The 69,595-nt window shown below is 51.7% G+C and overlaps 3 protein-coding genes and 2 pseudogenes across 3 annotated transcripts; 3 read left to right on the top strand and 2 right to left on the bottom strand.

The window, feature by feature from the left end:
• The first annotated feature begins 14,760 nt into the window (after positions 1-14,760).
• Positions 14,761-17,825, top strand: LOC133282190 (olfactory receptor 5A2-like; annotated as a pseudogene).
• Positions 17,826-24,412: 6,587 nt separating this feature from the next.
• Positions 24,413-25,767, top strand: LOC133282191 (olfactory receptor 5G25-like). Its single transcript, XM_061478259.1, has 2 exons — positions 24,413-25,069; positions 25,762-25,767. Exons 1-2 carry the CDS (start codon positions 24,413-24,415, stop codon positions 25,765-25,767), a joined length of 663 nt encoding a protein of 220 aa, XP_061334243.1.
• A 590-nt stretch (positions 25,768-26,357) lies between these two features.
• On the top strand, positions 26,358-30,506 carry LOC133282192 (olfactory receptor 9G19-like; annotated as a pseudogene).
• A 5,413-nt stretch (positions 30,507-35,919) lies between these two features.
• Positions 35,920-36,846, bottom strand: LOC133282193 (olfactory receptor-like protein COR3). The gene has a single exon (XM_061478260.1). The coding sequence runs from the start codon at positions 36,844-36,846 to the stop codon at positions 35,920-35,922; it is 927 nt and encodes a 308-aa protein (XP_061334244.1).
• Positions 36,847-37,748: 902 nt separating this feature from the next.
• On the bottom strand, positions 37,749-43,859 carry LOC133282194 (olfactory receptor 10A3-like; the record flags this gene model as incomplete). Its single annotated transcript, XM_061478261.1, has 3 exons — positions 37,749-37,816; positions 38,640-38,793; positions 43,455-43,859. Coding segments are annotated over 3 exons (627 nt in total), but the record flags the coding sequence as incomplete, so codon positions are not given.
• Between the last annotated feature and the right edge of the window lie 25,736 nt (positions 43,860-69,595).

Here is a 69,595-nt window from a genome sequence, read left to right on the forward strand (position 1 = left end):
TTGCCTTGCCTTGCCCTGCCCTGCCTTGCCTTCCCCTGCCCTGCCCTACTCTGCCTTGGCTTGCCTTGCCTTGCCCTGCCTTGCCCTGCATTGCCTTTCCTTGCCCTGCCTTGCCTTGCCTTGCCCTGCCCTGCCTTAGCTTGCCTTTCCTTGCCCTGCCCTGACCTGCCCTGCCTTGCCTTGACTTGCCCTCCCTTGCCCTGCCTTGCCCTGCCCTGCCTTGCCTTGCCCTCCCTTGCCTTGCCTTGCCTTGAATTTCCTTTACTGGCCTGGCCTGGCCTGGCGTTGGCTGGCCTTGTCTGTCCTGATATTACCTATCCTTACCTGGCCTTACCTGGTCCTATCTGGCATTGCAATGCCTGTCCTGGCATGTCCTGGAGTGGCCTTGCACTGCCTTGCATTGCCCTGCCTTGCCTGGCCTTGCTTTGATTTGCCTAGACTCACCTGGCCTTCCCTGGCCTGGCCTGGCATGCCCTTGACTGGACTGTCCTAGCTTGCCTGGCCTGGCCTTGCCTTCCCTGGCATTGCCTTGCCTTGCCTGGCCTTGCCTTGCCTTGCCCTGCTGGCCTTCCCTGGATTTGCCTGACCTGGCCTTACCTGGCCTTGCCTAGGCTTACCTGGCCTTGCATGGACTGTCCAGTCCCGGACTTGCCTTGTCTTGCCTACACTTACCTTGCCTTGCCTGGCCTTGCCTTGCCTTGCCTGGCCTGGTCGGGCCTTGCCTTCCCTTGCCTTGCCTTGTCTTGCCTTACCTTGCCTTGCCTTGCCTTGCCTGGCCTAGCCTTGCCATGACTTGCCTGGCCTGGCCTGGCCTGGCATGGGCTGGCCTAGCCTGGCCTTGCCATGCCTGTCATTGCTTTGCCTGGCCTTGCCTTGCCTTGTCTGTCCTGATATTACCTATCCTTACCTGGCCTTACCTGGTCTTATCTGGCATTGCAATGCCTGTCCTGGCATGTCTTGGAGTGGCCTTGCACTGTCTTGCATTGCCATGCCTTGCCTGGCCTTGCTTTGATTTGCCTAGACTCACCTGGCCTTCCCTGGCCTGGCCTGGCATGCCCTTGACTGGACTGTCCTAGCTTGCCTGGCCTGGCCTTGCCTTCCCTGGCATTGCCTTGCCTTGCCTGGCCTTGCCTTGCCTGGCCAGTCCTGCACAGGCCTTGCCTTGCTATCCTTACCTTGCCTTGTGTGGCCTTGCCTTGCCTTGCCTAGCCTAGCCTTGTATTGCATTGCCCGGATTTTGTATGACCTGGCCCGGCCTGGCCTTACCAGGCCTTCCATTGCTTGTCTTGGACTTGCTTTACCTTGTGTTGCCCTGCCTTGTCTAGCCCTGCCTTGCCTTGCCTCGCCTTGCCTTGCCTTGCCGTGGTTGCCTATCCTGTCCTTCCCTAGCCTTACCTTGCCTTGCCTGGCATTGCCTTGCCTGGCCTTGCCTGGCCTTGCCTTCATGGCCTGGCCTTAGCCTGAGCATGCCTTGCCTTGCCTGGCCTTGCCTTCCCTGGCCTTGCCTTCCCCTATATTGCCTTGCCTTGTTTTGTCTTGCCTTGCCCTGCCTTACCTGGCCTTGCCTGCCTGGCCAGGTCTGGCTTGGACTTGCCTTGCCTTGTGTTGCCTTGCTTCACCTTGTCTTGCCTTGATTGTCTGGCCTGTCCTTCCCTTGCCTTGCCTTGCCATGCCTAGCCTAGCCTTACCTTGCTTTGCCTTGCCTTGCCTAGCCTAGCCTTACCTTGCTTTGCCTTGCCTGGCCTTGCCTGGGCTGCCCTGATTTTGTATGACCTGCCCCGGCCTGGCCTTACCAGGCCTTCCGTTGCCTGTCCTGGACTTGCTTTACCTTGTGTTGCCCTGCCTTGTCTAGCCTTGCCTTGCCTTGCCTTGCCTTGCCTTGCCTTGGTTTCCTGGCCTGTCCTTCCCTAGCCTTACCTTGCCTTGCCTGGCATTTCTTGCCTAGCCTTGCCTGGCCTGGCCTGGCCTGGCCTTGCTTTCATGGCCTGGCCTGGCCTGGCCTTGCCTTGCATTGACTTGCCTGGCTTTTTTTTTGCCTTGCCCTACCTGGCCTTATCTGGCCTTGTGTTGCCTGTCCTGGACTGGCCTTGCCTTGCATTGCCTTACCTGGCCCTACCTGGCCTAGCAGTCGCTGTCCTGGAGTGGCCTTGCATTGCCTTGCCTAGCCTTGCCTTGCCTGTCTTGGCCTTGCCTTGCCTGGCCTAGCCTTACCTTGCCTTGCCTTGCCTTGCCTTGCCTTGCCTGGCCTGGCCTTGCCTTGCCTGGCCTTGCCCTGGCTGGCCTTGATTGGCCTGACCTTGACTGCCCTTGCCTGGCTGGGGCTCGGCCGGCCTTTCTTACCTGGCCTTACCTGTCCTGCATTTCTACTGCTGTATGGGCCATGCCTTGTCTTACCTTGCCTTACCTTGCCTTACCTGGCCTTGCAGGGACTGGCCAGTTCTGGACTGGCCTTGCCTTGCCTAGCCTTACGTTGCCTTGCCTGGCCTTGCACTGCCTTGCCTTGCTTTGCCTTGCCTTGCCCTGCTGGCCTTCCCTGGATTTGCCTGACCTGGCCTTACCTGGCCTTGCCTAGGCTTACCTGGCCTTGCATGGACTGCCCAGTCCTGGACTTGCCTTGTCTTGCCTACACTTACCTTGCCTTGCCTGGCCTTGCCTTGCCTTGCCTGGCCTGGTCGGGCCTTGCCTTCCCTTGCCTTGCCTTGTCTTGCCTTACCTTGCCTTGTCTTGCCTTGCCTGGCCTAGCCTTGCCATGACTTGCCTGGCCTGGCCTGGCCTGGCATGGGCTGGCCTAGCCTGGCCTTGCCATGCCTGTCATTGCTTTGCCTGGCCTTGCCTTGCCTTGCCTTGCCTTGCCTTGCCTTGCCTTGCCTTCCCTTGTAATTCCTTGCCTGGCCTTACCTGGCCTTGCATTGCCTATCCTGGACTTGCCTTGCTTTCCCTTTCCTTGCCTAGCCTTTCCTTGACTTATCTTGCCTTGCCTTGACTTGAATTGCCTTGCTTGGCCTTTCCTGTCATGACCTGGCCTGGCCTTGCCTTCCCAGGCCTTGACTGACCTGGCTTGGCCTTGCCTGGCCTGGCCTTCCCTGGCTTTACCAGGCCTTGCATTGCCTGTCCTGGACTGCCATGCCTTGCCTTGCCTTGCCTAGCCTTGCCTTCCCTTCCCTTGCCTGGCTTTGCCTGGCCTTGCCAGGCCTGGCCAGGCCTGGCCTGGCATAGCCTGGTCTTAGCTGGCCTTGCATTGCCTGTCCTGGACTTGCTATGCCTTGCATTGTCTTGCCTTACCTAGCCTTGCCTTGCTTTGATTTCCCTTGCCTGGCCTGTCCTTGCCTTACCTGCCCTTACCTGTCCTGCACTGCTACTACTGTATGGGCCTTGCATTACCTTGCCTTACCTGGCCTTTCCCTGGCCTTGCATGGACTGGCCAGTCCTGGACTGGCCTTGCCTTACTTGGCCTTGCCTTTCCTGGCCTGGTCTGGTCTTCCCTTGCATGGCTTGGCCTGGCCTGACCTGGCCTTGCCTTGTCTTGTCTTCCCTTGCCTTGCCTGGCCTGGCCTTGCTTTGCCTTACCTGGCCTAACCTGTCCTTGGGTTGCCTGCCCTTGACTGGCCGTGCCTTGCATCGCTTTACCCTGCCTTACCTGGCCTAGTATTGCCTGTCCTGGAGTGGCCTTTTGCCTTGCCTCCCCTCGGCTGGCATGGCATGGCATGGCCTGGCCTTGCCTTCCCCGGCCTTGCCTGGCCTGGCCTTGCCTGGCCTTACATGGCCTGTCTAGACCTGGACTATCCTTGCCTTGCCTAGCCTTACCTTGCCTTAGCTGGCCTTGCCTTTCCTTGCCTGACCTGGCCTGGCCTTCCCTTCATGGGCCTTGCCTTCCCTTGCCTTGTCTTGCCTTGCCTCTCCTGGCCTGGTCTCGCCTGTCTTGCCCGGCCTTGCCTTGCCTTGCCTTGCCTTGCTGTCCTGGTTTAAACCCAGCCAGACAGCTTGTTCACTCACTTCCCCCCAGGGGACTTGAGGATATCACGGAAGCACACAATGGTTTGGACTGGGAGGGACCTTAAAGCTCCTCCAGCTCCAACCCCTGCCACTGCCAGAGACAGCTTCCACTAGAGCAGCTTGCTCCAAGCTCCATTCAACCTGGCCTTGAACACTGCCAGCCATGGGGCAGCCACAGCTTCTCTGGGCACCCTGTGCCACTGTCCCACCACCCTCACAGGGAGCAACTTCTAAGATCTCATCTCAATCTCCCCTCTCTGTCATGTTAAATTCGTTCCCCCTTCTCCCATCCCCACAGGCCCTTGTTTTCCCCACAAGAAATGAGGGCAGATCCCAGGATCATCCCTCGGCAGCCGCAGCGCTCCGCTGCCGGCTCAGCCAGCCCAACTCGCACAGCGAGTCCAAAGCAGCCACTCTGGGGAAGTCTCTCGAGGTGTTCTGGCAACTCCTACAGCACCCCAAGATCGCCATCGCCACCCACCTCCTTCCACGCTCCTCTGTCCACAGGCGTCACCAGCTCTGAGACACCAAGACGGGAACCACCAGAGGAGCTGCTCTTGCCTCCTCCACCGGTAGCTTGTGTTCCGTGGGGCAGCTGTCGTCTCCCGGTGCCTCCTCTGAAGGGTTCCATGGGGTTCTGTGACCTCACACCTGAACAGGGAGAGTTCCAGAATCAGCCACCCCTGTGGTCTCCATGTCCCCAAGGTCATTGTGATGCAGGAGCTCTGACTGGGTCCATGGGGTGCTCTGGAGGTGCTGCAGGCATTCTCTGGGATTCTCTAGGGGTATCCCCAGGATGCCCTGGGAGTGCACAGAGACACAGGGCCGTGGAGCAAGCTGCTCTAGTGGAAGGTGTCCCTGCCCGTGCCTTTGGGGGTTGGAGCTGGGTGAGCTTTAAGGTCCCTTCCAGCCCAGCCCAGCCCAGTCTGGGATTCCATGATTCTCTGCTGTGCCAATGTCGGTCCCTCTCCACTCCTCGTAGGTGGCCGTGACGCCCTGTTCCAGGCCCACGTTGAGCTGTGACCCCTCGCATGCTCCACCTCCGGACCAAAGGCACTGAGGAAGAGCAGCCCGTGAGGGACCTCCCCGAGCCGGCTGGGCAGAGGCTGGTCCCCCCGCAGCGACTCCCGGAGCACCCCTGGGTGCCCAGCGGTCATGGGCACGATGCTGCCGCTATCCCAAAGCCCCAGTGATCTGTGGGGTGGTCTCTGGTGGCTGTAGCCCCTGTTTGAGGCCTCCATTTGTCCTCTGCAGAGCTTGGGCACATTCCCATGAACCTCCTAATCCCCCTAAACCTCCAGTTCCCTTCTGAACCCCAAATCCCTTCCATTTACTGCCATGGGCCAACAGGGGCACTGAAGAGTCAGGGTACTCTGGGTCAAATGTAACCCCTGGTTTTGGGACACTGGCTGTTCCCCAAATGCCTGCACCACCCCAGGGAGCTTTGGGGAGCTCCCCCAATGCCGAAATCCCCTTTGAACCCCCAAACTCTTCCCCTCAACACATCTCCATGCTGGGGGAATGTTGCTCACCCAAAAGCGACTGAGGGGGCCCTGGGACCCAGGTACATGGGAGATCTCCCAGTATAATGTGCCTCCTACAGCTCATTTTGGGGATCCCCCCCTGAACCTCAAAATGTTCCTTGAACCCTCAAATCCCTCTGAACACCCAAATTCCTCCCGCTTGTGTCAATGGGGCTCCCTAGGGCATCCAATGAGATTCGGCTGCCCTGGGATTGATGGACCCCTCAGTCTTGGTAGACAGGGAGTCCCCCAAATAAATGAGCCACCCCAAAGAGTTTTGTGGACCAGCCTGAATCCCCAAATCCTCCCTGCATCCCCCCAAATCCCCCCAAACCCAAAGCCCACAGCTCCAAAGCCACCCCGGCTCAGCACAGTGGCACAGACTTGCTAAAAAAGGGGTGTTCCGAAAAGTGGTGTTCCCCCAACACCTGCCCTGGGGATCCATCAAGATGCTCTGGAACCCCGAACACACTGGGGGGACCCCAACATTGCTTTTGGTTCAGTAGTGAATTAGGTGGGTCTAAGGGGGTGGATCCCCAAAAGGTTCACCCCAATAAAGGGGCAAACCAAAACCACACTGCACCCCAAAGGGCCCTGGAGGCACCCAAAGCAATCGTGCTGCCCCTAAATCCTAGGGTAACCCCAAATCTCCCTGAAGCAGCACAAAAGCATGCAGGACCCCCAAGTGGGGGCCTGGGGCAGCACAAAAGTCACCCACACCCTTCCATCCCCCCGCCCCCCCCCAGATGAACCCAGGGACCCAAAAACCTGGAGGGGCCCCCCCAAACACCCGCCCCCAACTGGGGGTACCCCAGAAAAGCTGCTCCCCCCCTCCAATGCCACCCAGCCCCAAATTGCTCCTCGTTGCTCCCAAACCACACCCCATGGGGCATCCCAGCTCCCCCGTCCCTGGTATCAGGGAGTTGGGGGGGCCAGCCCCAGAGTGGGGGTTGCCTAATTTGGGATGTCCCACCAAAAGACCAAGGAGGTGTGGTGGGGGATGGAGGGTCTGAAGCTCTGCAGAGGGATCTGGACAGGCTGGATCCATGGGCTGTGGCCAATGGGTTGAGGGTCAAGAAGGCAAAGTGCAGGGTCCTGCGCTTGGGCCACAACAACCCCCTGCAACGCTCCAGGTTTGGGGAAGAGGGGCTGAAAACTGCTCATGGGAAAGGAGCTGGGGGTGCTGATTGATGGAGCTGAACATGAGCAGCTTGTGCCCAGGCAGCCAGGAAGCTCCCAGAATCCTGGCCTGGATCAGCACCAGTGCGGCAGCAGGGCCGGGGCAGTGGTTGTGCCCCTGCACTGAGCACTGCTGAGGGCGCACCTCGAATCCTGGGTTCACCTCTGGGCCCCTCACTACAAGAGAGACATTGAGGTACTGGAGCAGGGCCAGAGAAGGGCAATGGAGCTGGTGCAGGGCCTGGAGCACAGGGGTGATGGGGAAGGGCTGAGGAACCTGGGGGGGACCTGATCACTGCCTACAACTGCCTGAGAGGAGGATGGAGCCAGGAGGGGCTGGGCTCTGCTCCCAAGGAACAAGGGATGGGACAAGAAGAAATGGCCTCAAGCTGCACCAGGGCAGGTTTAGATGGAGCTGAGGAAGAATTTCTCCGGGAAGCTAGGGACCAGGTTAGGAAAGGTGAGACCCAGTTAGAATTCAAATAGGCTCGGGATGTTAAGGATAACAGGAAGGAATTCTTCAGGTATGTAGCAAATAAAAAACAGACTAGGGACAACATAGCCCCCTTCCGGAAGCTCTCGGGAGAACTGGCTACACGGGATTTGGAGAAGGCTGAGGTTCTGAATGACTTCTTTGCCTCGCTCTTCACTGGCAAAGGCTCTGACCGCACCACCCGAGTCTTGGAAGGCAGACGCAGGGACTGTGAGAATGAAGACCTTGGGCCCACTGCAGGAGAGGAACTGGTTCGAGACCATCTTAAAAATCTGAACGTCCACAAGTCCGTGAGTCCTGATGAGATCCATCCGCGGGTCCTGAAGGAGCTGGAGAATGAAGTTGCGAAGCCGCTGGCCATCATATTTGAGAAATCGTGGCAGTCAGGTGAAGTTCCCATGACTGGAAAAAGGGAAATACAACCCCCATTTTCAAGAAGGGGAAAATGGATGACCCGGGGAATTACAGAGCAGTCAGTCTCACCTCTGTGCCTGGCAAAATTTTGGAGCAGGTTCTCCTGGAAGGCATGCTAAGGCACATGAAAATCAACAAGGTGCTTGGTGACAGCCAGCATGGCTTCACTAAGGGGAATCCTGCCTGACCAATTTGGTGGCCTTCTATGATGGGGCTACAGAACTGATGGACAGGGGTAGAGCAGTTGATGGCATCTACCTGGACTTGTGCAAAGCGTTCAACACTGTCCCACATGACATCCTTGTCTCTAAATTGGAGCGATATCGATTTGATGGATGGACCACTCAGTGGCTAAAGAACTGGCTGGATGGCTGCACACAAAGAGTTGTGGTCAATGGCTCAATGTCTGGCTGGAGACCAGCAACTAGTGGGGTCCGTCAGGGATCGGTGTCGGGACCAGTCTTGTTCAACATCTTCGTCGCTGACATGGACAGTGGGATTGAGCGTGCCCTCAGCAAGTTTGCTGATGACACCAAGCTGTGTGGTTTGGTTGATACCCTGGAGGGTAGGAATGCCATCCAGAGGGACCTCGACACGCTTGTGAGGTGGGCTGATGCGAACCTCATGAGGTTTAACCATGCCAAGTGCAAGGTCGTACACCTGGGTCGGAGCAGTCCCAGGCACAGCTACAGGTTGGGCAGAGAAGAGATTCAGAGGCAGCCCTGCGGAGAAGGACTTCGGGGTGTTGGTTGATGAGAAAATGAACATGAGCCGGCTTCAGTGTGCGCTTGCAGTCCAGAAAGCAACCGTATCCTGGGCTGCATCAAAAGGAGCGTGACCAGCAGGTTGAAGGAGGTGATCCTGCCCCTCTACTCTGCTCTTGTGAGACCTCACCTGGAGCATTGTGTGCAGTTCTGGTGTCCTCAACATAAAAGGGACATGGAACTGTTGGAACAAGTCCAGAGAAGGGCCACGAGGACGATCAGGGGACTGGAGCACCTCCCATATAAAGATAGGATGAGAAAGTTAGGGCTGTTAAGCTTGGAGAAGAGAAGGCTGCGTGGAGACCTCAGAGCAGCTTCCAGTATCTGAAGGGGATCTATAGGGATGCTGGGGAGGGACTCTTCATTAGGGACTGTAGTGACAGGACACGGGGCAATGGGTTAAAACTTAAACAGGGGAAGTTTAGGTTAGATATAAGGAGGAAATTCTTTCCTGTTAGGGTGGTGAGGCACTGGAATAAGTTGCCCAGGGAGGTTGTGAATGCTCCATCCCTGGCAGTGTTCACGGCCAGGTTGGACAAGGCCTTGGGTGATATGGTTTAGTGTGAGGTGTCCCTGTCCATGGCAGCAGGGTTGGAACTTGATGATCTTAAGGTGCTTTCCAACCATAACTATTCTGTGATTCTATGAGGATTTGTCCCAGAGGCTGTGGAGCCTCCACCCATGGACATGTTCAGAAGCTGCCTGAATGAGGCCAGGAGCAACCTGATGCGGCCATGACTAGCATGACCATGACTAGTCACTGATGTGACTATGACCAGCAGGACGTAGTTATTGGTCAGAAAGGACATCTAGGAGGTCTCTATTCCTATGATTGGCAAGTTATACACATAAACACATATATATGTGTGTATATATATCAAAACACAGTATTAAATGCATTCTAAACTATATATATATAGCACAGTATATTCTTGTGTTAAATGTCAACACCAACACACACAATACTAGTTTTCCTTGCCTCAATTTAGTTGGGGTCTCAGTGATTTATAGGGTGGGGAGGGTCCATCTGCTGTGGGCTTTTCCCAGGAAGGATGGAAACCCAAGATCTAAATGGATGAACTGATCTTTTAATGCAGTCATGGAGCAATGGGGTATTGTGCATGAGCCAAGTGAGTGAAATGCAAATTCTTCAACAGGTCTGTGTTTGGAACCAGGCTGCTGAGTTAAATCACAGTCAAATTGGGCTTTGCCATTTCTTTTCAGGCAGCTGTGGAACTTCACCCTTTCAGTTTTCCTCCTCAAGTTCTGCCTTTCTCAAAGCCTTTAAGAGAATCTCTAAGGAGTTTTCTAATTTATACCCACAGTGGTTTGTTAAAAACAAAGGCAAGAATGTTATCAGTAGAATTTGCCGCAGGAGAGTTGCACTTTGGTTTGAGGCAATGGGGATTAGAGAAACAACGGGAAAATTGAAGGTAATGGAAAAACCCAACCAAAAGTCTTTATTTCCTATGCAAGAAGTCATTCCTGGCACAAATTGCAGCTCCCCCATATCTTGGTTGCTATAAAATCACAATGCCACCAGGGGAAACAGTCACCACAGGGTTTCCCCACACACCCAAAACTTCCCTATTTCTTTAGCAGCTCATCACTCAAAGGTGAGAGATGTCCCTGATCCAACTGTGTTAACAAGCTCCACTGGGAATGGATTTGGAGCTGATGGGCTGGTAGGAAGGAGAAGGCTTGGCTGAGTCCTGGATGGAGATTTTCCACCTGTGGTCACTTGAGCTGTGGCACCTCCAGTGGGAAAAACACTCTTTAATCCAGGGGAAAATAACCCAAACAGGGATGTGACCCTGGCCAGCACTAAGAAATAAATATTCTTTTTTTATACTTTATTCTTTATTTGTACTTTATTCTCTATCATTTACGTTGTATTTTTTATTATATATTTTTTATTATATATATATATATTATATATATTCTTATTCTTTACTCTTATTCTTTGTTCTTACTCTTTACTAAAGTTACCAGCCTGAAGCTGACTCTTACTGTTGCCAGCAGGACATGACAGTATCCACGTATGCCTGCTCTTTAGGTGTCCATTTCCCCTTCAAAGCTGTATTCATCTACTTCTGAACAAAATCCATTCCTTTTCCTGTGTGATTTTTGTTCCTTCTTGGTACCATTGCTCTCTGCGGTCACCTCCAAGAGGTGCAAAATGGTCACAGGAGTCCCTTTAGGTATCAGAAGGCAGAAGTTTTGAAATAAGCGGCTAGAAAATCCTGGATCCGGATTTCTTATACAACACCACCATCTATTGGACGTTGCTGGGAATAGCCACTCCTTTAAGATAACTTACGTGCTGGGAAGCTTTGGGTAGCCAAGTGGCTTGTTCTTACCCAAGAAACTGAGAAATAATAGATAAGTAAACTAAGGCCATCATGTTGCCTCTACAGTTGGCTGATCCTATGTAGACAGTTTATTTCCTGACCCTGTTAAAGCAATGTCAGATAGTTTAAAAGCTTCAAAGAAAGTCCCCTCGCATTTAGAAATGATGCTTTAAACCCCACTTTTCCTAATGCAATTCTTGGCTGAGGCTTCAGGTTGTATGTAACGTAGATTATTGTAGAATCATAGAGTGGTTTGGGCTGGAAAGGAGCTTGTTTCCAAACTTCTGCCATGGTCAAGGACACCACACACTAGACCATGTCATCCAAGACTCTGTCCAACCTGGCCTTGAACACTGCCAGGCATGGGGCAGCCACAGCTTCTCTGGGCACCCTGTGCCAGTGCCTCAACACCCTCACAGGGAAGAGCTTCTTTGTTATCTGTAACCTGAACTCCCCCTGTTTCACTTTGAACCCATCACCCCTTGTCCTGTCCCTCCAGTCCCTGATGAAGAGTCCCTCTCCAGCATCCTTGTAGCCCCCTTCAGACACTGGAAGCTGCACGGAGGTCTCCACACAGCTTCTTTTCTCCAGGCTGAACAGCGCCAGTGTTCTCAGCCTGGCTTCATACAGGAGCTGCTTCAGCCCCTGATCATCCTCATGGCCTCCTCTGCACTTTATCCATGTCCTCCTGTTGTTGAGGATATCAAATTCATTCTGCCTTTTAAATGTTTTTTCTCTTAAATATTCTGTGCTATCCATACACAATTTGAAGTGCTAATTCCTGGTGTTTTAAATGATTCCTTTCTCCATCAGTTGTTTCCTCTAGATTCACAGATCCCTCTCAGAAAGTATCCCCATTGCACATCTTTACTCCTGACAAAGCCATCCCAGATTTTATAATGAAAGCAAAGGAAAACACATCAGATCTCAAAACAGGTAAGGTCTCAACCTTTATCCCATGGAGGTGAAGGATTTAATTCCTTGTTGTTGATGTATGTAAATCACACCCATCACAACCTAAATAATCCCAGGGGAGCAGCTGGGCTTATTTAGGTGCTCTCTGATGCTGAATTAAATGGGTGAGGATGCCTATACAGTAACCAAGTTCCTGGGTTACTGGTGGATCCATCCTGGTAACCTGCATGGGGTAGGAAACCCACCGTTCGTTACAGAGCATTAAGTGCTAGGCAGGAATAGCCAGGGTCATTCCCTACTAAGGCTTTCGGGGAGTAAAGAGGTGATTTCTGTCCTTTCCTGGAAGGCCCTGCAGCCCCCTCTCATCTTTGGGAGCACAGTAATGGAAGCATTTCTGATTGAAATGGAAAGGCAGCTGCTTCAAAATGAAAAGGAAGTTGTGCTTTTATATTTTCATTCTAAGTAGCAGCATGAACTGAGATAAAGGAGAGCTGGATTTCCCCTACACTGAGGGTTGAACGCATCTGAGAGTGCTTCCCAAGAGGTAGTCTTGTTTTTGAATACAGACATGACACAGTACATACTGCTATGTACTAAAAAACTACCACTGGGGACTTTTGAAGGCTGGATAAAACTCTTAAAGGCAACAATTTTGGGCTGATATTGTTCAAATAAGACCTTCTGGTGCCATTAATTTTAAAACCTGTTGGGTGTATCCTGACCTGGCTCTTGGGAGCCCTTTGGGTTGACCCTTGCCTGGTCTGACAGCTCCCTGGCGGTTAATGTGTAATCCCCTGACTTGTTTTACCCCTGGCTCTGTGAATACCACAAAGGACAAGGCTCTGGAAGGACGGGTAGATGCTGCATGGGAGAAGACAGAGCAGCATTACCCTTCTAGCTGGAGCCTGGAGAAGCTGGGAGTATTAAAACCCATTTCAAGTGGATCTGAGAGCAAAGAGGAAGAAATCCCTGATATGAAAACCCTGCTTTGTCCTGTGGCCTCCACAGTATCCACAGGCCTTGTAGCAAACCTTACCTCCTCTGCATTATTTCAGGGCAGCAGAAACCATCCCCTTGAGGAACCAGAGGGATGCTGTTGCTGTGAGCATGGGGCTCTTTTGCTTCATATTTTAAATGATCCTTTTCTTCACTCATTAGACAGTTTGTGCTGTAGGGCTCTTGAAAGAGCAGCTAGCCAAACAGTGTGTTATAGCTCTAGAGAGTTGGCACCTTCCCCTTGTTCCTGTACTGAGATCCTGAGGATAACATCCACCATGATGGCTTTGGACGGTCAGAGGGGAGATTGAGATGAGCTCTTAGGCAGAAGCTCTTCCCTGTGAGGGTGCTGAGGCGCTGGCACAGGGTGCCCAGAGAAGCTGTGGCTGCCCCATCCCTGGCAGTGCTCAAGGCCAGGTTGGACACAGGAGCTTGGAGCAAGCTGCTCCAGTGGAAGGGGTCCCTGCTCGTGGCAGGGGTTGGAGCTGGAGGAGCTTTAAGGTCTCTTCCAACACAAACTACTCTGGGATTCTATGGTTCTATGAGAACAAGCTAACTGCTACCTAACCAGGAGGTTGTGATGCAAGGTTTTGCTTGGCTGTAGAGTCTCAACAGCAGCTGGATGTTCCCTTATCCATGTCAAGAGTTACATCTTGGATAATACTAGCAACAGTCTGCTTGGTGAGCCCTAGGGCAGCTTGTTGAAAGCTTGACCAAAAAGCAAGATCTTACCAAATTGGAGTAGGAAAGCCACAAATGGAGGTCCTTTCCCCAGGAATACAGGGATAAATGTTCAGTTAACTCTTCAGCAGAGTGTGGGCCCACAACCTGCATGGATAATATCTAAATGAAGTGAGCAAGGTATGGGTTTTTAGTTTAATTTATCTCCATTCCAGTGAGTGTGCTCAAACTGCAGGGAGATGTGATTGCTGGGGGGAAGTTGTCATGTATAGCACAAGCTGCAGCCTTAGAAACATCCCAGGTTTCATATCTGCACCTTGGAACAGTTCAGACCAAGCACTTGCTTTGTCAAGCAAGAAAAAGCGAGGGTGAGCCTTTGTTAATTGTGAGCTTCAGGTCAATTGTGCCCTGGCAGGAGATGTGTGTGTCTGGGCAGGTGGATGCTGCCTCAGGGGGAGGATTGAGCCCCAGACCCAAACACTTCGATTTTCATTACTTGGGTCACATCTTCCAGCTCCGTGGTGGTGGCTCAGGAGCTGCTTTGCCTCCGGCATGTCTATGTGAGCAGTGAAAAGCAGCTCTAAATCCCCATTAATAACACCAGGAGACCACACGCATTGCTCACAGGACATCTGAAATGAGGAGTCTGGCTCTGGAGGGGGAGCTCACCCCTTCAGCAAAGGGTCATCAAATAATGATGACTTAAGCATGGCTCTGCTTGTCAGATACCAGCCACGCACACTCCTGCTTTGCTCTCTGGTGTAACTCTGTCAAGTGATGATTAATGTTAGGCAAGATAAATCAATGAGGATTTATTCTACCTGTCATAAGCTGTGATAATAGGAGCTGCTGGTTTCTCCCAGGGAGAACTTATCTTTGGTCAAACCCGAATATATCTTTTGTCTCCAATTTAGGCATCTTGTCTAAAGCAAAGTGGGGTGGAGAAATTCTGGCTCTGCACCATCCTACGCTAAGGAAAGCCACATTTGGCCTCAAAGAGCTCCTCCTGGGTCACAGAGAACAGCTATTTATTCCTCATGTACTCACCCTGGACTGGCAGCACCCAACAGATGAGGAATAATTCCCTTTTCCCAGCAGTTACTGGGGAATTCAAGGACTTCCATGTGTCAATGGCTTGAGAGGAACTATGAGGAACCCTGCAGTTTATTCATTCTGGTGTTGCCCTCCCTCCTTTGCTGTTGCCCTCCCTCCTTTGCCTTAAAATATCTACTTGCTTCTAAGTGTGTTTGTGATGGTTGTGGTGTTTAGCCTTGGGAACTTGGTGTTTTCCTCTCTCAAAGAGAATTTACCTTATATTGACTTGTATGTATGTAAGTGGTGTAACTGATTGATAGACAAAACCTGATATTCTTAACATTATTGAGGGATTTGGGCCTGTTTAGCATTTCAATTTGAAGACATAAATCAGGCAAACTGCTTATAGGTTCACTATGGTTGAAGATAATTATACGTCCCACTCTGAGCTTATTCTCCTAGGCTTCACAAACAGGGAAGACCTGTGGGTGATGTGCTTTGTCTTATTCCTTGCCATCTAGGTGGTTACCTTCATAGGAAACCTGGGAGTAATTGCATTAATCAGAATGGATTTCTGCCTACACACCCCCATGTACTTCTTCCTAAGCCACTTCTCTCTCCTGGATGTCTGCTGCTCCTCCACCATCATCCCTCAAGCCTTGCTCAATATTCTAGTGGAGCAGAAGGTGATTTCCTTCATTAGATGTGCCACTCAGCTCTTCTGCTTTGCAACCTGTGCCACCACCGAGTGCTACGTGCTGGCTGCTATGGCTTACGATCGCTACATGGCCATTTGTAACCCCCTTCCCTACTCCACGATCATGTCCCAAAGGCTTTGCATTGGGATGTTGGCTGGTTCCTACTTAGCTGGCGTGATCAGCTCTACCATACACACGGTTTCCATATCTCTAAAAGACAGCATAAAGCTGTCTTTTAGAAACTAATCCCCATGAGCACCTCAAACCATCCACACAGAGGATGCTTTGTTGTGTTTGTTTTCAGCTCCCTTCAATGCAATATTAGATGATCTCTGTGGAAGTAAAGGGAAACACTGAAAGGAAGAGGTATGTGATAGATGGGGAAAGACAGAGCAAACTGTCCTGGGCCTGCCTTCCTGGGTAGGTCTCTGCAGGAGAACTGGTCTTGGAGGTGTTGATGCAGCCAGAAGGAGTTTGGGGAGAGAGGACTTGAGAGGTTGTTTTGCTGATCAAGTCAAACTAATTATCCGAGGGAGGAGGATCCTTGGGAGAACAGTTTGCACAACACAAGCCTCTGAGGTAATGCCTCCTGTGAGATAAAACCCCTCCACCAGCCAGCCTGGAGCATCCTGCTCCCAAGCATCTCTCCTTCAACCCATCGCATGGGCTCCAGGAGGAGCTGCAGGCACTGCATCCACCACCACCTTCCTCTTTAACCAAGCAGGTACAAAAGGGTTTGATGGGTGGTGGGTCCAGTTTGACTCTGGTCATGCTGCCTCTCACATGCTTGATGGCATGTTATATTTCACTCTTCTTCAGGGACTGTATTGATAGGGCAAGGGGTGATGGGTTTAAACTGAAACAGAGAAATTCAGGTTGGTGATAAGGAAGAAGTGCTTTACTGTGAGGGTGCTGAGGCCCTGGCACAGGGTGCCCAGAGAAGCTGTGGCTGCCCCATCCCTGGCAGTGTTCAAGGCCAGGTTGGACACAGGGGCTTGGAGCACGCTGCTCTAGTGGAAGGTGTGCCTGCCCGTGGCAGGGTTTGGAGCTGGGTGAGCTTTAACTTCCCTTCAACCCAAACCATTCTATCATAGCCCATGGTGTGAATAAAAGTGCCCTAGTATGCCTAGTAGGTTTGCTTCAAAAACTCCAATATTCCTGACCCCATCTACAACTGATTTAGCGATATTTTAGCATGAGAATATCCAAGCTAAAGCCTTAAAATTTTGGTTTATATATGGTATGTTTTGTATTTTACACCCTTAGGTGGATATTTGGGTTGCTCATAGGAAGCTCACTGCAACCACAGCAAAGCTCTGCTGGAGCCAAGTCCACTGCTTTCCCTTAACATTATGCAGGGTGGGTGTGTTCAAAAGCAGATAAACTTAGAACCTAAAGGAAATTTCAAGTACATGGCTTTGTGTGGTGTTGAAAAGGATGCAGCACAAGTAATGAAGCTACAGAAGAGCACTGATCCACTCTGAAAAATACAAAAAAGGGAGAAAAATAATCCTTAAAATTCCCAGAAATGAGTGAAGAAAATACAACATCTTTTCTGTTTTCCACATTTTGTGATGTACTTATTTGCTTTTATTGTATTACGTTTGGATAGACATGTTTCTCACTGTTTCATTAGTGATGTGTATATCAATCATTGTAGAATTATTCTCTTTTCATTTCTGTTCGTGTAATGAGCTCCTTCACCTCTTTGACTTCAGATCTTGAGTTACAGACAGAAATACACCATTACAAATACACCATTTTCTATTGCATTTACTTTGTGGATTAAACTCCAACTAAACTTCCACATTATTTCTCTTGTAGGGATGTGTTTCAGTGATTCCTTTCATTTCAATCCAAATCCATCAACTTGTTGAAATGACAGATACAGGAAACCTCACTGTTCTATCCGGCTTCATCCTCTTGGGTTTCTCTGATGCCCCAGAGGTACAAACCACCATCTTCAGTGTCTTCTTATCCCTCTATGTTCTCATGGTGCTGGGGAACCTGACAATGATCCTGCTGATCAACACTGACCCCCACCTCCACATCCCCATGTACTTCTTCCTGAGCCACTTATCTTGCATGGATGTTTGCCTTTCCTCTGCTATCATCCCAAAAGCTCTGGAGACCTTCCTGCTGGAGAGAAGCCACATCTCCTTTTGGGGTTGCTTTGCCCAGATGTATATTTTCCTGGCTCTGTCTGTGAGTGCTTCCTCCTTGGGATAATGGCTTACGACGGATACACGGCTGTGTGCAAGCCCCTGCTCTACACCACTACCATGACCAGGGCGCGTTGCTATGGCATGATGGTGCTGGTGTACACCATCGGGTTCCTCACCTCCCTGGTGCACATCACGCTGGCAGGGAGGTTGTCCTTCTGTCAGGCCAGGAGCATCAACCACTTCTTCTGTGAGCTGCCCACCCTCCTGCAGCTCTCCTGCTCAGACACAAGCACAAATGAGGTCTTCCAGGTTTACCACGCTGTGTTAAACACCGTGGGCCCTCTCCTGATGATCCTGGTGTCCTACACCTACATCCTCCACACTGTCCTGCAGATCCCTTTGGCCACGAGGAGGCTGAAGGTCTTCTCTACCTGGGCCTCCCACTTGGTTGCCATCACCACCTTCTATGCACCCGCGATCCACACCTACATCCAGCCTCATGAGGCATCCTCATGGAATCAGGCAAAGCTGGTGTCGCTGTGTTACTCCATCCTCACCCCAACCCTCAACCCCCTCATCTACAGCCTGAGGAACAAGGAGGTGAAGGGGGCTCTGAGGAGGCTGTGGGAGCGAAAGCTGCTGCCACATCTATGCAGGGTTTGAAAGCACATTTGGAGCTCTTCAGTACTGTGGAGGTAAGGAAGAAACACGTGGTCATGGAATTGATAATTACTGGCCATTATTTGTCATTATTGGTCCCTGTTACTCATTATTACAGTTAAGGAGATCACAAAGCAAGTGCAGGGTATGGAGAACCTGCACAACAAATGGTTCTCTTCAAACAGCTTCAGGCTGTTTTAAGTGTGGCCTGAGAATTCAATATTTCATCCAAATAAGTATCAGCTCCTCAATAGCAGCCCTGAGACACCACCTTGGTTTTTTGTGTCTTTATTGTGCTAAATGAAAGTAGAGCCCACAAAAAGGAGGCTCAGACTTCACATAAGGCACTGACCACTGTCTCCATTGCCCGCTTGATAAGCATTTTCTCAATGATGAACTGGGGGAAGGTCAAGAGGATTTGATCCAGCTCTGCTGTCCCCAACACAAGGTGGAAGTGGAGCTGCTGGAGCAACTCTAGAGATGCAACAAGGATGCTCAGGGGCTGGAGCAGCTCCTGTGGGGAGCCAAGCTGAGAACATAGGGTCTGTGCAGCCTGGAGAACAGAAGCTGTGTGGAGACCTCAGAGCAGCTCCCAGTGTCCGAAGGGGGCTACAAAAAACCTGTAGGAGGCAAAGGGGAATGGCTTGAACCTGGCAGAGGGGAGACTGAGATGAGCTCTTAGGCACAAGCTCTTCCCTGTGAGGGTGCTGAGGCGCTGGCACAGGATGCCCAGAGAAGCTGTGGCTGCCCCATCCCTGGCAGTGTTCAAGGCCAGGTTGGACACAGGGGCTTGGAGCAAGCTGCTCCAGTGGAAGGTGTCCCTGCCCGTGGCAGTGGTTGGAGCTGGATGAGCTTTAAGGTCCCTTCCAACACAAACCAAGCTGCAATTCTAAGAAATAAAGCTCTGACAGTCTGTTGGTCAACAAAGCCTTTGTGTTAAATGGGTACAAGTCATATCTGAGCCTCTGCTCTGCCGAGAATTTAAGTAGGGGTGTAAAGAGCCTGAGTGCAGGTGAGAGGGAGGATCAGGGGTCTTCCTCTCCCCTGAACACCCAAGGTGCTGCTTGCCTGGCTATCTTGACAAAGCTGATAGAGCAAGTGCAGTACTCAGCTGTCTGCTTCTGGGATTTCAAGCTGCATTATTCACCCTGCACAAGCACACCCAGGTATTCTCAGTGCCTCTTTCCGGATTCATGTAGTTCTTTTCAATAATCTTTTAATTAAATTATCCTTCTTTTCTAAATTAGGTTGAGGGTTATTTCTCCCTCTGTTACACTGATTTTCCCACTTCACAAGCCTTCGGTTTAGCCCAGTACTCAGTGGGGAAGAAAGACATTCAAAACCACACAGAAATCCTTTTCTACCCTTCTCCAGTCCATCTCCCCGACTGTCAGTCTGGTGCCTTCTAGCAGAAAAACAGGTTGACATTGAAAACATCTAAAGCCATCTACATTCTTCTCCTTCTTCCTTCCCCACACTTTCATAGCTCAGTTTTCTCCTCTCATTGCCCCATCCTTTGACTTTTCTAAATGTCTGGGACAAGGTTATAATTTAATATTTCTCCTAAGGGTTTTATCATGTCTCTTCATCTAGGAGAAGCATTCAGGACACACCGGAACTCAGGATTCTTCAGATGAAGACTGGGAAATCTGACTTCATCCTGTTATATCCTCAAAGCAGCCACGTTTTGAGCCAGTGCTTTTGACCAAAGTGGTGTACAATCACTAGTCAAGTGTATGGAAATAAAAGCATCTGATGAAAAGGACTCCCCATGACCAGCGCAAACCATCCACACAGAAAATGCTTTGTTGTGTTTGTTTTCAGCTCCCTTCAATGCAATATTAGATGATCTCTGTGGATGTAAAGGGCTTCCTCAGGGAAACACTGAAAGGAAGAGGTGTGTGATAGATGGGGAAATACAAAGCAAACTGTCCTGGGCCTGTCTTCCTGGGTAGGTCTCTGCAGGAGAACTGGTCTTGGAGGTGTTGATGCAGCCAGAAGGAGTTTGGGAAACAAATGGTTTTCTTCAAACAGCTTCAGGTGATTTTAAGCATGGACTGAGGCTTTGATAATTCATCTAAATAAGTATCAGTTATTTAATAGCAGGAGTGAGATAGCACCATGGTGTTTTGTGTTTAAATTGTGCTAAATGAAAGTAGTTCCCACAAAAAGGAGGCTCAACCTTGAGGTAAGGCAGTGACCACTGTCTCCATTGCCTGGTTGATAACTGTTCATCCCAAGGGAGCTTGAAGATCTGAGGGAAGGACCAAAGGTTCAATACAGCTCGGGTATCCCCTGCAGTTCTGATACAGTTTTGGTGTCTATAGAATCCTAGAATCATAAAATAGTTAGGGTTGGAAAGGACCTTAAGATCATCCAGTTCCAACCCCCTGCCATGGGCAGGGACACCTCACACTAAACCATATTGACCAAGTCTCTGTCCAACCTGGCCTTGAACACTGCCAGGGATGGAGCATTCACAACCTCCCTGGGCAACCCATTCCAGTGCCTCACCACCCTCGCAGGAAGCAATTTCTTCCCTATATCCAACCTAAACTTCCCCTGTTTAAGTTTTAACCCATTACCCCTTGTCCTATCACTACAGTCCCTAACGAAGAGTCCCTCCCCAGCATCCCTATAGGCCCCCTTCAGATACTGGAAGGCTGCTCTGAGGTCTCCACGCAGCCTTCTCTTCTCCAGGCTGAACAGCCCCAACTTCCTCAGCCTGTCTTCATACGGGAGGTGCTCCAGTCCCTGAGCATCCTCGTGGCCTCCTCTGGACTTGTTCCAACAGTTCCATGTCCTTTTTATGTTGAGGACACCAGAACTGCACACAATGCTCCAGGTGAGGTCTCACAAGAGCAGAGTAGAGGGACAGGATCACCTCCTTCGACCTGCTGGTCACGCTCCTTTGAATGCAGCCCAGCATATGCTTGGCTTTCTGGCCTGCAAGTGCACACTGAAGCTGTCTCATGTTCATTTTCACATCGACCAGCACCCCCAAGTCCTTCTCTGCAGGGAACATAAGAAGGCCATGGACCTGCTGGAGTAAGTCCAGAGGAGGCCACGAGGATGCTCAGGGGATGGAGCAGCTCCCTTATGGCGCCAGGCTGAGAACACTGGAGATGTTGAGCCTGGAGAAGGGAAGCTGCTTGGAGATCTCAGAGCAGCTTCCAGTGTCTGAAGGGGGCTACAAGGATGCAGGAGAAGGACTCTTCATCAGGGACTGTAGGGATAGGACAAGGGGTGATGAGTTCAGAGTGAAACAGGGGGGATCCAGATTTTATGTAAGGAAGGAATTCTTTACTATGAGGTTGCCGAGGTGCTGGCACAGGGCGCCCAGAGAAGCTGTGGCTGCCCCATCCCTGACAGTGTTCAAGGCCAGGCTGGACACAGGGGCTTGGAGCAAATTGCTCTAGTGGAAGGGGTCCCTGCCCATGTCAGGGGTTGGAAGTGGAGAGCTTTTAGTTCCCTTCCAACATAAACCAGTCTGGGATTCTGTGATACCTGATATGAGCATTCAATACATTTATCCCATGCATGTGAGCTGGAGCAGTGCTAAGGACTTGTGATAGGCACACATAGGTTAGCGTGTGGCCAGAAGTATGTCCCAACTAAAATCTTCCTGGGATGTGTGGTCTTTACATCTTTTCCTTTCTGGATGCTCAGTACCAGGTTTCTGCTTTGTGGATTTGACCATGTCACATCCCCTTCTGTATGTCATCACATTATTGAGGAGGAAGATGCTCTAAATGAAACAGTAGATGGAGGGGTTTTAACATTTAATCAAAACACACCATTTCTGTTTAATGAACTGTACAACTGCTGGAAGAACAAGTACTTGTATAATGACAAAATGAATAAATTTGTGGTTTAAAATAAGTACCTTTGGAAACCGTGGTCTTCTGCAAAGAACTGTGATGAATAATGAATGAATGCAATGGCAACCAGTCAAAATCTAATTTAAGTTGGTGTGAAGTGAAATGCTCACTTTATAAGCTTTTAATCAAAGTTTCTGATGGAGTTTTCATGAAAAATAGAGACATTTGGACAATTCCCTCAAGAAAAGAGAACACAACATGTGAAGCAACTTACTTAGAATAAGAGAGGGACTCTTCATCAGGGCCTGTAGGGACAGGCCAAGGGGAATGGCTTGAACCTGCCAGAGGGGAGATTGAGATGAGCTCTTAGGTAAAAGCTCTTCCCTGTGAGGGTGCTGAGGCACTGGCACAGGGTGCCCAGAGAAGCTGTGGCTCCCCCATCCCTGGCAGTGTTCAAGGCCAGGTGGGACACAGGGGCTTGGAGAAAGCTGCTCCAGTGGAAGGGGTCCCTGCCTATGGCAAGGGTTGGAACTGGATGAGCTTTAAGGTCCTTTCCAACACAAGCCTCTCTGGGATTCTGTGATGGGCTTGGGAGCATCCATCAGAGCCACCAGTGACAAGGGCAACCCTAAAGCACGCTTCAGAAGGGCCTTTTTCCCCTGTTGCTGCCCATTTCAGTCCTTTACCACACTCCTCACTGTTCCTCCCCATCTCCTTCATTCCACTTTTGGGCACCGCTCCCTCAGGCTCTCCTTTGTCTCTTGTGCTTCCAGCATGATGGGTGGAAGAAGGTGAATGTCATCATCAAGGAGAGCACAAGGACTGGGGCTGCCTTGGTCCCCAGTGGGATAAAGAAACAAATTCCCCAGGAAGCTGTCATCAGGCAGAGTAAGGACAGGAGGGTGACCATGAGCAGCCAGCCCAGAGGTACCAAGGCCAAGTCACGCCTGACCAGCCCGAGTGCCTTGGGTGATGTGAGCATTGATGTTTGCATGGACAAGAAGTAGAGGACAGCATTTACCTCGTCGTTAGCAAGGTCACCACGATCTTCTGTTGGCTCCTTTGCAGCCAAACTTGTGAGCTATGGTTTGAGTACAAGGAATTGAAGATGGGTGGAAACCTGGTTCATTGCCTGTGGTGCTGGGATTGCTGATGGACCCTGGTACCAGCTCCCATTGGCGAGGTTCCCCTCAGCTCCCTGCCATGATAATGTGAATCACGGCCCTTGTGAAGCTGTAACTGCTCAGAAATGCTCCAGAAGTGGATGTCAAAGCTGGGCTTGTTCTGTGGTTTGCTCTAAGGGAGCCCAAAGCCCTGTTGTTTGCTCAAGCTGATGTCATCTCCTCTGGGAACACTTCTTCTCCAAACCAAGCAGCAAATAGAAGAGATAATGACCTGCTTTGGGCTTTGTCACCTCCTGGGCCCAAAGAGATTCACAGTCCCACATCCCCACATCACTTGAAATAGGAAGGGGGTTTGCTGATGCTGGCTCATTCCCAGGCTCCCTACACAGCTCCAGGCACGTTCATCTTCACATCCTTCTCCAGGAGCATGAGGAGGGCAGCAGAGACAGAGCTGAGATGTAAGTGAGGGGCAGCATCTTTCAGACCATCATTCTCCTGTGGTTCTCCCTTGCCAACAGCCAGCAGCTCCTGTCTTCATCTCCTGCCCTACTGCAGGGTCCTGGGCTTCTTGATGATGCTCTGGGCTTCCCAGGGAGCTGCTTGTGCTGTGTGCTCCCCATGCTGCTGCTGAGAAGGCAGGTTTGGAGATCACCCTCGTGGAGAGCACCCTCAGGAGGCTTCCTCACCTCTGAGCACAAAAGGTTTCCTGGATGAGCACCAGAAGCTTTCCTGTACAGCACAATCAGGGTGCTCCCCATTGCTGAGATGAGGCAGCTCCAAAAGATTACTTTTTTCCCCCAAAACATGTGTGCAAGTAGGGATTGCTGAGCTCTGGGGATTGCCCATTTCTGTTGGAGACTCAAGGAAAAGGTTAAAGAACCATGAAAGTTTTTAGATCTGACAAAGTGTGTCAGGAGGCAGGGCAAACCGATACTAATCACTGTGTAAAGTTGCATAGGATCATAGGGTTGTCTGGCAAATGCCCATGAGAGGATGAAGGATCAGCTCTGCACTTTGAAAGCACCACGTTTCTCTGTGTTCCAGGTTGAGCCGGATGGTCTCCAAGCCACAGGCTGAGCACTAAAGCAGGCGATGAGGTGCGGTACTAAGGTAAAGCTACTCGGGTGAGTAGAACCTCCCCACTGATTTTCAAAGTGGTCATTGCTCAACATCCAGAAGTGAGCCAGAGGAGCAGGCACCGTGTTGTGCCATGGTGTGTAACTGCTTGAGCACCCCTTTGTTCTACCTGTGCTGGCACACGACTTTCACCAACCTGTTCCTCATTGAGCTGTGCCTGAACTCTCCATCCTGCAGGACTGTCTCTGAGCAGCTCCCACCACACAGAGCCTTTTCCACTTGGGACATCCCTGCCTCTTGGAGAAGAAACCTCCAGCCAGGAGCTCACACACAAAGCACCATCCAGCCCATGGCACAAAGCAATTGCACCCAAGTGAACGAGTTCGGCCTGGCAGGCTTCACACAGGACCCGGTGACTCGGGGCAAGTTGTTCCTGCTCTTCCTGCTCACCTACGTTGTCACCATTGTGGGCAACCTGGGCATCATCATCTTAATCAGGGCCAGCCCCCACCTTCACTCTCCCATGTATTATTTCCTGGGCAGCCTGGCCTTTGTAGGCCTCTGTTTTTCCACTGTCATCACCCCCAAGATGTTGGTTGACTTGATGTCAGAGAAGAAGAGCATTGCTTATGCTGGGTGTGTGGCTCAGGTCTTCCTCTTTCAGTTTTTTGGGATAACTGAATGCTTCCTGCTGGCTGCAATGGCCTATGGCCGTTACGTGGCCATTTGCCATCCCCTGCTGTACCCCCTTGTCATGTCCCCAAAGTGCTGTTTCCAGCTGGTGACTGCCTCGTATCTCGTGGGGCTGACCAATGGTGTGGGACAGACCATCAGCATGTCCACCCTGTCCTTCTGCAGCTCCAGCACCATCCACCTCTTCTTTTGTGACATTTCCCCTCTCATCTCACTCTCCACCTCTGACACTACCCTCAGCCGCATCATCCTGACCACTGCAGCATCTCTCTTTGGTGTGTCCAGCATCCTGGTTATCCTGCTCTCCTACGTGGCCATCATCGCCACCATCCTGAGCATCAATTCAGCCGAGGGCAAGCGCAAAGCCTTCTCCACCTGCACCTCCCACCTCACCACTGTCAGTATCTCCTATGGGGCATCCTTTTTCACATACTTAAATCCCAGCTCAAGAGCAGCAGATAAATGGGCTGTGGTATTCTACGCCATGGTGACTCCCATGCTGAACCCCTTGATCTACAGCCTGAGAAATAAGGAGGTGAAGGAGGCCTTTAGGACTCTTGAAAATTAAGTGATCTTGAATGTTTTAAGTTTAGGCTCAGGTAGAACACAGATGTGGGGGAGATGCTCAGCTCTTTGTAAATTATCTCAAATAGACAACATGTTGAAGAGCGCCTCAACTTACATCATGCACTGGCTGCTTTGATTTCACCAGCTGAGAATACAAATAAGAACATTGCAAAAGCTTCTACTATTCCCTGCACTCAAGGTATGCGCTGTGTTTTGGATTGCTCTCCTGCTTGGCAAATCAGAATAAACAGAGTGAATTCTACTGTTGCACTAAATCAGACTCCATTTCTAGAGAGTTATTAAGGGCCATAAGGACACAAACACCTTTCACAAGAAAAATAGAGAGGACAGCAAATTACTAGCACAATATGCAGGATGATTTTTTAGATTTTGATTCTCAAACCTCATTGAATGATTTCCAGCACCATTCACCTCATTTCATTTCAAACAGCAAAGGCCTTAAGTTAAATGTGGTACTTGGGTCACCTCTGTTATGAATGAAGGCAATTTGAAAGCATTTTAAGATGTTTTAGTGAAGATTCCCCACCACAGGGCAGATAAAAGCAAGGAACCCCTGATCCACACCTTTGCTTTCCATTCCCCTGTTGACAGCAATAAAAGCCATGATCTCCATGGCAGCCTGACCAGAACAGATCGCAGCAGCTGTGGTGTTTTTTAACAGCCTTCAGACCTGATACGTGGCAGCCCATGGCAGCCTGGAGCAATGGCATTGCCTGCCCTAATGTCTATCCTGTTGCTTTCCTGCACAGAGTGCTGACTAGTATACAAAAAAAAAAACAAAATACACCAGTGTGCATGGATGATTGATGATGGAAGGATGGATGATGGATGAAAGGATGGATGATGGATGGATGGATGGGTGATGGATGAATGGATGAATGGATACATGTCAATCCCATAAGTCTCATCTCCTATTAGTTTCCCATCTAGGTTGGAGATGCCTTGCGTTGTTTGGATTTGGGGTACAAGGTGGATTTTGGAATGGTTTAGGGGTACCGTGGGGATTGGAAGGGATGGACATGCCTGGGGTTGGTTGGGTTTTGGGATACCATGTAGTATTGGGGTGGCTTAGCACTACTGGGATGGGTGGAGATGGCTGGGGCGGAGTGGGTTTCTGGTTACCGGATGGGTTATGGGATGCTTCAAGGGTCTCAGGGCTCCTGGGAGCAGTGGGAATGTTGGGAGTGATGGAGATGCCTGGGATTGAGGTAAAGCAGGACCCTCATGCGAGGACGTGGAAGCTGTGGGGCTGGGGGTGTGGCAGAGCTGTGGAGTGGGCATCAGGCCCCATGGGTCTGGGGTGGCCATGGAGGGTGCTACATCAGGAGAGCTGCTGCAGGTGATGGAAGCCCCTTGAAGGAAGCTGCTGAGAGCCAGGCTGAGAACACTGGGGCTGGAGAAGAGACCTCCGAGCAGCTTCCAGTGCCTGAAGGGGGTTACAAGGATTCTGGAGAGGGACTGCATTGCATTGCCTTGAAGAACCAGCTCCATCTTGCTCTCAACAGAGTGCTCCCAATCTACAGCTTGCAATTAAGGGTGGTTTTGATTTACCGCTTACAATTCCCCCGCTGGAGCCTCACAGCATGCACATAGATCCCATAAGCCCCATCTCCTATCAGTTTCCCATCTGGAATGCTGAAACCCCATTGTCAAGAGCAGCACCGAGGCATTGAAACCCTCGAAGGGTCCAAACCCAAATCAATCTATTACAAACAGGTTCTTTCATCAATTTGGGGGCTGTTTTGGCCTGGTTTTCAGGGTGCTTTGGGCTGCTTTGGGTGGTTTGGGGTGATTTATGGTGTTTTGAGGGAGTTTGGGTTTGTTTCAGGGTGTTTTGGGGGTGTTAACCTGTGGTAGAGGGGGGTTGGACTGGTTTTGGGGTGTTTTGATCTGTTTCAGGGGTGTTTTGGGGTGGTTTTGGGCTGGGTTTGGAGTGGGTTGGGGTGTTTGAGACTGCTTTGTGGGTGTTTCGAGATGTTTTGGGGTGTTTTGGGCTGTTTTGCAGATATTTTGGGCTGGTTTGGGAGTGTTTCGGGGTGTTGTAGGGGTGCTTTGGAGTGTTTTGGGCTGGTTTTGGGGTATTTTTGGGCTGGTTTTAGGGTATTTTGGCTGTCTTGGGCTGTTTTGGGGGTATTTTGGGGTGTTTTGAGCTGGTTTTGGGGTATTTTGTGCTGTTTTGGGCTGGTTTGGGGGTATTTTGGCTGGTTTGGGGTGGTTTGGGGGATTTGGGGCGGGTTTTGGGGTATTTTGGGCTGGTTTGGGCTGGTTTTGGGGTATTTTGGGCTGGTTTGGTCTGGTTTGGGGGTATTTTGGTTGTTTTGTTCTGGTTTTGGGGTATTTTAGGCTGGTTTGGGCTGGTTTTGGGGTGCTGACGTGCCACCCCCCCAGTGCAAAGGGCCGTGTCCCTGTTCTCCCTCACAGAGCCGGTCCTGAGCCCCCACTGCTGGAGAGGCCGCTGGGGGGGGGCCCCCATCAGGTACAGGGACCCCCCGATATGGAGATCCCCCCTGTCCCCCTTGTATGTGGGGCTGGGACCCCCACATGTGGGTCTGGGATTGCCCCCCCAATATGCAGACACCCCATTCCCCCCCTCCCCATTGCCCTTTGCCCCCCCCAGCTGCCCCCCTTGGACCTACCCCAGAAGGTGTTGCAGCTCGAGGCCAGGCTAAAGCAGCTCCACAGCGACCTCCAGAATGTACCATTTTGGGGGGGTTGGGGTGATTTGGGGCTGTTTTGGGTTCTAACTGGGTGCCACCCATAGGAGAAGCAGGACAAGGTGTTTTGGGGTGTTTTGGGGGTGTTTTGGGGGTAGTTTTCAGGGTTTTGGGGTGGTTTTCAGCTGTTTTAAGGCTCTTTTGGGCCTCTGGCCCTGTGTGCCATAGGAGAAGCAGGACAAGATGTTTTGGGGCTGTTTTGGGGGTGTTTTAGGTTGTTTTTGGCCAGTTTTGGGTCTGTTTTGGGGCTCTGACCCTGTGTCCTATAGAAGAAGCAGGACAAGATTTTGGGGTGGTTTTGGCCTGTTTTGGGGTTTGCTTTGGGGTTTTAGGCCTGGTTTTCACCTGTTTTTGTCCAGTTTTGGGGCTATTTTGAAGCTCTGACCCTGTATCCCACAGGAGAAGCAGGGCAAGGTGGTTTTGGGGCTGTTTTGTTTTTCTGGGGTGTTTTGGGTCTGTTTTGGGGCTCTGACCCCGTATCTCATAGCAGAAGCAGGACAATGTGGGTTTTGGCTTGTTTTTGGGGTGTTTTGGGTTGTTTTGGGATTTATTTTGGGGCTCTGACCCTGTATCTCATAGCAGAAGCAGGACAATGTGGGTTTTGGCTTGTTTTTGGGGTGTTTTGGGATTTATTTTGGGGCTCTGACCCTGTATCCCATAGGAGAAGCAAAACAAGGTGGCTTTGTGCTGGTTTGGGGGTGTTTTGGGGCTGGTTATGGGTGATTTTCTTCTGTTTTTCTCCTGTTTTGGGGCTCTGACCCTGTATCCCGTAGCAGAAGCAGAACAAGGTGGTTTTGGGGCTGTTTTGGGAGTTTTTTTGGCCTGTTTTGTGTTTCTTTTTGCTCTCTGACCCTGTATCACACAGCAGAAGCAGGACAAGGTGATTTTGGGGTGGTTTTGGCGTGTTTTGGGCTTTGCTTTGCATGTTTTGGCCTGGTTTTTGCCTGGTTTTGGCCTAGTTAGAGGCTGTTTTGAGGTTCTGACCCTGTATCCCATAGCAGAAGCATTACAAGGTGGTTTTGGGGTGGTTTTGTCCTGTAGGAGAGGGACTGGTTCGAGACCATCTTAAAAATCTGAACATGCACAAGTCCGTGGGTCCTGATGAGATCCACCCGCGGGTCCTGATGAGATCCATCCGCGGGTCCTGAAGGAGCTGGTGAATGAAGTTGCGAAGCCCCTGGCCGTCATATTTGAGAAATCATGGCAGTCAGGGGAAGTTCCCGATGACTGGTCTCGTGGTTTAAACCCAGTCAGTGAACTCGTTCACTCACTCCCCCCACTTCTTTCATTCCCCCTACTCCCGGGGGGGACGGAGAGGAGAATCAAAAAGAATGCAACTCCCCCGGGTTGAGATAAGAACAGTTTAGCAACTAAGGTATAATACAGATCAATACTGCTACCACCAATAATAACAATGATAAAGGAAATAACAAGGGAAGAGAATACATCACCTCACCACCAGCCAACCGATAACTCGCCCCCCCCAGCCTTACCAAGCACCGACCGATACCTCCTCCAACCCTGCAGTCTCCCAGCCCTTCCAGGTAACTCCCAGTTACATCCTGGCCATGACATGCTGTGGTATGGAATACCTCTTTGGCTAGCTTGGGTCAGGTGTCCTGTCTCTGCTTCCTCCTGGCTTCCCCTCCTCCCTGGCAGAGCATGAGGCTCACAAAGTCCTTGGCCTAACCAAAACATCACTGTTATCAGCTCTGTTCCCAGGCCGAAAGTCAAAACACTGCACTGCACCAGCTACCAAGAAGGAGAAAAATGACTGCTACTGCTGAACCCAGGACACACCCTCATGTGCAACATCACCCTCATAGTGGTGATATGCCATAGCTCACCCCTCCATACCCCAATGGACTTTTTCACTGGCAATTTGTCCTTCCTGGACCTCTGGTATTCCTGTGTCTACACCCCCAAGATGCTTCTGAACTGCATCTCTGAGGACAAGAGCACCTCATTTGCTGGGTGTGCTGCTCAGTTCTTTGTCTGCAGTGGCTTGGCCTGCACCGAGAGCTACCTGCTGGCAGTGGTGGCCTATGACAGGTACGTGGCCATCTCCAACCCACTGCTCTATGTTGCTGCCATGTCCAAGAAGCTCTGCATAGGGCTGGTGGTCACCTCCTACCTCAGTGGCTTTGCCAACTCTACCCTCATTGCCAGCTACACGTTCACCCCCAGCTTTTGTGACTCCAACGTCATCGATGACTTCTTCTGTGACCTGCTCCACTGGCAAAGCTCTCCTGTGATGTGACAGACAGCTACCAGTCCCTCCTCTACTTCATCCTGACCTTCAACACCATCCTCCCTTCTGCACTCATCCTCATGCCCTACGTCTCCATCTCGGTTGTTATCCTGAGGATGTGCTCAACCGAGGGGCAGTGCAAAGCCTTCTCCACCTCTGCCACCCACCTCACCACCATCACCCTTTACTATGGCTCCATCCTCTTCATTTACACTCGGCCCAGCTCCTCCTATGTGCTGGAGAGGGACAAGGTGGTCTCTGCGTTTTACATGGTGGTGACTCTCATGCTGAACCCCTTCATCTACAGCCTGAGGAACCAGGAGGTGAAGGAGGCACTGAAGACACTGATGAAGAGACAGACAGCTTCCTAACAGAAGAAACCCGGGGGTTATGTCCCTAATGATGCACACAGCAAGAAGCGCACAGACCTTGTATTGCTTGTGCCTTCCTTTGTTACTTATCACAGCATGCAGGAGCATAAGCTCTCCTGATCTTGAAGTGCATCGTGAGGGACAGGAGATTGTAAGCAGTGAGGAGAAGCAGACAGGCCAACCCAATATGGGTGATAAGCAGCTTCTGGTTTATTTGTGACGCAGTTCACACATCTATAGGAGTGGTATTCAGCCACTCCTTCTTGGCATAACAGTATTGGTTAGCCCCCACAGCTTCCTCCACATTCTCCTCCCAGGTCCGGTCTCCGGCCACCTGTGGGGGCCACCCCCTGCCTTGCTTGCACAGTCCTCCAGAACTCTATGGTTCTGCTCTTAGAGTCATTCTGCAGCAGGAGATGGCACTGTGCGGACAGACCTCCTCTCCTTCCCACCTCTCCCCATATGCAATATATATCTGTTATAAAATGGGATGTTAGCAGCAGTTGGGATTGTTGCACATCACCTTTGCACTGTGCTTTATCTGAATTAAACATTCATTACTCATGCCCAAAAAAGTAGCGCAGCGGGAGCTACATGTGTCAGAGAATCATGGACAGCTTTGGGCTCGAAAGTACAGTAAGATCATCCAGTCCCAACCCCCAGTGACGGGCAGGGACACCTTCCACTACAGCAGCTTGCTCCAAGCCCCTGTGTCCAACCTGCCGTTGAACGCTGCCAGGAATGGAGCACTTACCACTGCTTTGGGCAACCATAAGTCATGAAGTAGCGTGTGCCTGTTCCTGAGCTGTCCCAGTTATTTCTTCACAATGATGCCAGCACCACAGACACACAATTCCATAGTCCTATTCTATTATCCCAATGAAATATACACATGAGCACAGGTAGAGCAGGTCAGATTAGATGAACCCATGTCAGGAAGCATAAAGGCAACTGGGACTGACTTCCGTTGCCTGAACATTGACTATTAACACCATGGTCTCCCTCTGAGCTTTCAGATGTTGCTCCAAAGCAGCCAAACCCTTCTGAAAGTGGCATGATGTACATGTCCAGGGCATGGCAATGTCCTGGGCCCTTCAGGACAGAGCAAATGGCACCACATATCTATATGAGGGCAACCAAACCTGACCTGGAGCATTTCAATGCATCTGTCTCCTTCCCTGCAACTTAAGTGGTAGTTTCCACCACCACTTACAGGAAAACATGCAGAAAAAGGGGTTTCTTAGTTCTTAAATTATCTTTTCCTTTTCTTTTATAAAGTTTTAGTCCAACTGAAAGGAAAACTAAAACAAAGCTTTCAAAACTGTTGGGAGGAGGGATTAGGAGATCTGGAGTAGTTTCATCTTCTTCAAATTTAGGTAAATAAAAGTTGAGTCATTAAATCAGAGTTTTGTGTCCCCACCTGTGCTCAGTGAAGGTGTGTTTCTGTACCTCCTTTTAGACTCATTAAATCAACCAGGTTGGAAAATTCCTTCAAGCTCATCCAGTCAAACCCTTATCCCAGCCCTGCCAATGCCACCACTGACCCATGGCGCTGAGGGCCACATCTACACAGTGTGTGAACACTTGTAGGGATGATGACTGCAGCCCTGTCCTAGGCAGCCTGCTCCAATGCCTGAGCACCTTTTGGGGCAGGAATTGCTCCTCAGCTCCATCTAAACCTGCCCTGGTGCAGCTTGAGGCTGTTTCCTCTTGTCCTGTCCTTTGGATTAAAACAAACTGAAAATAGGTTTGGGGGGGGGGCAGCTGATCCAGTTTAACCTCCAGGAGGCCTTCACATCCTGACTGGAATTCATTTAATCCGGAGAAAGCTATTCAGAGATGCACATACCATGGACAGAGGGTGCACAGTACAAGTCCTTCTGATGTTCAGACCTGCTCTGGACCACATCCAGCTATTTCCATCACAAGTGATGCTGCTCACTTTGCCAAAGCAAGAAGTGGTCCCTGGGGACCAACCACCCTTCCAGGAGTCATCAGCTTTAACAAGACCTTCTGGGGTTTACCAAGGAAGTTTCCTCATCACCACAAAAGCTTCTCAGAAAACTTGGATGTGACTTCTCTCACTCTTCATAACAAGCCATCAGAGATTAATTAGCTGGGGATAACAAGAAAGAAACTTTCTTCTTTGCTAACAACAAAGTTCACTTCTACAGCTGCCTTGCTTGACAGAGATGGTTCAGGCCCAAAGCCAAGGAGTTGGAGGGTCAGTGTGTTGGCATGTTTGTGTATTAAGGACAATTTCATGGGCCTGGATCATAGAATCCAACCTAGTTTGTGTTGGAAGGGACCTTAAAGCTCATCCAGCTCCAAGCCCTGCCACGGGCAGGGACACCTTCCACTGGAGCAGCTTGCTCCAAGCCCCTGTGTCCAACCTGGCCTTGAACACTGCCAGGGATGGGGCAACCACAGCTTCTCTGGGCACCCTGTGCCAGCGCCTCAGCACCCTCCCAGGGAAGAGCTTCTGCCTAAGAGCTCATCTCAGTCTCCCCTCGGGCAGGTTCAAGCCATTCCCCTTGGCCTGTTCCTACAGGCCTTGGTCCAAAGTCCCTCTCCAGGTTTCCTGCAGTGCCCCTTATGGTATTGAAAGGACACAATAACATCTCCCTGAAGCCCTTTTCCCCTGTTGCTGCCCATTTCAGTCTTTTACCACACTCCTCACTGTTCCTCCCCGTCTCCTTCCTTTCCCTTTTCGGGCACCGCTCCCTCAGGCTCTCCTTTGTCTGGAAAGCCACACACTGGAAAGGAATCACATCCCCAGTGTAGAATCTACACATTTGAAACCCAAGCATTGAAATCCTTTCCAATCAAAATAGATAAAATACATTCCCCATGTGTTGACAGTTTAAACTCACCAGCTAAGGGAGACATACCAGACATCTCCAAAGAGGAGGGCACTCACCCTCTTTTAGACATGACTTACATTAAAAACCAAACATGAGTGTCTCTCCTTACCTATTTATGAGCCAAGGTCCCATTACAGCTAAGGAGACTCAGGCCAATGCAATCAGCAGAGCTCATTCAGATCTCTTCAGCTGGAGCAATGGAGGTGTCTGCCTTGCAGTGAGAGGCATGAACCCCACCAAATCTCCCTCAACACTAAAGGGAGCTGATGGACCCAGTAAACACATAGGGGTGACATGGTGCATTCAAATGTAAGGAGATAAGTGCTTGCCCAAGAACATAGGAGATGATTCCTATTCCAATCACTAAGTACCCAAAGAAGGGGAGGTAGCTCCTACCCAGCATTTGCTCAGCTGCCTTTAAACCAGATTTAACTACAATGAAAGCAGCTCCACCTGAGTGTGGGGAGCTAAAGCCATTAGGAGCTCCTCAGCAGGAATGCCAGAAGCAAGGCACCTCATTGCCTGCTCATCATGACCCAGCAGGAAGATTCATTGCAATGCTGGCTGCTGCTTCTGCTTCCTGGAACCTCATATGGTGTTTGCTCTCATGGTCAGATGATAACCCCATTGAAGGCAATGGCATCCCTTAGACACAGCAAACCACTGGTTTCCTTAAACACACACAACAAGGAGGAAAAAGCTTTCCCTTTTGAGAGCAGCACCTCCGAAGTGAAGCCACAATGAGCAGAGCAATAGGGTTGTACACACAGACTTGTGTTTTTGAGAAACTAAGAGCTCGTATTCCTGTTTAAACACTTGGTGATGGTGAAGGAGAGAACAGCTGGACATAAAGTCATTGAATATTGTTGCAGAAGGCACCAGAGAGACCTTGTTGTGGCCTTTCAATACCTTAAGGGGACTACAAGACACCTGGAGAGGGGCTTTGGACAAGAGCCTGTAGGGACAGGCCAAGGGGAAATGCTTTAACCTGCCTGAGGGGAGACTGAGATGAGCTCTTAGGCAGAAGCTGTTCCCTGTGAGGGTGCTGAGGCACTGGCACAGGGTGCCCAGAGAAGCTGTGGCTGCCCCATCCCTGGCAGTGTTCAAGGGCAGGTTGGACACAGGAGCTTGGAGCAAGCTGCTCTAGTGGAAGGTGTCCCTGCCCGTGGCAGGGGGATGGAGCTGTGTGAGCTTTAAGCTTCATCTGGGTTAAATAATAACCAGAGAATTATCAGGAAGCTTTGGGAACAAAGCAGGATTCAGCTGATTGACCCTGGGTGCCTGTTAGTTGTGTGTTGTTAAGGAATAAGCATACCACTTAGATCCTGACTTAACTGAATCCAGCTGTTAGCGTAAGAACTGACACATAACCACCGGAATGGTTATATGAGGTGCTTTATTGCAGCGCTGGGAAACCAGGGGCACGCTCCCAAATCTGGCTTCAACCCCGTTACATCGCGCTCACAATTTATACACTAAAAATGTCGTCACTAATACATATTCAACACAGATTACATCATTGACTAATACATATGCATCAAGGATTGCCACATCAGTCTATTACGACATCAGCCTCTTCTGCCCTTGCGCATCCCCCCTCTGGTGGTCGTCCTGATGCAGTAAGGAGTCTTCCTCAGGTCATCCTGTTCACTTTTCTGTTCCTTGGACATGTCCCAATCATTATGTGGACGCCAGCATTCTCTTATTTTCACTTGACTACTCCTGGTATCTTCGTGAGTTCTGCTTCGGTAGAGTTTCACAATACTCCCTGGATCCACCCATATACCCTTCCCCATATATGGCTATGTTAATTGCTTATCATTATAGCTACCATTGTAATATTTAGTTATAAAGTAACTAAGATACACAATAACAGGATTTCAACTTGTTCTTAATACAAAAGAAACCCTCTACTGATTAACAGATTTTCAAATGTAATCATCTTTTCTCTTTGTATTATTGTTTCAATGCACAATTTCACCTATTACTAACACAGCCATGGAGCTTCTCCCTCCAACCTAGGTTATTATTGTGTCTACGATATCCCTAAAGCTCAGCCATAGCTCTGGGTTTCACCATGGTCCTGGCAGAGGCTGCAGCTCTATGGGCTGAGGTAATGCACACAGTGGAGTATTTTGGGGTGGTTTAGGTATGCAATGTGTGTCCATCATCCATCAGCTCTCTGTGCAGGAAAGCAACAGGAGAGACATCAGGGCAGGCAATGCCATTGCTCCAGGCTGCCATGGGCTGCCACGTATCAGGTCTGAAGGCTGCTGAGCAACACCACAGCTCCTGTGCTCTGGTGTGATCAGGCTGCCACGGAGATCATGGTTTTTATTGCTGCCAACAGGGAGCTCAAAGGCAAAGGTGCGGAGCAGTGGATGGGGATTGCTTGATAGTTTCTGCCCTTTGCTGGGTATTAATCACTATCACGTCTTAAAACTCTTTCAAACTGTTTGCAGAAAACCCCACAATGTTGTTCAACCAAAACCAGAGCATCTCCCCCAGTACATCCATTCTATCTGGTCCTAAACTTACAACAATTAAGATCATTTTATTTTTGTGAGCTTCCTCAAAGCCTCCTTCACCTCCTTATTCCTCAGGCTGTAGATCAAGGGGTTCAGCATGGGAGTCACCACAGCGTAGAGAACCACAGCCCATTTATCTGCTGCTCTTGAGCTGTCTGAGCTGGGGAATAAATACATAAAAAAGCATGCCCCATAGAAGATGCTGACAGTGGTGAGGTGGGAGGTGCAGGTGGAGAAGGCTTTGCGCTTGCCCTCGGCTGAATTGATGCTCAGGATGGTGGGGATGATGGCCACGTAGGAGAGCAGGATAACCAGGATGCTGGACACACCAAAGAGAGATGCTGCAGTGGTCAGGATGGTGTGGCTGAGGGTGGTGTCAGAGGTGGAGAGCGAGATGAGAGGGGAAATGTCACAGAAGAAGAGGTCGATGGTGCTGGAGCTGCAGAAGGACAGGGTGGACATGCTGATGGTCTGTCCCACGCCATTGGTCAGCCCCATGAGGTACGAGGCAGTCACCAGCTGGAAACAGCACTTTGGGGACATGACAAGGGGGTACAGCAGGGGATGGCAAATGGCCACATAACGGTCATAGGCCATTGCAGCCAGCAGGAGGCATTCAGATACTGCAAAGATATCAAAGAGAAACACCTGAGCCACACACCCAGCATAAGCAATGCTCTTCTTCTCTGACATCAAGTCAACCAAAATCTTGGGGGTGATGATGGTGGAAGAACAGAGGTCTACAAAGGCCAGGTTGCCCAGGAAATGATACATGGGGGAGTGGAGGTGGGGGCTGGCCCTGATTAAGATGATGATGCCCAGGTTGCCCACAATGGTGATAACGTAGGTGAGCAGGAAGAGCAGGAACAAGTAGACCTGAGTCACCAGGTCCTCTGTGAAGCCCGCCAGGCTGAACTCGGTCACTTGGGTGCAATTGCTTTGTGCCATGGGCTGGATGGTGCTTTGTGTGTGAGCTCCTGGCTGGGGCTTTCTTCTCCAAGAGGCAGGGATGTCCCAGGTGGAAAAGCCTCTGTGTGGTGGGAGCTGCTCAGAGACAGTCCTGCAGGATGGAAAGGGAGAGTTCAGGCACAGATCAATGAGGAAGAGCTTGGTGAAAGTCCTGTGCCAGCACAGGTAGAACAAAGGGGTGCTCAAGCAGTTAAACACCATGGCACAACGTGGTGCCTGCTCCTGTGGCTCACCTTGAGATGTTGAGCAATGACCACTCTGGAAAGCAATGGGGAGGTTGCACACCCAGGTAGCTTTACCTTAGCGCTGCAATTCATTGCCTGTGATAGTGCTGAACCTGGGGCTTGGAGACCATCCGGCTCAACCTGGAACACAGAGAAACATGGTGCTTTCGCAGTGCAGAGCTGATCCCTCATCCTCTTTTGGGCTTTTCCCAACCACCCACTTCCTCCCTCTCTGCTTGAGTTTCTTCCTAACTGGAACGAATTCCTGACCTATGGAAAGTGCAGGTTGGACAGGGCAACCTGCTCTAGTGGAAGGTGTCCCTGGCCATCACAGGGGCTTGGAAGTGGGTGAGATTTAAGGTCTCTTCCAACACAAGCCATACTATGATCCGATGCAACCTTACACAGTGGTTAGTATTGGTTTTCCCTCCCCCTTGACACACTCTGTCAGATCTAAAACCTTTTCATGGTTCTTTAACCTTTCCCTTGAGTCTCCAACAGAAATGGGCAATCCCCAGAGCTCAGCAATCCCTACTTGCACACATGTTTTGGGGAAAAAAACTCACCTTTTGGAGCTGCCTCATCTCAGCAATGGGGAGCACCCTGAATGTCCTGTACAGGAAAGCTTCTGGTGCTCATCCAGGAAACCTTTTTTGCTCAGAGGTGAGGAAGCCTCCTGAGGGTGCTCTCCACCAGGGTGATCTCCAAACCTGCCTTCTCAGCAGCTGCATGGGGAGCACACAGCACAAGCAGTTCCTTGGGAAGCCCAGAGCATCATCAAGAAGCCCACAACCCTGCAGCAGGGCAGGAGATGAAGACAGGAGCTGCTGGCTGTTGGCAAGGGAGAACCACAGGAGAATGATGGTCTGAAAGATGCTGCCCCTCACTTACATCTCAGCTCTGTCTCTGCTGCCCTCCTCATGCTCTCGGAGATGGATGTGAAGATGAACGTGCCTGGAGCTGTGCAGGGAGCCTGGGAATGAGCCAGCATCAGCAAACCCCCTTTCTATTTCAAGTGATGTGGGGATGTGGGACTGTGAATCTCTTTGTGCCCCAGGAGGTGACAAAGCCCAAAGCAGGTAATTATCTCTTCTCTGTGCTGCTTGGTTTGGAGAAGAAATGTACCCAGAGGAGATGACCTCAGCTTGAGCAAACAACAGGGCTTTGGGCTCCCTTAGAGCAAGGCACAGAACAAGCCCACCTTTGACATCCACTTTTGGAGCATTTCGGAGGCAGTTACAGCTTCACAAGGGCCATGGTTGACATTATCATGGCAGGGAGCTGAGGGGAACCTCGCCAATGGGAGCTGGTACCAGGGTCCATCAGCAATCCCAGCACCACAGGCAATGAACCAGGTTTCCACCCATCTTCAATTCCTTGTACTCAAACCATAGCTCACAAGTTTGGCTGCAAAGGAGCCAACAGAAGATCGTGGTGACCTTGCTAACGACGAGGTAAATGCTGTCCTCTACTTCTTGTCCATGCAAACATCAATGCTCACATCACCCAAGGCACTCGGGCTGGTCAGGCGTGACTTGGCCTTGGTACCTCTGGGCTGGCTGCTCATGGTCACCCTCCTGTCCTTACTCTGCCTGATGACAGCTTCCTGGGGAATTTGTTTCTTTATCCCACTGGGGACCAAGGCAGCCCCAGTCCTTGTGCTCTCCTTGATGATGACATTCACCTTCTTCCACCCATCATGCTGGAAGCACAAGAGACAAAGGAGAGCCTGAGGGAGCGGTGCCCAAAAGTGGAATGAAGGAGATGGGGAGGAACAGTGAGGAGTGTGGTAAAGGACTGAAATGGGCAGCAACAGGGGAAAAAGGCCCTTCTGAAGCGTGCTTTAGGGTTGCCCTTGTCACTGGTGGCTCTGATGGATGCTCCCAAGCCCATCACAGAATCCCAGAGAGGCTTGTGTTGGAAAGGACCTTAAAGCTCATCCAGTTCCAACCCTTGCCATAGGCAGGGACCCCTTCCACTGGAGCAGCTTTCTCCAAGCCCCTGTGTCCCACCTGGCCTTGAACACTGCCAGGGATGGGGGAGCCACAGCTTCTCTGGGCACCCTGTGCCAGTGCCTCAGCACCCTCACAGGGAAGAGCTTTTACCTAAGAGCTCATCTCAATCTCCCCTCTGGCAGGTTCAAGCCATTCCCCTTGGCCTGTCCCTACAGGCCCTGATGAAGAGTCCCTGTCTTATTCTATCTGAGTAAGTTGCTTCACATGTTGTGTTCTCTTTTCTTGAGGGAATTGTCCAAATGTCTCTATTTTTCATGAAAACTCCATCGGAAACTTTGATTAAAAGCTTATAAAGTGAGCATTTCACTTCACACCAACCTATATTCGATTTTGACTGGTTGCCATTGCATTCATTCATTATTCATCACAGTTCTTTGCAGAAGACCACGGTTTCCAAAGGTGCTTATTTTAAACCACAAATTTATTCAGTTTGTCATTATACAAGTACATGTTCTTCCAGCAATTGTACAGTTCATTAAACAGAAATGGTGTGTTTGGATTAAATGTTAAAAATCCTCCATCTACTATTTCATTTAGAGCATCTTTCCCCTCAATAATGTGATGACATACAGAAGGGGATGTGACATGGTCAAATCCACAAAGCACAGACCTGGTACTGAACATCCAGAAAGGAAAAGATGTAAAGACCACACATCCCAGGAAGATTTTAGTTGGGACATACTTCTGGCCACATGCTAACCTATGTGTGCCTATCACAGGTCCTTAGCACTGCTCCAGCTCACTTACGTGGGATAAATGTATTGGATGCTCATATCAGGTATCACAGAATCCCAGACTGGTTTATGTTGGAAGGGACCTAAAAGCTCTCAACTTCCAACCCCTGCCATGGGCAGGGACAATTTCCACTAGAGCAGTTTGCTCCAACCCCTGTGTCCAACCTGGCCTTGAACACTGCCAGGGATGGGGCAGCCACAGCTTCTCTGGGCACCCTGTGCCAGCACCTTGGCACCCTCATAGTGAAGAATTCCTTCCTCAAATCCAATCTGGATCCCCCTGCTTCAGTTTGAACCCATCACCCCTTTTCCTATCCCTACACTCCCTGATGAAGAGTCCTTCTCCTGCATCCCTGTAGCCCCCTTCAGACACTGGAAGCTGCTCTGAGGTCTCCAAGCAGCTTCTCTTCTCCAGTCTGATCAGCCCGAGTGTTCTCAGCCTGGCGCAATACGGGAGCTGCTCCAGCCCCTGAGCATCCTCGTGGCCTCCTCTGGACTTACTCCAGCAGCTCCATGGCCTTCTTATGTTCCCTGCAGAGAAGGACCTGGGGGTGCTGGTCAATGAGAAAAGGACCATGAGCCAGCAGTGTGTGCTTGCAGCCAAGACACGAACCGTATCTTGGGCAGCATCCAAAGGAGAGTGGCCAGCAGGTAAAAGGAGTCGATCCTGCCCCTCTGCTCTGCTCTTGTGAGACCTCACCTGGAGCACTGTGTGCAGTTCTTGTGTAGTCAACATAAAAAGGACATGGAACTGTTGGAACAAGTCCAGAGGAGGCCACGAGGATGCTCATGGACTGGAGCACCTCCCGTATGAAGACAGGCAGAGGAAGTTGGAGCTGTTCAGCCTGGAGAAGAGAAGCTGCGTGGAGACCTCATAGCAGCCTTCCGGTATCTGAAGGGGGTCTATAGGGATGCTGGCGAGGGACTCATCATTAGGGATTGTAATGACAGGACAAGGGGTAACGAGTTAAAACTGAAACAGGGGAAGTTTAGGTTGGATATAAGGAAGAAATTCCTTCCTGTGAGGGTGGTGAGGCACTGGAATGGGTTGCCCAGGGAGGTTTTGAATGTTGTATCCCTGGCAGTGTTCAAGACCAGGTTGGACAGAGACTTGGGTGGCATGGTTTAGTGTGAGGTGTCCCTGCCCATGGCAGGGGGGGTGGAACTAGGTGATGTTAAGGTACTTTCCAACCCTAACTATTCTATGATTCTAGTATTCTATAGACACCAAAACTGTATCAGAACTGCAGGGGATACCAGAGCTGTATTGAACCTTTGGTCCTTCCCTCAGATCTTCAAGCTTGCTTGGGATGAACAGTTATGAACCAGGCAACGGAGACAGTGGTCACTGCCTTACCTCAAGGCTGAGCCTCCTTTTTGTGGGAACTACTTTCATTTAGCACAATTTAGACACAAAACACCATGGTGCTGTCTCAGTCCTGCTATTAAATAACTGATACTTATTTGGATGAATTATCCAAGACTCAGTCCACGCTTAAAATCACCAGAACCTGTTTGAAGGAACCATTCATTCCCCAGACTCCTTCTGGCTGCATCAACACCTCCAAGACCAGTTCTCCTGCAGAGACCTACCCAGGAAGAAAGGCCCAGGACAGTTTGCTTTGTATTTCCCCATCTATCACACACCTCTTGCTTTCAGTGTTTCCCTGAGGAAGCCCTTTACATCACCAGAGATCATCTAATATTGCATTGAAGGGAGCTGAAAACAAACACAACAAAGCATCCTCTGTGTGGATGGTTCGCGCTGGTCATGGGGAGTCCTTTTCATCAGATGCATTTATTTCCATACACTTGACTAGTGATTGTACAGCACTTTGGTCAAAACCATTGGCTCAAAATGTGGCTGCTTTGATGATATATCAGGATGAAGTCATATTTCCCAGTCTTCATCTGAAGAATCCTGAGTGCTGGTGTGTCCTGAATGCTTCTCCTAGATGAAGAGACATGATAAAACCCTTAGGAGAAATACTAAATGATAACCTTGTCCCAGACATTTAGAAATGACAAAGGATGGGGCAGATAGAAGAGAAAACCAAGCTATGAAAATGTGGGGAAGCAAGAAAGAGAAGAATGTAGATGGCTTTAGATGTTTTCAATGTCAACCTGTTTTTCTGCTGGAAGGCACCAGACTGACAGTCCAGGAGATGCACTGAAGGAGGGAAGTAAAGGATTTCTGAGTGGTTTTGAATGTCTTTCTTCCCCACTGAGTACTGGGCTAAACCGAAGGCTTGTGAAGTGGGAAAATCAATATAACAGAGGGAGAAATAACCCTCAACCTAACTTAGAAAAGAAGAATAATATAATTCAAAGATTATTGAAAAGAGCTACATGAATCCAGAAAGAGGCACTGAGAATACCTGGGTGTGCTTCTGCAGGGTGAATAATGCAGCTTGAAGTCCCAGATGCAGACAGCTGAGTACAGCACTTGCTCCATCAGCTTCGTCAAGATAGCCAGGCAAGCAGCACCTTGGCTGTTCAGGGGAGAGGAATACCCCTGATCCTCCCTCCCAGCAGCACTCAGGCTCTTTACACCCCTACTTAAATTCACAGCACAGCAGAGGCTCAGATATGACTTGTCCCCATTTAGCACAAAGGCTTTGTTGACAAACAGACTGTCACAGCTTTATTTCACAGAATCCCAGAGAGATTTGTGTTGGAAGGGACCTTAAAGCTCCTCCAGCTCCAACCCCTACCACGGGTAGGGACACCTTCCACTGGAGCAGCTTGCTCCAAGCCCCTGTGTCCAACCTGCCCTTGAACACTGCCAGGGATGGGGTATCCACAGCTTCTCTGGGCACTCTTTGCCAGCGCCTCAGCACCCTCACAGGGAAGAGCTTCTGCCTAAGAGCTCATCTCAGGCTCCCCTCTGGCAGCTTCAAGACATTCCCCTTGGCCTGTCCCTGCAGGCCCTTGGCAAAAGCCCTCCTGCAGGTTTCTTGTAGTCCCCTTCAGACACTGGAAGCTGCTCTGTGGACTCTAAGCAGCTTCTCTTCTCCAGGCTGCACAGCCCCAATGTTCTCAGCTTGGCCCCATATGGGAAGTGCTCCAGCTCCTGAGCATCCTTGTTGCATCTCTGGACTTGCTCTAGCAGCTCCATGTCCTCCTTTTGTTGGGGACACCACAGCTGTATCAAATCCTCTTGACCTTCCACCAGTTCATCACTGAGGAAACGCTTATAAAGTAGGCAATGGAGACAGTGGTCAGTGGCTTACCTCAAGCTTTAGCCTCCTTTTTGTGGGCTCTACTTTCATTTAGCACAATTTAGACACAAAACACATGGTGCTGTCTCAGGCCTGCTATTAAATACCTAATAATTATTTGGATGAATTAGAATTACTGAAGGCTCAGGCCTCACTGAAAACAACCTGAAGCTGTTTGAAGAGAACCATTCGTTGTGCTGGTTCTCCATACCCTGCACTTGCTGTAATAATGACCAGTAGTGAGCTATAATGACCAATAATGGCTAGTAATGCTCAATTCCATAATCACAGATTCCACATATTCCTTCCTTACCTCCACAGTACTGAAGAGCTCCAAATGTGCTTTCAAACCCTGCATAGATGTGGCAGCAGCTTTCGCTCCCACAGCCTCCTCAGAGCCCCCTTCACCTCCTTGTTCCTCAGGCTGTAGATGAGGGGGTTGAGGGTTGGGGTGAGGATGCAGTAACACACCGACACCAGCTTTGCCTGATCCCATGAGGATGCCTCATGAGGCTGGACATAGGTGAGGATCCCGGGTGCGTAGAAGATGGTGATGGCAACCAAGTGGGAAGCACAGGTAGAGAAGACCTTCAGCCTCCTCGTGGCCAAAGGGATCTGCAGGACGGTGTGGAGGATGTAGATGTAGGACACCAGGATCATCAGGAGAGGGCCCACGGTGTTTAACACAGTGTGGTAAACCTGCAAGACATCATTTGTGCTTGTGTTGGAGCAGGAGAGCTGCAGGAGGGTGGGCAGCTCACAGAAGAAGTGGTTGATGCTCCTGGCCTGACAGAAGGACAACCTCCCTGCCAGTGTGATGTGCACCAGGGAGGTGAGGAACCCGATGGTGTACACCAGCACCATCATGCCATAGCAACGCGCCCTGGTCATGGTAGTGGTGTAGAGCAGGGGCTTGCACACAGCCATGTATCGGTCGTAAGCCATTACCCCAAGCAGGAAGGTCTCACAGACAGCCAGAGCCACGAAAATATACATCTGGGCAAAGCAACCCCAAAAGGAGATGTGGCTTCTCCCCAGCAGGAAGGTCTCCAGAGCTTTTGGGATGATAGCAGAGGAAAGGCAAACATCCATGCAAGATAAGTGGCTCAGGAAGAAGTACATGGGGATGTGGAGGTGGGGGTCAGTGTTGATCAGCAGGATCATCATCAGGTTCCCCAGCACCATGAAAACATAGAGGGATAAGAAGACTGTGAAGATGGTGTTTTGTAGCGCTGGGGCATCAGAGAAACCCAAGAGGATGAAGCTGGAGAGAACCGTGAGGTTTCCTGTATCTGTCATTTCAACAAGTTGATGGATTTGGATTGAAATGAAAGGAATCAGTGAAATACATCCCTACAAGAGAACTAATGTGGAAGTTTAGTTGGAGTATAATCCACAAAGTAAATGCAATAGAAAATGGTGTATTTGTAATGGTGTATTTCTGTCTGTAACTCAAGATCTGAAGTCAAAGAGGTGAAGGAGCACATTACACGACTGGAAATTAAAAGAGAATAATTCTACAATGATTGATATTCACATTACTAATGAAACACTGAGAAACATCATGTCTATCCAAACGTAATACAATAAAACCAAATAAGTACCTCACAAAATGTGGAAAACAGAAAAGATGTTGTATTTTCTTCACTGATTTCTGGGAATTTTAAAGATTTTTTTTCTCCCTTTTTTGTATTTTTCGGAGTGGATCAGTGCTCTTCTGTAGCTTCATTACTTGTGCTGCATCCTTTTCAACACCACACAAAGCCATGTGCTTGAAATTTGTTTTACGTTCTAAGTTTATCTGCTTTTGAACACACCCACCCTGCATAATGTTAAGGGAAAGCAGTGGACTTGGCTCCAGCAGAGCTTTGCTGTGGTTGCAGTGAGCTTCCTATGACCAACCCAAATATCCACCTAAGGGTTTAAAACACAAAATATGCCCTATATAAACCAAAATTTTAAGGCTTTAGCTTGGATATTATCATGCTAAAATATCGCTAAATCAGTTGTAGATGGGGTCAGGAATGCTGGTGTTTTTGAAGCAAACCTACCCCATACTAGGACACTTTTATTCACACCATGGGTTATCATAGAATGGTTTGGGTTGAAAGGAAATTAAAGCTCACACAGCTCCAAACCCTGCCATGGGAAGGGACACCTTCCACTGGAGCAGCTTGCTCCAAGCCCCTGTGTCCAACCTGGCCTTGAACACTGCCAGGGATGGGGCAGCCACAGCTTCTCTGGGCACCCTGTGCCAGGGCCTCAGCACCCTCACAGTAAAGCACTTCTTCCTTATCACCAACCTGAATTTCCCTGTTTCAGTTTAAACCCATCACCCCTTGCCCTATCAATACAGTCCCTGAAGAAGAGTGAAATATAACATGCCATCAAGCATGTGAGAGGCAGCAAGACCAGGGTCAAACTGGACCCACCACCCATCAAACCCTTTTGTACCTACTTGGTTAAAGAGGAAGGTGGTGGTGGATGCAGTGCCTGCAGCTCCTCCTGGAGACCATGCGATGGGTTGAAGGAGAGACGCCTGGGAGCAGGATGCTCCAGGCTGGCTGGTGGAGGGGTTTTATCTCACAGGAGGCATTACCTCAGAGGCTTGTGTTGTACAAACTGTTCTCCCAAGGATCCTCCTCCATCGGATAATTAGTTTGACTTGATCAGCAAAACAACCTCTCAATTCCTCTCTCCCCAAACTCCTTCTGGCTGCATCAACACCTCCAAGACCAGTTCTCCTGCAGAGACCTACCCAGGAAGACAGGCCCAGGACAGTTTGCTTTGTATTTCCCCATCTATCACATACCTCTTCCTTTCAGTGTTTCCCTGAGGAAGCCCTTTACATCCACAGAGATCATCTAATATTGCATTGAAGGGAGCTGAAAACAAGCACAACAAAGCATCCTCTGTGCGGATGGTTTGAGGTGCTCATGGGCATTAGTTTCCAAAAGGCAGCTTTATTTCCATATACTTCACTAGTGATTGTACAGCACTTAGGTCAAAAGCACTGGCTCAAAACATGGCTGCTTTGAGGATATATCAGGATGAAGTCAGATTTCCCAGACTTCATCTGAAGAATCCTGAGTGCGGGTGTGTCCTGAATGCTTCTTCTACATGAAGAGATATTATAAAACCCTTGGTAGAAAAATTAACTGATAACCTTGTCCCAGACATTTAGAAAACACAAAGGATGGGGCAAACAGGGGAGAAAATCGAGCTATGAAAGTGTGGGGAAGGAAGAAGGAGAAGTACACAGGTGGCTTTAAATATTTTCAATGCAAACCTTGTTTTCTGCTAGAAAGCAACAGACTGACAGTCCAGGAGATGGACTGGAGGAGGATAGAAAAGGATTTCTGAGTGGTTTTGAATGTCTTTCTTCCCCATTGGGTACTGGGCTAAAGCAAAGGCTTGTGAAGTGGGAAAATCAATATAACAGAGAGAGAAATAACTCTCAATCAAATTCTGGAAAGAAGAAAAATATATAATTCAAAGATTATTTAAAGGAACTACATGAAGGCAAAAAAGGCCACTAAGAATGCCTGGGTGCAGTTGTGCAGGGTGAATAATGCAGCTTGAAGTCCCAGATGTAGACAGCTGGGTACTGCACTTGCTCCATCAGCTTTGTCAGGGGACCCAGCCCAGCAGAACCTTGGCTTTTCAGGGGGGAGGAGGACGCCAAATCCTCCCTCCTAACAGCACTCAGGTTTTTTACAACACGACTTAAATTCACAGCAGAGCAGAGGCTCAGATATGACTTGTCCCCATTTCCCACAAGGGCTTTGACTTCAAGAGACTGACAGCTTTATTTCTTAGAATCCCAGCCTGGTTTGTGTTGGAAGGGACCTTAAAGGCCCTCCAGTTCCAACCCCTGCCACGGGCAGGGATACCTTGTACTAGGGAAGCTTGCTCCAAGCCCCTGTGTCCAACCTGGCCTTGAACACTGCCAGGGATGGGGCAGCCACAGCTTCTCTGGGCACCCTTTGCCAGCACCTCAGCACCCTCACAGGGAAGAGCTTCTGCCTAAGAGCTCATCTCAATCTCCCTCTGGCAGTCCAGAAGGGATGTTATCCTCAAGATCTCAGTACAGGAACAAGGGGAAGGTGCCAGCTCCATAGAGCTATAACACACTGTTTGGCTAGCTGCTCTTTCAAGAGCCCTACAGCACAAACTGTCTAATGAGTGAAGAAAAGGATCGTTTAAAATAGGAAGCAAAAGAGCCCCATGCTCACACCACCAGCATCCCTCTGGTTCCTCAAGGGGATGGTTTCTGCTGCCCTGAAATAACGCAGAGGAGGTAAGGTTTGCTACAAGGCCTGCGGATCCTGTGGATGCCACAGGACAAAGCAGGGTTTTCATATCAGGGATTTCTTCCTCTTTGCTCTCAGATCCACTTGAAATGAGTTTTAATACTACCAGCTTCTCCAGGCTCCAGCTAGAAGGGTAATGCTGCTCTGTCTTCCCCCATGCAGCATCTACCCGTCCTTCCAGAGCCTTGTCCTTTGTGGTATTCACAGAGCCAGGGGTGAAACAAGTCAGGGGATTACACATTAACCACCAGCGAGCTGTCAGACCAGGCAAGGGTCAGCCCAAAGGGCTCCCAAGAGCCAGGTCAGGATACACCCAACAGGTTTTAAAATTAATGGCACCAGAAGGTCTTATTTGAAAAATTCCAGCCCAAAATTGTTGCCTTTAAGAGTTTTATTCAGCCTTCAAACATCCCCAAAGGTAGTTTTTTTAGTACATACCAGTATGTACTGTCTCATATTCGTATTCAAAAACAAGATTACCTCTTGGGAAGCACTCTTAGATGTGTTCAGCCCTCAGTGTAGGGAAAATACAGCTCTCCTTTATCTCAGTTTATGCTGCTACTTAGAATGAAAATATAAAAGCACAACTTCCTTTTCATTTTGAAGCAGCTGCCTTTACTTTTCAATCAGAAATGCTTTTGTTACTGTGCAACTAAATATGAGAGGGGGCTGCAGGGCCTTCCAGGAAAGGACAGAAATCACCTCTTTACTCCCCAAAAGCCCTAGTAGGGAATGACCCTGGTTATTCCTGCCTAGCACTTAATGTTCTGTAACAAAAGGTGGGTTGCCTACCCCATGCAGGTTACCAGGATGGATCCACCAGTAACCCAGGAACTTGGTTACTGTATAGGCATCCTCACCCATTTAATTCAGCATCAGAGAGCACCTAAATAGGCCCAGCTCCTCCCCTGGGATTATTTAGGTGGTGATGGGTGTGATTTACATACATCAACAACAAGGAATTAAATCCTTCACCTCCATGGGATAAAGCTTGAGACCTTACCTGTTTTGAGATCTGATGTGTTTTTGTTTGCTTTCATTACAAAATCTGGGATGGCTTTGTCAGGAGTAAAGATGTGCAATGGGGATACTTTCTGAGAGGGATCTGTGGATCTAGAGGATACAACTGATGGAGAAGGGAATCCTTTAAAACACCAGTAATTAGCACTTCAAATTGTGTATGGATAGCACAGACTATTTAATGAAAAAAACATTTAAAAGGCAGAGTGAATTTGATATCCTCAACATCAGGAGGACATGGATCAAGTCCAGACGAGGCCACAAGGATGATCAGGGGCTGGAGCACCTCCCATATGGAGCCAGGCTGAGAACATTGGGGCTGGTCAGCCTGGAGAAAAGAAGCTGCGTGGAGACCTCAGAGCAGCTTCCAGTGTCTGAAGGGGGCTACAAGGATGCTGGAGAGGGACTCTTCATTAGGGACTGGATTGACAGGACAAGGGGTCATGAGTTCAAATGAAACACAGGGAGTTCAGGTTGCATATAACAAAGAAGCTGTTCCCTGTGAGGGTGCTGAGGCACTGGCACAGGGTGCTCAGAGAAGCTTTGGCTACCCCATCCCTGGCAGTGTTCAAGGCCAGTCTGGACAGAGTGTTGGGTGACATGGTCTAGTGTGTAGTGTCCCTGACCATGGCAGGGGGTTGGAACCAAGGTCCTTTCCAACCCAAACCACTCTATGATTCTACAATAATCTACATTTCATACAACCTGAAGCCTCAGCCAAAAACTGCATTAGGAAAAGTGGGGTTTAAAGCATCATTTCTAAATGTGAGAGGACTTTGAAGCTGTTAAACTATCTGACATTGCCTTAACAGGGTCAGGAAATAAACTGTCTACATAGGATCAGCCAACTGTAGAGGCAACATGATGGCCTTAGTTTATTTATCTATTATTTCTCAGTTTTCTGAGAACAAGCCACTTGGCTACCCAAAGCTTCCCAGCACGTAAGAAAAAGGTGGTTTTATCTTAAATGAAAGGAGTGACTATTCCAGCAACGTCCAATAGATGGTGGTGTTGTATAAGAAATCCTGATCCATGAGTTTCTAGCCACTTATTTCAAATCTTCTGCCTTTTGATACCTAAAGGGACTCCTGTGACCATTTTGCACCTCTTGGAGGTGACCGCAGAGAGCAATGGTACCAAGAAGGAACAAAAATCACTTAGAAAAAGGAATGGATTTTGTTCAGAAGTAGATGAATACAGCTTTGAAGGGGAAATGGGCATCTAAAGAGCAGGCATATGTGGATACTGTCATGTCCTGCTGGCAACAGTACGAGTCAGCGTCAGGCTGGTAACTTTAGTAAACAGTTAGAACAAAGAATAAGAGTAGAGAATAAGAATATATAGATTATATATATATATATAAATTAAATATATATAACAAATACAATGTAAATTATAAAGTATAAAAGAAGAATAAAGATTTATTTCTTAGTGCTGGCCAGGGTCACATCCTTGTTTGGGTTATTTTCCCCTGGATTAAAGAGTGTTTTTCCCACTGGTGATGCCACAGCTCAAGTGACCACAGGTGGAAAATCCCCATCCAGGACTCAGCCAAGCCTTCTCCTTCCTATCAGCCCATCAGCTCCAAATCCATTCCCAGAGGAGCTTGTTTACACAACTGGATCAGGGACATCTCTCACCTTTGAGTGATGAGCTGTTAAAGAAATAGGGAAGTTTTGGGTGTGTGGGGAAACCCTGTGGTGACTGTTTTTCCTGGTGGCATTGCGACTTTATAGCAACCAGGATATGGGGGAGCTGCAATTTGTGCCAGGAATGACTTCTTGCATAGGAAATAAAGACTTTTGGTTGGGTTTTTCCATTACCTTCAATTTTCCTGTTGTTTCTCTAATCCCCATTGCCTCAAACCAAAGTGCAACTCTCCTGCGGCAAATTCTACTGATAACATTCTTGCCTTTGTTTTTAACAAACCACTGTGGGTATAAATTAGAAAACTCCTTAGAGATTCTCTTAAAGGCTTTGAGAAAGGCAGAACTTGAGGAGGAAAACTGAAATGGTGAAGTTCCACAGGTGCCTGAAAAGAAGTGGCAAAGCCCAATTTGACCGTGATTTAACTCAGCAGCCTGGTTCCAAACACAGACCTGTTGAAGAATTTGCATTTCACTCACTTGGCTCACGCACGATATCCCATTGCTCCATAACTGCATTAAAAGATCAGTTCATCCATTTAGATCTTGGGTTTCCATCCTTCCTGGGAAAAGCCCATAGCAGCTGGGCCCTCCCCAGCCAACGAATCACTGAGACCCCAACTAAACTGAGGCAAGGAAAATTAGTATTGTGTGTGTTGGTATTGACATTTAACACAAGAATATACTGTGCTATCTATAAATATATAGTTTAGGATGCATTTCATATTGTGTTTTGATATATATACACACATACATATGTGTTTATGTGTATAATTTGCCAGTCATAGGACCAGAGACCTCCTAGATGTCCTTTCTGAGCCATAACTATGTCCTGCTGGCCATAGTCACATCAGTGACTAGTCATGGTCATGCTAGTCATGGCCACATCAGGTTGCTCCTGGCCTCATTCAGGCAGCTTCTGAACATGTCAATGGGTGGGGGCTCCACAGCCTCTGGGACAAATCCTCATAGAATCATAGAATAGTTATGGTTGGAAAGGACCTTAAGATCATCAAGTTCCAAACCCCCTGCCATGGACAGGGACACCTCACACTAAACCATATCACCCAAGGCCTCGTCCAACCTGGCCTTGAACACTGCCAGGGATGGAGCATTCACAACCTCCCTGGGCAACCCATTCCAGTGCCTCACCACCCTAACAGGAAAGAATTTCCTCCTTAGATCCAATCTAAACCTCTCCTGTTTAAGCTTTAACCCATTACCCCTTGTCCTATCACTACAGTCCCTAATGAAGAGTCCCTCCCCACCCCTATAGGCCCCCTTCAGATACTGGAAGGCTGCTCTGAGGTCTCCACGCAGCCTTCTCTTCTCCAGGCTTAACAGCCCTAACTTTCTCATTCCTATCTTCATATGGGAGGTGCTCCAGTCCCCTGATCATCCTCGTGGCCCTTCTCTGGACTTGTTCCAACAGTTCCATGTCACTTTTCTGTTGAGGACACCAGAACTGCACACAATGCTCCAGGTGAGGTCTCAGAAGAGCAGAGTAGAGGGGCAGGATCACCTCCTTCGACCTGCTGGTCATGCTCTTTTTGATGCAGCCGAGGATACAGTTGGTTTCTGGGCTGCGAGCGCACACTGAAGCTGGCTCATGTTCATTTTCTCATTGAGCAATACCCCCAAGTCCTTCTCCACAGGGCTGCTCTGAATCCCTTCTCTACCTAACCTTTAGCTGTGCTTGGCACTGCTGCGACCCAGGTATAGGACCTTGCACTTGGCATGGTTAAACTTCATGAGGTTGGCATCAGCCCACCTCACAAGCGTGTCGAGGTCCCTCTGGATGGCATTCCTTCCCTCCAGGGTATCAACCGAACCACACAGCTTGGTGTCATCGGCAAACTTGCTGAGGGAGCACTCAATCCCACTGTCCATGTCAGCAACAAAGATGTTTGTCGTGGTTTAAACCCTGTCAGGCAACTTGTTCACTCACTCCCAGTGAGTGGTGCCGGGCTGACAACAATCGAGCCCCCCCCCCCCTCCCCCACCAGGACTCTCCCCTTCCCAGCTCCCGGAGGAATGGGGAGGAGGATCGAAAGAGTGCAACTCCCATGGGTTGAGACAAGAGCAGTCCAGCAACCAATGTACAACACAAATCACCACCGCTACCACCAAGTACAACAATGATAAGAGAAAATAACAAGGGAAGAGAATACGATACCACCGGCCAAGAAACGAGTCCCAGCCGGAAGCCCCTGTCCTTCCGGGTAACTCCCAGTTACCCCCCACCCTGGGCATGACGTGCTGTGGTATGGAATACCTCCCTGGCTAGCCCGGATCAGGCGCCCCATCTCTGCTTCCTCACGGCTTCCCCTCCTCCCTGGCAGAGCATGAGCCTCACAAAGTCCTTGGTCAGGGTAAACATCACTTAGCAACAACTGAAAACATCGGCTTCACCAACACTGTTCCCAGGCTGGAAGTCAAAAACCAGCGCTGCACCAGCTACCACGAAGGAGAAACATGACTGCTACTGCTGAACCCAGAGACCAGGCAAGGAAAGTCAAGGCAATGCAAGGCAAGGCATGGCAAGGCACGGCAGGGCAAGGCAAGGCCAGTCCAGGACAGGCAATGCAGGCCAGGCAAGGCAAGGCAAGGCAAGGCAGGGCAAGCCCAGGCCAGGCATAGGCAGGTCAGGCCACATAAGGCCAGGTGAGGACATGCAAGTCCAGGCAAGGCCAGTCCAGGCAGGGCAGGCCAGGGCAGGTGACGCAAGGCAAGGCCAGTCAGGGCAAGGCAAGGCAAGGCAAAGCAAGGCAAGGTAAGGCAAGGAAATGCCATGCAAGGGAATTGCAGGCAAAGCAAGGCCAGGCCAGGAGAAGTATGGCAAGTCAGTGCAAGGCAAGGTAAGGCCAGGCAAGGCAATGCCAGCCAAGACATTGCAATGAAATGAAAGGCCAGGCCAGGGGAAAGATGGCCAGGCTAAGAAATGCATGGCCGGGAAAGGCAAGGCTGGGCCAGGCCAGGCAGGACAAGGCAATGCAATGGAAGGCAAGGCAAGGTAAGGCAAGACAAGGCAAGGCAAGGCAAAGCCAGGCCAGACAGAGCAAGGCCAGGCCAGACAGAGCAAGGCCAGGCAAACCAAGGCAAGGCAATGCAAGTCAAACCAAGGCTAGGTCAGGCAAAGCCAGGCCACTCCAGGACAGGGTAGGCCATGCTAGCCATGCAGGGAAAGGCTAGGCATGGCAAAGCCCAGAAGACAAGGACAGGCCATTAAAGGCAAAACAAAGCCAAGAACAGCAAGGCAAGTTAAGGAAAGCCCAGGCACGACAACTCAAGGCAAAACAATGCCAGGCCAGGAAAGGACAGGCAAGGCCAGGTAAGGCAATGCCAGAAAAGGCAAGGCAATGCAAGGCAATGGAAGGCAAGGAAAGGCAGGTCAAGGCAAAACAAGGCCAGGCCAGCCCAGGCCAGGCAAGGCAAGTCAAGGGCAATCCAGGCCAGGAAAGGGAAGGCAAGGTAATGCAAGGCAAGGGAAAGCGATGAAAGGCAATGCAAGGCCATTCTGGGCAAGGCTAGGCAATGCAAGGCAAGGCAAGGCCAGGAAAGGCAAGACAAAACCAAGCCACGCCAGGCAAGGACAAGCCAGGCAGGGACAGGCCAGACCAGGAAAGGCAAGGCAAGGCAATGCAAGGCAAGGCAAGGCAATGAAAGGCAAGGCAATGAAAGGCAAGGCAGGGTCAGGCCAGGCCAGGCAAGGCAAGGCAAGGCAAGGCAATGCAAGGCAAGGCAGGGTCAGGCCAGGCCAGGCAAGGCAAGACAAGGCAAGACAAGGCAAGGCAAGGCACTACAAAGCAAGGCAAAAGGCAAGGCAAGACAAGGCAAGACAAATCAAGGCAAGGCAAGGCAAGGCAAGGCAAGGCCACGCCAAGCAAGGCAAGGTATGGCAAGTCAGTGCGAGGCAAGGCCACGCAAGGCAAGGCCAGGCAGGGCAAGGCAAGACAATGGAAGGCAAGGCAAGGTAAGGCAAGACAAGGCAAGGCAAGGCAAGGCCATAACGTGCCATGCAAGGCAAGGCCAGGCAAAACGAGGCGAGGCAAGGCAACGTAAAGCAAACCAAGGCCAGGCCAGGAAAGGTGAGGCCAGTCCAGGCCACAGCAGGCCATGCCAGGACAGGCAAGGCAAGCCCAGGGCAATCCAGGCAAGGCCAGGCAAGGCCAGGCAAGGCAAGGCAAGGCAAGGCAGGCAAGGCAAGGCAAGGCAAGGCAAGGTAAGGTAAGGCAATGCCAGGCCAGGCTAGGCAAGACAAGGACAGGCAAAACAGGCCAAGGCAATGTAAAGCAAATCAAGGCCAGGCAAGGAAATGCCAGGCAAGTCCACGCCAGGGCAAGCCATGCCAGACCATGCAAGGAAAGGCCAGGCAAGGCAAGGCCAGAAAAGGCAAGGCCAGGAGAGGCAGGGCAAGGCCAGGGCAGCCCAGGCCAGGCAACGCAAGTCCAGGGCAATCGAGGCCAGTAAAGACAAGGCAAGGAGATGCAAGGCAAGGCAAGGCCATTCCAGGCTAGTCTAGGCAATACAAGGACAGGCAAGGCAAGGCAAGCTAAGGACAGGATAGGTATGGCAAGGCAATACAAGGCAAGGCAAGGCAAGACAAGGCAAGGCAATGCAAGGCAAGGCAAGGCAATGCAAGGCAAGGCAAGGCAATGCAAGGCAAGGGAAAGCAAGGCAAAGAAGGGAATGCAAGGCAAGGCAATGCAAGGCAAGGCCAGGTAAAGCCAGGCAAGGCCAGGCAGCCTCGGACAGCACAGTTCATGCAAAACCATTCCAGGCCACACAAGGCAAGGCCAGGCCAGGCAATGCAAGGCCTGGAAAATCAAGGCGAGGTAAGGCAAGGCCAAGCCAGGCCAGGCCAGGCCAGGCAATGAAATTCATGGCAATGCAATGCAAAGCAAGGCCAGGGGAGAGCAGGCCAGGCCAAGAAATGCAAGACTGGGAAAGGCAAGGCCAGGCCAGGCAATGAAAGGCATGGCATTGCAATTCCAGGCCAATGCAACGAAGGGTAAGCCAGACCAAGAAATGCAAGCCCAAGAAAGGCAAGGCCAGGCCAGGCTAGGCCAGGCAGAGCAAGGCAATGCAATGGAAGGCAAGGCAAGGTAAGGCAAGACAAGGCAAGGCAAAGAAAAGCCAAGCCAGGCCAGGCCAGCAAAGGCAAGGCCAGACAAAACAATGCAAGGCAATGTAAAGCAAACCAAGGCCAGGCCAGGAAAGGCCAGGCCAGGCCAGGCCATGGCAGCCCATGCCAGGCCAGGCAAGGCAATCCCAGGGTAATCCAGGCAAGGCCAGGCAAGGCAAGGCAAGGCAAGGCAAGGCCCGTCCAGGACAGGCAATGCAGGCAAGGCAAGGCCAGGTAAGGCAAGGCAAGGAAGCCCAGGCCTGCCCCAAGCAAGGGCAGGTAAGGCCAGGTAAAGCCAAGTGAGGACAAGCAAGTCTGGGCAAGGCCAGGCCAGGCAAGGGAAGGCAGGGCAAGGGCAGGCAAGGCCAGTCCAGGGAAGTCCAGACCAGCCCAGGCCAGTATAAGCCATGACAAGCAAGGCAAGGCAGGTCAGGAAAGGTAAGGCAAGGTAAGGCAAGGCAAAGCAAGACAAGCAAAGGCAAAGCCAGGCAATGAAAGGTAAGGCAATGCGATGGAAGGTAAGGGAATGCAAGGCAAGACAAGGCAATGCAAGGCAAGACAAGGCAATGCAAGGCAAAGCCAGGCCAGGCCAGTCCAGACAGGGCAAGGACAGGCAAACCAAGGCAAGGCAATGTAAGTCAAAGCAAGGCCAGGCCATTCCAGGCCACGGCAGACCATGCCAGGCCATGCAAGGAAAGGCCAGGCAAGGCAAGGCCAGGGAAGGCAAGGAAAGGCAAGGCTAGGCAATGCAAGGTCATTCCAGGCAAGTCAAGGCCATTCTAGGCAAGTCAAGGCCATTTTAAGCAAGGCTAGGAAATGCAAGGCAAGGCAATGGAAGGGAAAGGAAAGGAAAGCAAAGCAAGGTAATGCAGGGCAAAACCAGGCCAGGCCAGGAAAGGACAGGACAGGCAAGGCCAGGCAAGGAAAGGCAAGGAAAAGCATGGCAAGGCAAGGCAAGTCTAGGACAGGCAAGGACAGGCAAGGCAAGGAAAGCAAGGCAAGTCAATTGAAAAGAAGGCCAGGCCAGGAAAGGGCAAGCAAGGCCAGGTCAAGCCAGACAAGGCCAATACAAGGACACATAAGGCAAGGCCAGGCCAGCACAGACCAGGCAAGGAATGGCCAGGTAGGCCAGGCAAGGCAAGCCCAGTCAAGGCCAGGCCAGGCCAGGCAAGGAAACGCCAGGTAGGCCAGGCAAGGCAAGGCCAGGCAAGGGCAAGCTAGTCCATACCAGGCCAGGGCAGGGAAGACAAGGCATGGCAAAGCAAGACAACGCAAGGCAAGGCAGGGAAAGCAAAGACAAGGCAAGTCAAGGCAAGGAAAGCAAAGGCAAGGCTAAGTAAGGCAAGGAAAGCAAAGGTAAGGCAAGTCCAGCACAGGCAATGCAAGGCTCGGTAAGGCAAGTCCAGCACAGGCAATGCAAGGCTCGGTAAGGCCAGGCAAAACCAGGCCAGGCAAAGCCAGGCCAGGAAAGGCCAGTCCAGTCCAGGCCAGGTCAGGCCAGGCCAGTCTAGGCCAGGCCAGGTAAGGCCAGGCCAGGCCAGGTAAGACAAGGCAAGGCCAGACCAGGCGAGGCAAGTCCAGTCCAGGACATGCCAGAACAGGCAATGCAAGGACAGGTAAGGACAGGTAAGGCCATCTAAGGCCAGGTAAGGCCAGGTAGGGCAAGGCCAGTCAAGGCCCATATAGCCCATGAAAGGCCAAGACTGGCCATGATAGGAAATGCAAGCCCAGGCCAGGATAGGCAAAGCCAGGGAAGGCCAGGCAAGGAAAGGCAATGCAGGTGAGGTAAGGCGAGGTAAGGCAAGGTAAAGCAAGGCAAGGCAAGCCCAAGCCAGGCAAGACCAGGCCGGGGGGGGCAGAGAGGGCAAGACAAGGCCAGGCCAGTCCAGGGAAGTCCAGGCCAGGAAACGCCATGCCAGGCAAGGCAAGTCAGGTCAGGCAAGGTAAGGCAGGTCAGGCAAGGTAAGGCAAGCTAAGGCAAGGCAAGGCAAGGGAAGCAAAGGTAAAGCCAGGCAAGCCAGGCCAGGCAAGGCAAAGAAAAACAAGGCAAGGCAAGGCAAGCAAAGGCAAAGAAAAACAAGGCAAGGCAAGGCAAGCAAAGGCAAAGCCAGGCAAGCCAGGCCAGGCAAGGCAAAGAAGAACAAGGCAAGGCAAGGGAAGCAAAGGCAAAGCCAGGCAAGGCAAGGACAAGCCAAGCCAGGCCAGGACACGCCAGGCCAGGCCAGGCCAGGTAAGGCAAAACAAGGCCAGGCCAGGCCAGGTAAGGCAAGACAAGGCCAGTCAAGGCAAGGCAATGCAAGGTAAGCCCAGCACAGGCAATGCAAGGCCAGGTAAGGTCAGGCAAGACCAGGCAGACTAGACCAGTCCAGTTCATGCAAAACCAGGCCTTGCCAGGCCCGGCCAGGCCAGGCAAGGCCGGGCAATGCAAGGCCAGGCCAGGCCAGGCCAGGCAAGGCTGGGCATGGCCAGGCAAGGCAAGGCCTGGAAAATCAAGGCAAGGTAAGGCCAGGCCAGGCCAGGCCAGGCCAGAAAATGCAAGGCAAGGCAAGACCAGGGGAAGGCAGGCCAGGCCAAGAAATGCAAGGCCGGGAAAGGCAAGGCATGTCAGGCAAGGTAAGGCAAGCTAAGGCAAGCTAAGGCAAGGCAAGCAAACGCAAAGCCAGGCCAGGCCAGGCAAGGAAAAGAAGGCAACGCAAAGCAAGGCAAGGCAAAGCCAGTGAGGCCAGGACAGGGAAGGCACAGCCAGGCCAGGGCAGTCTAGGCCAGGCAAGGCAATGCAAAGCAAGGCGAGTCAAGGCAAAGCAAGGAAAGGCAATTCAAGGTGAGTCTAGGACAGGCAATGCAAGGCGAAGTAAGGCTCGGCAGACTAGGCCAGACCAATTCATACAAAACAAGTCCAGTTCAGGCCAAGCCAGGCCAGGCAGGGCAAGGCCAGGCCAGGCAAGGCAAGGCTGGGAAAATCAAGGCAAGGTAAGGCAAAGCCAGGCCAGGCCAAGCCTGGCCAGGTAAGGCAATGCAGTGCAAGGCAAGGCCAGGGGAGGGCAGGCCAGGCCAAGAAATGCAAGACCAGGAAAGGCAAGGCCAGGCCAAGAAATTAAAGGCATGGCAATGGAACCCAAGGCAAAGACAAAAGAGGGCAGGCCAGACCAAGAAATGCAAGCCCAGGCAAGGCAAGGCCAGGCCAGGCCAGGTAGGGCAAGGCAATGCAATGGAAGGCAGGGCAAGGTAAGGCAAGACAAGGAAAGGCGAGGCCAGGACAGGCAAGGCAAAGCCAGGCAAAAAAAGGGAAGGCAATGTAAAGCAAAGCAAGGCCAGGCCAGGAAAGGCCAGGCGAGTCCAGGCCAGGGCAGGCCATGCCAGGCAATGCATGAAAAGGCCAGGCAAGGCAAGGCCAGAAAAGGCAAGACCAGGCAAGGCAAGGCCAAAAGAGGGCAGGCCAGACCAAGAAATGAAAGCCCAGGAAAGGCCAGGCCAGGCCAGGCCAGGCCAAGCCAGTCCAAATCAGGCCAGGGCAATCAAGGCAAGGCAAGGCAGGGCAGGTCAAGGCAAATCAAGGACAGGACAGCCCAGGCCAGGCAAGGCAAGTTCAGAGTAATCCAGGCCAGGCAAGGCAAGGCAAGGCAATGTAAGGCAAGGCGATGTAAGTCAAGGCAAGGACATTCCAGGCAAGGCTAGGAAATGCAAAGAAAGGCAAGGCAAGGCAAGGCAAAACCATGCCGCACCATGCAAGGACAGGCCAGACCAGGCAAGGCAAGGCAAGGGAAGGGAAGCCTAGGCAAGGAAAAGCAAGGAGAGTCAAGGCGAGGCAAGGCAAGGCAATGCAAGACAAGGCCAGGAAATGCAAGGCAAGGCCAGGCCAAGCAATGCATGGCTAGGCCAGGCCCGGAAAGGCAACACAAGGCCAGGCCCTGAAAGGCAAGGCAAGGCAAAGTAAGGCAAAACAAGGAAAAGCCAGGCAAGGCCAGGCCAGGGAAGGGCAATGCAAGGCATGGGAAGGCAAGGTATGGCAAGGCCAAGCCATGAAAGGCAAGGAACAGCAAGGCGAGGCAAGGCAAAGCAAAGCGAGGCAAGGCAAGACCAGGCCATGCCAGGCCATGCCAGGCCATGCCAGGCAAAACTAGGCATGGCCAGTGCAGGGAAGGCAAGGCAAGGCAATACCATGCCAGGCCAGGCCGGTCCAGGTAAGGCAAGGCCAAGGAAATGAAGGCAAGGCAAGGCAAGGCATGACAGGGCAAGTCAAGTCAATGTCAGGCAAGGCAATGCAAGGCAGGGAAAGCAAGGCAAGGCAAGGCCAGGCCAAGCGTGGCATGGCAAGGCCAGGCCATGAAAGGAAAGGCAATGCAAGGCAAAGCAAGGCAAGGCAAGGCAAAGCCAAACAAGGCAAGGCTAGGCCAGGCAAAATCAAGAAAGGCAAGTCAAGGCTAGGCAATGCCAGATTAGCTCAGGGGAGCCCAAGCCAGCTCATGCTAGGCCAGGCAAGGCCGGTACAGGCAAGGCCAAGCCAGGAAAATGAAGGCAAGGCAAGGCAAGGCAAGGCAAGGCAAGGCAAGGCAAGGCAAGTCAATGCAAGGCAAGGCAATGCAATGCAAGACAAGGGCAGGGGAGGGCAGGCCAGGCCAAGAAATGCAAGCCCATGAAATGCAAGGCCAAGCCAGGCAATGAAAGGCATGGCAATGAAATGCAAGGCAAGGCCAACGGAGGGCAGGCCAGACCAAGAAATGCAAGCCCAAGAAAGGCAAGGCCAGGCCAGGCCCAGGCCAGTGCAAGGCAATGCAATGAAAAGCAAGGCAAGGTAAGGCAAGGCAAGGCGAGACAAGGCAAAGCCAGGCCAGGCCAGGCAAGGCAAGGCTGGGCAAAACAAGGTAAGGCAATGTAAAGAACCAAGCCCAGGCAATGCAAAGAATCAAGGCCAGGCCAGGAAAGGCCAGGCCTGTCCACTCCAGGCCAGGCTAGGCAAGGCAAGGTTTGGAAAATCAAGGCAAGGCAAGGCAAGGCCAGGGGAGGGAAGGGAAGGCCAGGCCAAGAAATGCAAGGCTGGGAAAGCCAAGGCTAGGCCAGGCCATGCCGGGAAATGCAACAACAGGCCAGGATTAGGCAAAGGCAGGGAAGGCCAGCCCACGCTGCGCAACACAAGCCCAAAGCAATCCAGGCCAGGCAAGGAAATGCAAGGCAAGTCAAGGCCATGCGAGGCAAGGCTAGGCAATGCAAGGCAAGGCTAGGCAATGCAAGGCCAGGCAAAGCAATGCAAGACAAGGCAAGGCAAGGCAAGGCAAGGCAAGGGAATGCAAGGCAAGGCAATACCAGGACAGGAGAGGCAATACCAGGCCAGGCAAAGACAGGCAAGGCAAGGCAAGACAAGGCAGGTCAAGGAAGGCAATGCAAGGCAAGAACAGGAAACGCAGCAGGAAAGCAAGGCCAGGCAAGGAAAGGCCATGCCAGGGAAGACCACACAAAGCAAGGCCAGGCCAGGCAAGGTATGGCAAGTCAGTGCAAGGCAAGGCAAGGTAAGGCAAGGCAAGGCCAGCCATGACATTGCAGTGCAATGAAAGGCCAGGCCAGGGGAAAGAAGGCCAGGCCAAGAAATGCAAAGCCAGGAAAGGCAAGGCCAGGCCAGGCCAGGCAGGGCAAGGCAATGCAATGAAAGGCAAGGCAATGTAAGGCAAACCAAGGTCAGGCCAGGCAAGGCCAGGCCAGTCTATGCCTGGGCAGGCCATGCCAGGCCATGCAATGAAAGGCCAGGCAAGGCAATGCCAGGGAAGGCAAGGCCAGGTAAGGCAATGCAAGGCAAGCCCAGGCCAGGCAAGGGCAGGTAAGGAGAGGGATGGCCAGGTGAAGACATGCAAGTCCACGCAAGGCCAAGCCAGAAAAGATCAGGCAGGTCAAGGCCAGGCTAGACCAAGCCAGTTTTGGGAACTCCAGGGCAGCCCAGGCCAGGATAAGCCACGAAAAGCAAGGCAAGCCAGGTCAGGCAAGGTAAGGCAATCTAAGGCAAGGCAAGGCCAGGCCAGGCCACGCAAGACCAGGCAAGGTTAGGCGTGGCATGGCCAGGCCAGGCAAGGCAAGGCAAGGAAAGGCCAGGAAAATGAAGGCAAGGCAAGTCAAGTCAAGGCAAGTCTAGGCCAGGCAATGCAAGGCAAGGCCATGTAGGACAAGGGAAGGCCAGGCCAAGCAAGGCATGGCAAGGCCAGGGCATGAAAGGCAAGGCAAGGCAATTCAAGGCAAGGTAAGGCAAAGCCAGGCAAAGCAAGGCCAGGGCAGGCCTGGCCAGTCCAGGCAAGGCAATGCCATGCCATGCCATGCCATGCCAGGCCACTCCAGGCAAGGCAAAGCCAGGAAAATGAAGGCAAGGCAAGACAAGGCCAGGACAGGCAAGGCCAAGCAAGACCAGGGCAGGCCAAGCAAGGCCAGGCCTGGACAGGCCAGCCCAGTCCAGGCAACACAAGCCCAAAGCAATCCAGACCAGGCAAGGCAATGCAAGGCAAGTCAAGGCCAGGCAAGGCAAGGCTAGGCAATGCAAGGCAAGGCCAGGGTAGGGGAGGCCAGGCCAAGAAATGCAAGCCCGGGAAAGGCAAGGCCAGACCAGGCCAGGCAGGGAAAGGCAATGCAGTGGACGGCAAGGCAAGATAAGGCAAGACAAGGCATGGCAAGGCAAGGCAAGGCAAAACCAGGTCATTCCAGGCAAGGCCAGGCCAGACCAAGCAAGGCAAGGCAAGGCAAGACAAGGCAAAGCATGTCTAAGACAGGCAAGGCAAGGCAGGCAAGGCAAATCAAGGCAAAACAAGGAAAGGCAATGCAAGGCAAGGCCAGGCAAGGAAAGGCAAGGCCTTACCTGGACTTGCACTGCTTCTCATGGCCTGTCCTGGACTTGACTTGCCTTATCTGTCCTTGCATTGGCAGTCCTGGTCTTGCCTGGCCTTCCCTGGCCTTGCATGGCTTGGCCTTGCCTAGACTTGCCTGGCCTGGGCTAGCCTGGCCTTGCCTTACCTGGCCTGCATTGCCTGTCCTGGACGGGCCTTGCCTTGCTTTGCCTTGCCTTGCCTTGCCTTGCCTCGCCTTGCCTCGCCTCATCTCTCCTTCCCTGGCTTTGCCTGGCCTGGCCTGGCCTTGCATTTCCTATCATGGCCTGGCTTGGCCTTTCATGGGCTGACCTGGCCTTGACTGGCCTTGCCTGACCTGGCCTTACCTTCCCTGGTTTTGCCTGGACATCCCTGGCCTTCCATTGCCTGTCCTGGACTTGCCTTGCCTTACCTTGCCTTGCCTTGCCTGGTCTTGCTTTGCCTTACCTTGCTGTGCCTGGCCTTGCCTTACCTGGTGTTGCTTTCCCTGGCCTTGCCTGGCCTGGCCTTATTTTGACTTCACTTGCCTTGCCTGGCCCTTCCTTAACCTGCTTTGCCTTGCATTTCCTTTCCTTGCCTTGCCTTCCTTTGTTTTGCCTTAATAGCCTGGCCTGACCTTGTCTTAACTTGCCTTGCCTGGTCTGGCCTTGACTGCCATGGCCTGGCCTGGCTAGGCCTTGGCCTGACATCACCTGACATGCCTTATACATCCTGACCGTGCCTTGCCTTGTCTTGCCTTGCCTTGCCTTGATGACTTGACTTGCCTGGCCTTGCCTTGCCTTGCGTTGACTTCACTTGTCTTGGTTTGCGTTGACTTGCTTTGACTTGTCCTGCCTTGCCTTGATCTGCCCTGACCTGCCCTTCCCTGCTCTGCCCTGCCTTTCCTTGCCATGCCATGACTTGCATTGCCTTGCCTTGCATTGACTTGACTTGAGTTGACATGCCTTGCCTTCCCTTGCCTTCATTTTCCTGGCCTTACCTTGCCTTGTCTTGCCTAGCCTTGTCTTTGCTTGCCTTGCCTTGCCTTGCTTAGTCGTGCCTTGCCTGCCCTGCCCTTCCCTGGCCTGGTCTGGACTAACTTGGCCTGGCCTGGCCTGGCCTGGCCTGGGCTTGACTTGCCTGGCCTACCTGGCATTTCCTTGCCTGGCCAGGCCTGGCCTGGCCTTGCCCTGGCTTGCCTTCCTGGCCTGGCCTGGTCATTTGTTGCCTGGCCTGTGCTGGCCTGGCCTTGCCTTATGTGTCCTTGTATTGGCAGTCCTGGTCTTGCCTTGCCTGGCCTGGCCTGGCCTTGCTTGCCCTTGCATGGCCTGGCATTGTTTTCCCTTGACTCTCCTTGCTTTCCTTGCTTTGCCTGTCCTTCCTGGCCTAGACTTGCCTTGCCTTGCCTGTCCTTGCCTTGCCTGTCCTTGCCTATCCTGTCCTTGCCCGGTCTGGCCCGGTTTTGCCTTGCCTTGCCTTGCTTTCCCTTGCCTTGCATTTCCTAGCCTTGCCTGGAATGGCATTCACTTGCCTGGAATGGCCTTCACTTGCCTGGAATGGCCTTGCCTTGCATTGCCTTGCCTTGCCTTGCCTGGCCCTGCCTGGCCTTGTCTTCTATGGCCTTGCCTTGCCTGGCCTTTCCTTGCATGGCCTGGCATGGCCTGCCCTGGCCTGGACTGGCCTGGCCTTGCTTTGACTTACATTGCCTTGCCTTGGTTTGCCTGGCCTTGCCCTGTCTGGACTGGCCTGGCCTGGCTTTGCCTTGCCTTGTCTTGCCTTACCTTTCCTTGCCTTCCATTGCATTGGCGTGCCTTTCATTGCCTGGCCTGGCCTTGCCTTTCCCAGCCTTCCATTTCTTGACCTGGCCTTCTTTCCCCTGGCCTGGCCTTTTTTCCTGTGGCCTGGCCTTTCATTGCATTGCAATGTCGTAGCTGGCCTTGCTTTGTCTTGCCTTGACGCTCCTGGCCTGGCCTTTCCTGTCCTGCCGTGTTTTTCCCTTGCATGCCTTGCCTTGCATTGCCATGCCTTCCCTTACATTGCATTGCCTTGCATTGCCTTGCATTGCCTAACCTTGCCTTGCCTGGCCTTGAATTGCCTTGTGTTGCCTTGCCTTGCCTTGCTTTGAGTTACCTTGCATTGCCTTGCCTGCCCTGGATTGCTTTGGGCTTGTGTTGCCTGGACTGGCCTGGCCTTGCTTTGCTTGTCCTTGCCTGCCCTTGCCTTGTTTTGCCTTGCCATACCTTGCCTGTCCTGGCCTTGCATTGCCTTGCCTTCCCTGGCCTGGCCTTTCCTTGCGTGCTTTGCCTTGTCTTTCCTCTCCTGCATTTCCTGGCCTTGCCTGGTTTTTCCTTGCCTTTGCCTTGCATTGCCTTTCGTTGCCTAGCCTTGCCTGCCCTGGCCTTGTCTTGCCTTGCATTGCCTGGATTGAACTGGGCTTGCCTTGCCTGGCCTTGCTGGGCCCTGACTTTCCTGAGCTTGCATTTCTTGGTCTGGCCTGCCCTCATTTGGCCTTGCCTTGCATAGCATTGCCATGCCTTTCATTGCCTGGCCTGGCCTTGCCTTTCCCGGCCCTGCATTTCTTAGCCTGGCCTGTCCTCCCCTGACTTTGCATTTCATTGAATTACCTTGCCTGGCCTGTCCCGGCCTTGCCTTACCTTGCCTTCATTTTCCAGGCCTTGCCTTGCCTGGTCTGGCCTGGCCTGGCCTTGCCTGGCCTCACCTTGTCTTTCATTTCCTGTCTTGGACTTGCCTTCCCTTGCCTGGCCTGGCCTGGCCTGCCCTGGTCTTCCCTGGCCTGGCCTGGCCTGGCTTTCCCTTGCATTGCCTGGCCTGGCCTTTCCTTGCCTTGCTTGGCCTTTCCTGGCCTGGCCTCACTTGCCTGCTTTGCCTTTGATTGCCTTGCCTTGCCTTGCCTTGCCTTCGCTTGCCTTACCTTGCCTGACTTGCCTTCCTTTGCCTGGCATGCCTTATCCTGGCCTGGGCTGGCCTGGTCTTCCCTGGCCTGGCCTGGCCCGGCCTTGCCCTGCCTTCCCTTGCCTGGCCTGGCCTTTCCTGGATTTGCTTTTCCTCACCTGGCCTTACCTGGCCTCACCTTGTCTTGCATTCCTTGTCCTGGACTTGCCTTGCATTGCCTTGCCTTGCCTGGCCTAGCCTTGTCTTGCCTGGCCTGGCCTGGCCTGGCCTTGCCTTCCCTGGCCTTGCCTGGTCTTGCCTGGCCTGGCCTAGCCTTGCCTTGCCTTGCCTTGCCTTGCCTTGCCTTGCCTTGCTTTTCCTTTCCTGGCCTGGCCTGGCTTGCCTGGAATTGCCTTTGCTTGCCTTGCCTTGCCTTAGCTTACCTTATCTTGCCTGGCCTGGCCTGGCCTTGCCTTCTCTGGCCTTGCCTTGCCTTCTCTGGCCTTGCCTTGCCTTGCCTTGCCTTGCTTTTCCTTGCCTTGACCTGCCTTTCCTTGCCTGGCCTTCCCTAGCTTTTCCTATCCTGGCCTGGCCTTGCATTTCCTGTCATGGCCTGGACTGGCCTTCCACGGGCTGTCCTGGCCTTGCCTTCTCTTGCTTGACCTGACCTTTCCTGGCATTACCTGGCCTTGTACTGCCTGTCCTGGCCTGTCCTGGCCTGGCCTTGCCTTATCTGTCCTTGCATTGGCAGTCCTGGTCTTACCTGGCCTTGCCTGGGCTGCATTGCCTGTCCTGGACAGGCCTTGCCTTGCCTTGCATTTCCTAGCCTTGCCTTTGTTTGCCTTGCCTTGCCTTGCCATTCCTTGCTTGCCCTGCCCTAGCCTGCTCTGGACTAGCTTGGCCTGGCCTTGTCTTGTCTTGCCTGGCCTACCTGAAATTTCCTTCCCTGGCTGGGCCTTTCCTGGTCTTGCCTTTTCTGGCCTATCTGCCCATTCCTTGCCTGGCCTCTGCTGGCCTGCCCTTGCCTTATCTGGTCTTGTATTGGCAGTCCTGGTCTTGCCTGGCCTTGGCTGGCCTGGCCTGGCCTTGCTTGCTCTTGCCTGCCCTGGTCTTGTTTTCCCTTCTCTTGCCTTGCTTTCCTTGCCTTGCCTGTCCTTGCCTAGCTTAGACTTGCCTTGCCTCGCCTTCCCTTCCCTTGCCTTGCCTTGCCTTGCCTCTCCTTACCTTCCCTTGCCTTGCCTCTCCTTGCCTGGCCTGGTTTTGCCTTCCCTTCCCTTCCCTTCCCTTCCCTTCCCTTCCCTTCCCTTCCCTTCCCTTCCCTTCCCTTCCCTTCCCTTCCCTTCCCTTCCCTCCCTTGCATTTCCTAGGCTTGTCTGGAATGGCCTTGAGTTACCTGGAATGGCCTTGCCTTGCCTTGCCATGCCTGGCCTTGCCTTACCTAGCCTTGCCTGGCCTAGACTTGACTTGCCTTGCCTTGTCTGGCATGGCCTTGTTTTGCATGGCCTGGCCTTGTTTTGCATTGCCGTGCCTGGCCTTGCCTTACCTTGCCTTGCCTTCCCTGGCCTTGCCTGGCCTGGCCTTGTTTTGACTTCACTTGCTTTACCTGGCCTTTCCTTAACTTGCCTTGCCTTACCTTCCCTTGTTTTGCCTTTAATGGCCTGGCCTGACCTTGTCTTCACTTCCCTTGCCTTGCCTGGCCTGAACTGCCTTGGCCTGGCCTGGCCAGGCCTTGACCTGATATGACCTGACATGCCTTATCCGTCCCCACTGTGCCTTGCCTTCTCTTTCCTTGCTTTGCCTTGACTTGCCTTAACTTGACTTGCATTGACACCCCTTAACTCCTGCCTTTCCTCCATCTGCCCTACCCTGCCCTACCCTGCCCTACCCTGCTCTGCCCTGCCCTACCCTGCCCTGCCCAGCTCTGCCCTGCCCTGTGTTGCCTTGCCATGCCTTGCATTTCCTTGCTTTGCATTGACTTATCTTGCCTTGCCTTCAATTTCCTGGCCTTGCCTTGCCCGGACTGTCCTGGCCCTTAAATGGCATGGCCTAGCATGACCTTTCCTTTCCTGGCTTTGACTTGCCTTGCCTTGCCTTTCATGGCCTGGCCTTGCCATGTTTTGCTTGGCCTGGCCTGGCCTGGCCTGGCCTTCCCTTCCCTTGCCTTGCCTTGCCTTGCCTGACTTGCCTTCCCTGGCCTTCCCTGGCCTGGAGTTGCCTTCCCTTGCCTTTCCTAACGTGGCCTTGTTTTGCCTGGTGTGGCCTGGTTTTGCCTTGCCTTGCCTGGCCTCCCTGACATTTCATTGCCTGGCCTGGCCTGGCCTGGCCTTGACTCATCTGGCCTTGTATGGGCAGTCCTGGTCCTGCCTGGCCTTGCCTCGCCTGCCCTGGCCTTGCTTGCCCTTTCCTGGCCTGGCCTTCTTTTCAATTGACTTGCCTTGCTTTCCTTGCCTTGCCTGTCCTCGCCTGGCCTAGACTTGTCTTGCCTCGCTTTGCCTTGCCTTGCCTGTCTGTGCCCGGCCTGTCCTTGCTTGGCCTGGCCTGGTTTTGCCTTGCCTTGCCTTGCCTTCCCTTCCCTTGCCATGCATTTCTTAGCCTTGCCTAGAATGGTCTTGACTTGCCGTGCATTCCCTTGAGTTGCCTTGACTGGCTTAGATTGCCCTGGGCTTGCCTTGCCTTGCCTTGCCTTGCCTTGCCTTGCCTTGCCTTGCCTTGCCTTCCCTTCCCTTGCCATGCATTTCTTAGCCTTGCCTAGAATGGTCTTGACTTGCCGTGCATTCCCTTGAGTTGCCTTGACTGGCTTGGATTGCCCTGGGCTTGCCTTGCCTTGCCTTGCCTTGCCTGGCCTTGTCTTGCCTGGCCTTTCCTTGCATGGCCTTGCCTTGCCTTGCCCTGCCCTGCCCTGCCCTGCCTTGCCTTGCCTTGTCTTGCCTTGCATTGACTTGCCATACATTGCCTGGCCTGGCCGTGCTTTGCCTTGTCTTCCCTGGCCTGGCCTTTCCTTGCCTTCTCTTGCCTTGCTTTGTCTTGCCTTGACTTGCCTTGTCTTGCCTTGCCTTGTGTTTCCTGTCCCTGCATGGCCTGGCCTTGCCTTGCCTGGCCTGGCCTTGTTTTGCCTTGCCTTGCCTTGCCTTGCCTGGCCTTGCCTTGCCTGTTTTGCCGTGCCTGGCCTTGCCTTTCCTGGCCTTGCCTGGCCTGGCTTTGTTTTTCCCTGACTTGCCTTGTCTGGCCTTTCCTTAACTTCCCTTGCCTTGCCTTGCTTTGCCTTGCCTTATTTTGCCTTTAGTGACCTGGCCTGACCTTGTCTTAACTCGCCTCTCCTGGACAGCCCTGGCCCGGCCTGGCCAGGCCTAACCTGATATGACCTGACTGCCATATCCATCCTGACTGTTCCTTGCCTTGCCTTGCCTTGACTTGTGTTGGCTTGCCTTGACTTGTCCTGCCTTGCCTTGATCTGCCTTGACCTGCCATTCCCTTCTCTGCCCTGCCTTGCATTTCCTTGCCTTGTGTTGACTTGACTTGAATTGTCTTGCCTTGCCTTCATTTTCCTGGCCTTACCTTGCCTGGACTGGCCTGACCTGGCCTGGCATGGTCTTGCCTTGCCTTCCCTGGGCTGGCCATGCCTGGCCCTCCCTGGCCTTGCCTTGCCTGGACTGGCCTGGCCTGGCCTTGCATTGCCTAGCTTTGTCTTGCCTTGCCTAGCTTTGCCTTGCCTTGCCTTGCCTAGCTTTGCCTTGCCTTGTCTTTCGTGGCCTGGCCTTGCCTTGCCTTGCCTTGCCTTGCCTTACCTTGCCTTGCATTGCCTTGCCTTGCCTTGCCTTGCCTTGCCTTGCCTTGCCTTACCTTGCCTTACCTTGCCTTGCCTTGCCTTGCATTGCCTAGCCTACCTGGATTGCTTTGGGCTTGGGATGCCTGGACTGGGCTAGCCTGGCCAGGCCTGCCCTGACTTGTCTAGCCTTGCTTGGGCTTGTCTGTCCTGCCCTTGTTTTGCCTTGCCTTTCCTTGCTTTCCCTTGCAATGATTTGCCATAACTTGCCTGGCCTGGCCTTGCTGTGCCTTGTCTTCCCTGGCCTGGCCTTTTCTTGCCTTGCCTGGCCTGGCCTGGTTTTGCCTTGTCTTCCCTTCCCTTGCCTTGACTTGCCTTGTCTTGCTTTGCCTTGTCTTTCTTGTCCTTGCCTGACCTGGCTTTGCCTGGACTGGCCTGGTTTTGCCTTGTCTTCCCTTCTCTTGGCTTGCCTTGCCTAGCCTTGCCTGGCCTGGCCTTGACTTGCCTTGCATTGCATTGCCTTGCCTTGCCTTGCCCGGATTGCCCTGGGCTTGCCTTGCATGGCATGGGCTGGCCTTGCTAGGCCTGCACTGGTCTAGCCTGGCCTTGCTTGGAATTGCCTGGCCTGGCTTTGCTTGACCTCGCCTTGCCTGGCCTGGCCTTGCCTTACCTGGCCTTGTCTTCCCTGGCCTTGCCTGGCCTTACCTGCCCTGGCCTTGTTTTGCCTTGACTTGCCTTGCCTGGACTTTCTTTAACTTCCCTTGCCTTGTTTTGCCTTTAATGGCCTGTCCTGACCTTGTCATAACTTTCCTTGCCTGGACTGGCCTGGACTGCCGTGGCCTGCCCTGTCCAGGCCTTGACCTGACATGACCTGACATGCCTTATCCGTCCTGACCGTGCCTTGCCTTCTCTAGCCTTGCCTTGCCTTGCCTTGCCCTGCCTTGCCTTGCCGACTTGACT

This window comes from Pezoporus flaviventris, unplaced genomic scaffold, assembly GCF_033815535.1.
Source record: "Pezoporus flaviventris isolate CSIRO_AGI_PZ_B2104156 unplaced genomic scaffold, CSIRO_AGI_Pfla_v1 ptg000116l, whole genome shotgun sequence".
In the NCBI taxonomy this organism is placed as follows: domain Eukaryota; kingdom Metazoa; phylum Chordata; class Aves; order Psittaciformes; family Psittacidae; genus Pezoporus; species Pezoporus flaviventris.

Coding starts and splice junctions, on each gene's coding strand:
- LOC133282193 (XM_061478260.1), bottom strand. CDS start 36,846: ATGGCACAAAGCAATTGCACCCAAGTGACCGAGTTCAGCCTGGCGGGC.
- LOC133282191 (XM_061478259.1), top strand. CDS start 24,413: ATGTATTATTTCCTGGGCAGCCTGGCCTTTGTAGGCCTCTGTTTTTCC.